Source organism: Physella acuta, unplaced genomic scaffold (assembly GCF_028476545.2).
Source record: "Physella acuta isolate Inbredline_101_S28 unplaced genomic scaffold, ASM2847654v3 ptg002333l, whole genome shotgun sequence".
Classification (NCBI taxonomy): Eukaryota; Metazoa; Mollusca; class Gastropoda; family Physidae; genus Physella; species Physella acuta.
In genome coordinates, this window is record NW_026733828.1 from 603 (window position 1) to 72,691 (window position 72,089).

The window sequence follows — 72,089 nt, forward strand, 5'->3', positions numbered from 1 at the left end:
AATTTTTTGGTCTTTCTGTAGTTCAAAGGTATGAATTACAAAGGTAAAAGAATCATCTTTAGACCTTGCAATCCATTGGGCAGATGAAGTAGAGTTCACATGTTTCTTGATCAATGCATATGAATTGAATGTGTGGTCAGCTATTTGCTCAGCCGCCTATACTTTTCCTAACATGAGCTGGGTACCTATCAGAGCTGGGTGAACTCATGGAAGTTCTACTGACTTGGAACAAGATTCGAACTCCAGATTTTTTGGGTTAGCAGCCTAGCGCCTTACCGCTTAGGCCACGCCGTCCCATAATAACAATATACTTTGGCCGTAATTTCAGACAATGGGAATGACGCTCCGACTCCTGGTTCTTGTGACTCTTCTAGCGTCAGTTACCTGCTTGTCTGATTACTCCTGCCTGACCGTCCCGCCCCCTCAACCTTGTAACCTGCAAATCATTTACCCTGAGCCCATAGGCATCACTGTGTGTGATGGAGCATATACCATGGGCTCAACCAGCGTATTCGCAAATAAACCGGCTTTAAAAGCTATTCTTTCAAATGTAAGTGGTCAGTAATTCATTCTTTAATATCATTGTTTTTGTTATATCTCTTCGAAGTTAGGCTCATAAACATATTTTCTTTTTATCCAAGCAAAACTTATTTAATACAAGGATAAAATAAAATACTTTTTAGCAGTTTACAATGTCCGTCTATCTATGGTTTGCAGGCAATTTTGACTTTGACTTTTTCAATCAGTTTTAATTAAATAAGGGCATACACATTCTTCTCCGAAGACAACACGATAATTTTAAATTAAATACAGTTTTAATTATTAATTAAAAATAGATGAAGTATTACCATATTTATTAATAAAAGGATCTAGGAGAGATCTAAGGCTATTAATTAAGATATAAAGCAAATATTTTAGTAGTATGGGGTGTCGGCTTCATTTTGACAGAACTGAATGAAATAAAAATAAAATACTTTATGTTTTTAAAATCTTTAATATGGTCAAATTATTTTAATTTTCAAAAGTCGTAATCCCCAATTTAAATTATAATAAAATGCTGCCTAAAACTAAAAAAAAAAAACAAGCTTGCTATCTTTGGTAAAACCAATGCTAGCTCATTAAATCTCTTTTTTTAGTACATTCAATGGACTAGTAGTTATAACGTATTTCTTATTTCTGCCACATAGCAGTTACAAAATAATTCATTTTTTTCTGATGATTGATTTACTGCTGTTTTTTCCCTCCAGAAACTACATAAGTTTTTCCTTCATATGTACCATGAGAGGACTCACAAAGTGTATTGGGCTGGAGTTGGTATAGTAAGTGTTTGCTAGCAGTGACGTAGCCAGGAATTGGACATGGGGGGGGGGGGGTTCAAATATGTTTCCATATGTATACAATCATATATATATATATATATATATATATATATATATATATATATATATATATATATATATATATATATATATATATATATATATATATAACCCCTCTTGCCTACGCCACTGTTTGCTAGTATTGTTATGTCTGTTTTTGTCTCACAGGTTGATGATCTAACTAAAAATTAACAAAGTAATTTCAGAGTAAAACATTACAAAAATTATGTCATAGCTCTAGTGGGTGTTTTGCATGCGTCGTCTAATTTTGATTCGCCAACGCGAGCTAGGTCTTAAAAAGAGCTGGTGAAATTCTACTGACTCCAGAAATGAACTCATCTCATCTTCTTTTTTTTCTTTTATGTGCCCAGATACATGGGACCGCCCGGATTTGAACTCGAGACCTACGGGTGAGCAGTCCAATTCTCTACCGCTAGACCACTCAGTTCCCTCGGGATAAATCATATCTGATCATTAAGTCTGTTTTGACCCACACTACCTATCTATATATAATTCTCTTCTTGGAGACGTTAGAAAACACTAAGCTGTAAGCGCGCTCCCTACCACCCCCATCCCTACATGGTCTGGTGAACTGTGGTTCACGCTAAATGTTTACAATCGTAGAGCCGGGTTTAGTGACGGCTATTAGGGGCAGATAATTTAGTTTGAAACGATTTTAAACTTAGGGGAGGTAACTAAGAGGAGTTTGCTTTCAAGAAGGTGGGGGGTGGGGTAGGGGTTGGGGGAAAGGAGGTGGGTATCGTCCTTAACGAGCTACTGATAGTGTTTTAAAGCAAATATTTTCGGTGGCAGCGTTGGTACTGTCGAATTCACAAATTATGAATTACTGAAAAGTAGAAAATAAAACAACTAAATAGCGGCGTATGATATGCTGCGGGTCGGCTCGTCTATCATAAGTAAGAAATGACGTTCAAAATGTGCTCAGCATAACTAAACAAAAACAACCAGTAAAACGTGTACGTTTCGGAGTAAATACACAGGCGACATTAAAAGCAGCACGTTCAAATCTAAATACGCAACACAAATTGTATGTAACGAAATCACAACAAATATTTTTCGCAATAAAAAACAACAAACACACAGTAAATTAGCATCACTTAATAACAAGTAATAAACATATTACTCAAAAGAAGATTTGTTTACAAGATTTATTTTATTCTATTTTATAGGTAGACGACTTATGTAACATATATGTCGAAAGGGAAGATTTTGGTAAGTTAGTAAATGATTTCATTAATCTCTATTCGCTCATAAGATTATATGTGTTACATAGCCTACCCATTCAAACTGAATTTCCCCTCGATTGAATTACTTCACACATTCAAACTCGTTTCCCTTAAGTGTATACCTTTACACATTCATAATGAAGTTCCTTTAGAGTGAATAACTACACATTCATTCAGAAGTTCTCTTTGAGTTTATAACTACACATTTATAGTGAAGTTCACTTTGAGTGAATAACTACACACTCAAACTGAAGTTCCCTTTGAGTGAATAACTACACACTCAAATGTGAAGTTCCCTATGAGTGAATAACTACACACTCAAACTGAAGTTCCCTTTGAGTGAATAACTACACACTCAATCTGAAGTTCCCTTTGAGTGAATAACTGCACATTCATACTGAAGTTCCCTTTGAGTGAATAACTACACACTCAAACTGAAGTTACCTTTGAGTGAATAACTGCACATTCATACTGAAGTTCACTTTGAGTGAATAACTACACACTCAAACATAAGTTCACTTTGAGTGAATAACTACACATTCATACTTTAGTTCCCATCAATAACTCACGCAATACCTTCCCACTGACATATTTTAGTCTAGTACATTAGTGCTTCATAATTTTCGTGGCAACCTCAACTCATTGACTAAAATTACCCTAATGACGAAAACTGACTGAATAAAACTGTAAGATTTACAGACTATCGAACAGAAAGAATGAACGGTCTTATTTAAACAGACTGATTGGTTGATAGACTGACCAGCGGTATACTTGAGTCCAACCAACTGACCCTGCTGTCTAACTAGAACTAACTGACGGACTAAAACTCATCCTCTAGAGCAGGGATCTCCAAACTACGGCCCGTGGTCGGATGCGGCCCGCGAGGTCCTCTCATCCGGCCCGCGGAGATCTTTTTGTCCACGGAAAAAACATTTGTTGGTGATGGCTGAGGAACTTTGCCCAGAAAAATCAAAGACATGTTTGGAACTAACTGGCCCGAGAACTGAGATTTGATAGTTAATGCGGCCCTCGGAATGAAAAGTTTGGAGACCCTTGCTCTACAGGACTCACCATGCAGATAGTGAATTTTTTTCCATTCATTCTTCATCTTAGGTGAGGGCTCAACTTGAAACTATAGGGGTGGGGGAAGACTTAAATTTCATTGTTGGGGGGGGGGGGGGGGGCAATAAAGGATATATTTCCTGAATAAATTATACTATTTCTTTTTCATTTCATTCGGGTGTCGGTGGAATCGCTTGGGGGAAAAACTACAGATCTTCTATGAGACGAACTTATTGCGTTCATTCATTCCCTCCAACCAGCCTACAAGCACCCAGTTTCCCGTGACAGCGAGCGTTTCGTCTATGTTTTATTCGACTTTTGGAACAGAAACGACAGTTTCCTTGAAGCCTTGACGTCGGATTTGTGCGTTCTTATTAAAACTAAACATCTGGGCCAGCCTGTCGCTGTGGGTTCCTTGCGAATTGCGAATTTAGCAACAGGCTTGGATGGACCGACTGACAAAAGGGCTCAGCCAATTCCCTGCCCGGTGCCCGAGGACGGTAATGGAGATGTTACAACTGCTCCTGGGTGTGGCTGTGTGTTACAAACTAGTTATATTTTACTTATCGTGCTGTTACTGATATTCTGTTTCATACACACGTAAACTGGACAAACTGTATATTTATTAATCTCTATTCATTGACTGGTGTGTCATTTTTATACGCATGTGAACTGGAAAACACTGTATATTTATTAATCTAAATTCCTTGACCGGTGTGTCATTTTTATACACATGTGAACTGGAAAACACTGTTGTTTTAATCCCCATGACTTTATTGTTGTGTAGTTTGTGCATCTACACCCCCCCCCCACCCAACATCTAAAGCTAGCGCTCAGACACAGACAGAAATAGAAAAAGACAAAAACAAGCATTAAGATGCCATTGTCAATGCATGTCCTTTTAGCGTCTTTGTGTGACTTACTGTCTTAATAAAACACCAATTATCTTTGAACACAATGTTTGATTAACTGCTAAGATATACTAAAGTTCTATTGTAGAAAGCGCCTTGACTCGACTGAGCTTTTATTTAAATACTGTTCTACACCTAAATTTAACGTATATTTGATCCACACTGATATTGTTCTACACCTAACCTTAACGTATCTTTTGATCTACATTGAATCTGTTCTACGCCTAACCTTAACGTATCTTTTGATCTACATTGAATCTGTTCTACGAATAACCTTAACGTATCCTTGATCTACATTTAATCTGTTCTACGCCTAACCTTAACGCATCCCTTACCTACACTAAAACCTGCTCTTAAATTGTTCATGTATTATATGTGTTAGTGTAATTATAATAGTGTCAGTGTGTATGTGTATGTGTGTGTTTGTTAATAAAGATATGTGTCACATAATACACACCATTTTTTGTGTTATTTATTTAAACGTTTTTTTTTCTTCAACTCATTTTATTTTTTCATTATTCTTAAACTATTGTTAAAAATATTAGCTAATAAAGCTATTTATTTCTACCCTACGGTTTGTTTTTAATCAAATTTTATAAGATGATGTTTTGTGAAACCCGGATCGTCCCCTCTTGCTAAAACCTAAAACTGTTACAATCTTGACCATTTTTCACCAATTTAAATCTTACAGTTTCACCATTGGTAATATCAACCTATGTTGACACACATTTAAGATTAATATCTGGAAAACATTTGTATATGCTTACAAATTCTAGGACTAACATTTTAATAATTAAAAAATAATTAAGAAGTTACTGAAAATTGAAAACATTTGTATATGCTTACAAATTCTAGGCCTACAACCATGATTTGTTTTGGTCTAGTTTCCAATTAAGACTGGGACTAAGTAAAAAAAAAGGTTACCGACTTAAATTGAATATTTTTGTAATAATATTTTTTTCTCAGTGAGTACGAATTACCTAACTGCCTCTATGTCAGTGAATCACTTTTTTTTAATCCGTTTATTTCTGACTAACACAATTGGACTAAAATGAGATTTTTAAAAAATTCAGGTTTTAGATTGTTATACATTATATAGGGACGGCATGGTCAAAAGATAGAGCGTTTGGCTGCTTGCCCGAAGGTCTCGAGTTCGGATCTCGGTTCGGATTTGTAACTGTATGACGTCCCTGTGAACACCCGGCTCTTATGGGTATCTGATTTATGCAGGGAAAAGTAAAGGCGACCTCACTATTCCATCATATGCCGAGGTCTTTAAGCTCTACTTTATCTGCCGATGGATAGTTAAGTATAAAGAGCAATCCTTACATACCTTACTAGGTACATTGTAAAACAAACTGGAAAAGATTATATGTATAATGTATAATCATCTTTTCCCGTTTTTGCCCAAGACACATGGGGTAGATGAAGTAGAGTTCCTCTGCTTCAATGACCTCGACATGCAAGGGGATAATGTGGTCAGTCCAATGCCCAGCCTTTTTTCTTTCCCTAACAGGAGTTAGGTACAAATATGAGCTGGGTGGACTCATTGACGTTTTACTGATGGATCCCGGATTCGAACTCGAGACTTTAAGGTCTGCAGTCTCGCGTGTATAATTTATTTATATGCTTAATTATTTATTTTATTTTCGTATCGCATAGGCCTAATTTGGTTTTACATGTACCACATACCATGGTTACCAGTCAGGTGGAATAATTTATTTATTTGGTTGCGGCCCCTGTGGGACCGCAACTGTTGATGTATTTTTTTATGCTCTTCTGTGAGCGATGCTCCCCGTGTTCCCATGTCATGTGACCTCTGGGACTCTGGATAGTTCGTACCTGTGTCCGTGTCATTCAGACCCAAGGCTGCTGTTGACATGGACGGTGCAGTTTCTTAGGTTAAAGTTGCAATGAAGACCTAATGAAGGGCTACATAGCCGTTTATGGCTTGGATGTTCATGATTAGCCGTGTACGGATTTAGAATACAGCGAGTATCTAACAACAGCGTCACTTCGTCGTGTGTTAGCTCTCAGGGTCAGCCCAATTAAACACTACACCTCAGTGGGTGATATCATCCATACTGAGGCAGTGTTACGTTTTGCTTAATATCTATTATTTATTATAGTAACACAGCGTTTACTTATTTATATTTGCACTATACCACACGTAACTATTTTATTTTTATATTCCTGCACCGTTTTGCACCATCTGCGCAAAATTGTGTTCATTGATGACTCACAGACAAGATGGCAGATAAAGATCTAGTTTGTATCTACGTCGATATTTAGCTGTTACAACTGTTTTTAAAATTGTATCATTGAGCTTTTTTAAAAATATGGTCAGTTTAAACCTAAGGAAATATGTGTGGGTTTTTTTTTTATGTGCCTTCTAAAAAAATGCGTAACAATTAGAGTCAGGGAGAGTTTGGTTCATTTTTTTATTCATAAGGGTGCAAGATCGAAATGGGCATGACCAAGTTGACGATAATCCTTCCGCATTATCCTTGGCTTGGATAAAAAAGTGTTTTTTTTTTCTTTTTTTTTTCTTTATCAGTTCAAGCGACCGTAACAAGTATACATTTGTAAAAAAAATATAATAAGCATGAAAATAATTAAGAAATTTAAACAAATGTAGAATCTAGATCTAGAGATCTAGATCTATTTAATGGAAGTTGCAATATTCACTTTAAATACTTTAAACTATTTTTTTGAGTCTACATTTTTAATTAATTTCATCAAGACAAACATTGATTGGCTCTACAGGAACTCCGTGATCGATATTCTGAAAACACCACTTCATAAAAACCACATAGTAATATGTACTCAAAACTATGCCGATACCATTTATATAATTTAGCCATTTTTCTTTTCAATTTCTCTGGTAAATGTATACTATTAAATATGGCTGCGGCTATTCTTAGTTCACTATAAATAGCCCTATTAAGGCTATTCTAACCCTGAACAATCATTTTTATGTGATTCTTAAATTCCACTCTGCGTGCAATATTTATGCAATGTAGAACTACATTTTTTTTAGATCTAACCCTATCACTAACCCTGAACCCTAACCCTAATGCATAAAACTAATCCTAACTGTTAGCCTACCCAAATCCCCATTTCTAATGCCTAACCCTAACGCCTAACCCTAAACTTAACCCTAACCCTAATGCGTAACCATAACCCTAATGCCTAACTCTAATCCTAATGCTTAACCCTAATGCCTAACCCTAATACCAACCCCAAATGCTTAACCTTAACCTTAACCCTAATGCCTAACGCAAAACCTAACCCTAATACCTAACCATAAACCTTCTAAACCTACCCTAATACCTAACTCTAAACTTAACCCAAATCCCTAACCCCTAAACTCCAAAAACCTAAAGTAACTAAAAAAAGAGAAATAAAACTCTGAGCCAAAATAAAAGGAACCAACGCTCAGTGTTTCTTCCAGACTTTTTTCTCCGGGGGGGGGGGGGGGGACTTGAAATTTTCGGGGGGGGGGGGCGGACACCTGGTAAAAGTATATATTTTCTATATAAATTATATAAATTTCATATCGTTCGGGGGGGGGGGGGGGGGGGTAGAATTTTTTCGGGGGGGGGGGGGGGGCGGGGCTTAGCCTCCCCGAAGAGATGCCTGGAAGAAACTCTGCCAACGCCACGAATACAAATTACATTTTACTTAGGCTAGAGCAGGTCATTTTACTACAGCTAGAGCAGGTCATTTTACTACAGCTAGAGCAGGTCATTTTACTACAGCTAGAGCAGGTCATTTTACTTAGGCTACAGCAGGTCATTTTACTACAGCTAGAGCAGGTCATTTTACTTAGGCTACAGCAGGTCATTTTACTACAGCTAGAGCAGGTCATTTTACTACAGCTAGAGCAGGTCATTTTACTACAGCTAGAGCAGGTCATTTTACTACAGCTATAGTGGGTCATTTTACTACAGCTATAGTGGGTCATTTTACTACAGCTATAGTGGGTCATTTTACTACAGTTATAGTGGGTCATTTTACTACAGCTAGAGCAGGTCATTTTACAACAGGTAGAGCAGGTCATTTTACTACAGCTAGAGCAGGTCATTTTACAACAACTATAGTGGGTCATTTTACTACAGATATAGTGGGTCATTTTACTACAGCTAGAGCAGGTCATTTTACTACAGGTATAGTGGGTCATTTTACTACAGCTACAGCAGGTCATTTTACTACAGCTAGAGTGGGTCATTTCTACAACTAGAGCAGGTCATTTTAATACAGGTATTGTTGGTCATTTTATACAGGTAGTGCAGGTCATTTGGCCACAGAAAAACAAAATTACATAAACCTTAAAATGTATTTTCAAATATTCTACTACACAGCACAGTAATAATTCAATTTAGCTATCGCAATAGCTTCAAGTACTCATGTTCTTTCTGCTACCTATTTCTGGTTTTAACACAGATCAACATTTGTACGTTGGCCGTAATTTCAGACAATGAGAATGACGCTCCGACTCCTGGTTCTTGTGACTCTTCTAGCGTCAGTTACCTGCTTGCCTGATTACTCCTGCCTGACCGCCCCGCCACCTCAACCTTGTAACCTGCAAATCATTTACCCTGAGCCCATTGGCATCACTGAGTGCGATGGAGAGTACACGATGAAAAGTATGGGGGTGACTGTGTTTCAAGATAAACCAACTTTAAAAGCTGCCATTGCAAATGTAAGTATTTATTTCTATAAAAAGATTAAGACTGTATTTTTAATTTCAGGGCCACGCTATATGTCAGAATATGCTTAGTTTAGCAAAGAATATTGCTTTTTACTTTCTCGTATACGAAGTATAGAGAAAGTATTGTAATCGTGCAAAAAAAAAATTTAAAAAAAAAAATCGAGATTTTTGCAAATCTCGACGTTTTACACCTCCCTGAAAACATAGTTTTGCAATCTTGTCCGTATTTATGTGTATGTGTGTGTATGTTAGTGTGTGTGTGTGTGTCTGTAAAACGATAAATTGAGTACAGTTACAGCTAGGTTGATGAAATTGCTTATATTAGTCTTACATCAAATTTATAGATTCGTATAAACTTTTCAGCGATTTCCGATAACCTGATGTGGAACTTTTTCTACTTTTAATTTGTCTAAGGCCTATAACTTGAGTACCATTGCAGACGGATAAATGAAATTTCAGAAATTAGTAAAAGATCTAATTCTCTGCTTTCTCTTAAATTGTGTGTAATTTCTGTTGGTCGAAAGTAGTAATTTACGCTATTTCCGATTTCTCAAAAAACGCATCTGAAGTTACAAAGTACTAATAATATTCCGCACTATTATACACACATTTCTTTCGTTCACTTTGTGTGCAATTATTTTTTTACGTGATTCAATTTTATTTTTAAAAGTGTAAGTTATTAAAAACGGATTAAAAATCATGTCTATATCGTGATGAGCCATCTCCCGTAGTGTTATATAAGAAAATTCGAGAAAGTTTAGGGGAAATCGCTCCCGGTTTATTTTTTAAAGAAACGTTCTTTAATGTAAAAGAAGCAGGTCATTTTACTACAACTAGAGCAGGTCATTTTACTACAACTGAAACAGGTCATTTTACTACAGCTAGAGCAGGTCATTTTACTACAGGTAGAGCAGGTCATTTTACTACAGCTATAGTGGGTGTTATTACTACAGATAGAGCAGGTCGTTTTTCTACAGCTATAGTGGGTCATTTTACTACAGCTAGAGCAGGTCATTTTACTACAGGTAGAGCAGGTCATTTTACTACAGCTAGAGCAGGTCATTTTACTAAAGCTAGAGCAGGTCATTTTACTACAGCTAGAGCAGGTCATTTTACTACAACTATAGTGGGTCATTTTTACTAAAGCTAGAGCAGGTCATTTTACTACAGCTAGAGCAGGTCATTTTACTACAGCTAGAGCAGGTTATTTTACTACAGTTATAGTGGGTCATTTTACTACAGCTATAGCGGGTCATTTTACTACAGCTAGAGCAGGTCATTTTACTACACATAGAGCAGGTCATTTTACTACAGCTAGAACAGGTCATTTTACTACAGCTAGAACAGGTCATTTTACTACAGCTAGAGCAGGTCATTTTACTACAGCTGGAGCAGGTAGTAGAAAAGCAAAACGTGTGTCCTGCGACAAGGATAATCAAATTTATCTTCAAAGTTGTCGAAGCACGATTTAATAACAAAGTAAGCTGAAATCTTCAATCTGTTGTTCAGATTAAAAATAGTTTTTTTTTTTTGTGTTCCTTTTTAGAAACCAAAGAAGCTTTTTCTATTCGTGTTTCATGAGGACTTTCAGGAAGGGAGATGGGGTGCGACATTCACGGTAAGCTGTCATAAAGATGTTAACTGTTCATTCCCCTGAAAAATTTAGACCGCCACCCCTCCGAAAATTTCAAGTGCTCCCTGTGACCTACTGAGGTATTTTTCTTCATTTATATTATTTAGTCTCCTGAGTTATGTGATTGACCTTGGGAGAATTGTTAGTTCACCGGTTCTCATCGGTCAACTGGACTCCGTCACGTCATGTGATTGGATTGTTTAATCCCTAGCAGACCCTCGACCAATGATCTTGCGACCGTGAGGATCCTTAACAGATCCTCAACCAATAGTTGTATGACTTGTGAGTGATCTCCCCTAATACTGAGCTGTATTTAATCTCGTTCAGTTCAAGTCTAAAGGCAGCCTCATTGACCTCTGGACTAGGAGAGAGATGTGCCGTATGTTTTGTGCGCCATTTTCAGTTGTGTAGTTTGTGGCATATTTTATCACATTGTATAAGGTATTGTGTGACCATTTTGGTATTACTGATATTTTGTTCTGGTGTATAATTGCACCCTTTGTCACATCGGTGATAGTTTGACCTTTGTTGGGTTTCTATTGTTGTAGAGGCAATATGTCTCTTATTGATATTTGTGGTATTTATAATGCCATTCAGTTGTGTCAAGTAATGTTCTTTAATGGTGTTTAATATACTAAGCCACAGCTGTGATATCTAGTGATTTTCTTTAACTGTAAGTTGGAGTTTTGAGTTTATTTATTGTACTCTTAAAGTCTGTACATTTTGTACAGACCCAGTGTCGTAGTTTCTTGTACACTTATTAAAAGGGTATTGACAGTTTTAAGTCGTGTTGAGTCTCTTCAATCTGTCGTGTTTTACCCCTAGACATCAATAACGAGCTCACGTCAAGTTGTTGGGATTTCATTAGTAGTGACTTCTGTCAGTGCCATCCCAAACGAACCCGAGGTGTCCGCTCCCTCCGCGGCTGTCGGAGAGCGGTCATTACATCCCCTCCCCCTCCCCCTATAAGAAAAAAGTCTGAAACAAACACTGGTTGATAAATGGGGGCCATGTCGCTTTCCAACCTTTCGGGTAAATCCAGGTCATACCCCGGTGGTCATAACAATATGTTAATAAGCATTTAATACTTTCTATTTTCAAATATATTTTTTTCTCCTTAGATTGATGACTCGTGTACACTACATTTGGAGAGTGAAGATTTCCGTAAGTTAATTACGGGCTGAATGACCGAAAAAAAAAAATAACGACTGACCGACCGACCGACCGACGAACACACTGATCAACCGCGGCAAACAAAGACAAAATTCACGACCAACCCGTCAACACTTTCACTAACCAAATCCACCCCCCCCCCCCCCAACAATAACATAAAAACCCCTTTTGCTGTCCTGCCCACCTACTCCTCACCCAATCATTCACTTCACTCACCCCCACACACATCCATTTACATGCACTCGCTTACTCACACACGTACACACACTTATTCCCATACTCAGTAACTCACACACTTAACCAGTTCTTTAATATATAATTCACAGCATATCAAAAACCCGGCAATGCTCGTATGGCGTACTTTCTATTCGACTTTGGAACAAGGAACGAGAAGTTTGGCAATGCACTTTGGACAATGAAAGTGTGTGAACTTGTAAATAACCGCAGCCTAGGACCTCCTATAGCCGTCGGTGCTATTCGCTTTTCACAATCAGACTCAGACGGCCCTGCAGACAAGAAGGGACAGCCACTCACCTGCCCAACACCTGGATCTGGAACCGCCCCTGGAGCCGCTCCTGGAGCCGGCGCTGGAGCCGGCGCTGGAGCCGTCCCTGGAGCCGCCCCTGGAGCTGGTCCTGGTACTTCCACACCGGCGCCTCGATCTGGCTCTGCGTTTCAAAACTCCAATGTATTCCTCATCATCAGTTCTCTTTATGTCTTAATCTCTCTTGTGTTGTAAAGCACTAAATGTGTTTTTCTAACCTGTCCTCCAGTGTTAAATCTATTTTTACTTTCACTTAAATTAGGCAGCTCCAATTTAGCTTTCTACATTTCAAGTTAGAAACAAGGATATCATCTTAGTTTTCTCATCGATTAAGTAATTGTTGATTTTAGAAATGAAAAATCTCGAAATTATCAATAAGGGATTTCTTTTAGCGTATGTCTTAAGTTTCATCAACATTTCTGTGGTATTTTAACTTGTAAGGTTACTTATTTAATATAGCTATATTTAAAGAATAAGTTTTACAGGATAATATTGGGATAATACTGGGATACAACTGGGATAATACTGGGTGCTGTAATAAACTGGGATAATACTGCAATAATACTGCAAAAAACTGGGACAACATCGGGAAAATACTAGGATATTACGGGGATAATACTGGAATAATACTAGGTTAAAAAATCTGATAATACAAGGATAATAATGGTATAAAACTGGGATAATACTAGGATATACTGGGTTGATACTGGGATAATGCGGAGATAATACTGAGTTGAATACCCTGATAAAACTGAGATAAACAATTCCTATGTGCAGAGAGCGCTTGCAGGCATTAAGTACAGTTGTTTTTTTTTAATTTTAAAAATAATTAGTTTTAAGTTCAGTTTTACCTTGATTAAAGTCAAAATTAAAAATCAAATTTTTGTTACTTTTTGTATTTATCTTTATTTTTTTGCTACTAAAGTTGACACAAAGGTCAGGGAAGTAACGTGACACAAAGGTCAGGGACGTAAGGTTTCACAAAGGTCAGGGACGTAAGGTGTCACTAAGGTCAGGGACGTAAGGTTTCACAAAGGTCAAAAGGAAGTAAGGTGTCACAAAGGTCAAGGAAGTAAGGTGTCAAACAGGTGTGAGAAAAAAGGTGTCACTTGAGCTATTCGTCAATTTTTTTACTTTGAACCAGAAACGACAGTTTACTTCAAGCACTCACTTCGGACTAATGCATTTCAATTCCATAAACGTCTGTGACCCCAGATGTAATGGTGACACCAGATGTAATGGTGACACCAGATGTAATGGTGACACCAGATGTAATGGTGACACCAGATGTAATGGTGACACCAGATGTAATGGTGACACCAGATGTAGTGGTGACACCAGATGTAGTGGTGACACTAGATGTAATGACACCAGATGTAGTGGTGACACCAGATGTAGTGGTGAAACCAGATGTAGTGGTGACACCAGATGTAGTGGTGACATCAGATGTAGTGGTGACACTAGATGTAGTGACACCAGATGTAGTGGTGACACCAGATGTAGTGGTGAAACCAGATGTAGTGGTGACACCAGATGTAGTGGTGACACCAGATGTAGTGATGACACTAGATGTAGTGACACCAGATGTAGTGGTGACACCAGATGTAGTGGTGAAACCAGATGTAGTGGTGACACCAGATGTAATGATGACACCAGACATAGTGGTGACACCAGATGTAGTGGTGACACCAGATGTAGTGGTGACACCAGATATAATGGTGACACCAGATGTAATGGTGACACCAGATGTAATGGTGACACGACACGAGATGTAACGATGACACCAGACATAGTGGTGAAACCAGATGTAGTGGTGACACTAGATGTAGTGGTGACACGAGATGTAGTGATGACACCAGATGTAATGGTGACACCAGATGTAGTGGTGACCCCAGATGTAGTGGTGACCACAGATGTAGTGGTGAAACCAGATGTAGTGGTGACACCAGATGTAGTGGTGACACCAGATGTAGTGGTGACACTAGATGTAGTGACACCAGATGTAGTGGTGACACCAGATGTAGTGGTGAAACCAGATGTAGTGGTGACACCAGATGTAGTGGTGACACAAGATGTAGTGGTGACACTAGATGTAGTGGTGACACTATATGTAGTGGTGACACTAGATGTAGTGGTGACACCAGATGTAGTGGTGACACCAGATGTAGTGGTGACACTAGATGTAGTGACACCAGATGTAGTGGTGACACTAGATGTAGTGACACCAGATGTAGTGGTGACACTAGATGTAGTGACACCAGATGTAGTGATGACACCAGATGTAGTTATAACTATACATGTCTTCACTAGACGTACGGTCCACAATACATCTCCACAATACAATACAAGGTGGTAGTGTGGTTAGCACTATGTTCAGTCGCCTTTGTCAGGCATCCATCAGAGCTGGCTGGGGCCCAGACTTGAACCCGGGATCCGAACTCTAGACTTCGGGTTAGTAATAGTAAGTTCTGCCATTCGACATTCTATTGATTTACTATATAGTATTACCACTGCAAGTCTATTTTGATATTATGTCGACAATCCACGTATAATTCGTTTTCAGTTTTATTCATGGGCCTATTCTTAATTAGGTCAAGTGAAAAATGGATAATGAGGTGTGTAATGAGGATTAAATGGCGTCAAATAAAGTAATTTATAAAAACAAAATTTAAGGAATTAATATAATGAGAGCAGCTTTAAGAGTAGTAACCTAGAACAGCAGTAAAACAACAGCAGTAACACAATAGCAGTAACAACAGCAGTAACACAAAAGCAGTAACATAACAATAGTAACACAACAGCAGAAACACAACAATAATAACAACAATAATAACACAACAACAGTAACAACATAAGTAACAACAGCAGTAACACAAAAGCAATAACGACATCAATAACAACTACAGTAACACAACACCAATAACACAACAGCAGTAACAACAATAATAACACAACATCAGTAACACATCAGCAGTAACACAACAGTTATCGACGCAGTAACTAAGGCTGCCTGATATCGTTGGCAAGTTTTTGCCAGAAAACCCTCAAGTCCCTGTTGCTGCTGTTGTTGCTGGGGTAGGTGATGTAGGTGTTGCTGCGGATATGGTAGAGCAGCTCGTGGCCCAGCTCGCCGACTGGGATAGATTCCTTCAGGAGGAACAGTAGCACCCGTCGCCCCGTGTGTACCGACTCCATGTTGGCCATCTGGGGAGAGAGATACAAAGGCAGGGCTAAGCGCGTACCAACACAAGTATTTTGTGACCGTCAAAGTCTAAAGGTAGATCTAGAAAACAAAAAATTAGTTGATGAAATGTTTTTAAAGGTTAGTAGATCCCAGAGCTATACCAGCGGGAGTGTAAACTCCTAGTAGGTTCAACCAAGCTGGGAAGGTCTGCGCGGGTAGGGGTCAGACCAAAGCCAACACCCTGGTCCTCCAGGTTGGGGGTTGAGCATAATGTCAGCAACCTTATCTCGTAAAAAAATATACCGCTACAGAAACTGCAAGTACACAAACCCAACATCAACTTGGTGATGAGATTTTAAACCATCCTCTCTCATCAAACATCCCCGATATACCACCTGCAAATCACCTAAAAAGGAGGGGGTGGGCCGGCCAAGGAAAACATGGAAGAGAATGGTTGAGGAGGAGGCGAAAACAGCTGGGCTCTCATGGGCACAGATTAGAGGAGCAGCCCAAAACCGAGTCCGCTGGATATGTGTGGTTGCAGCCCTTTGCTCCCCAGGGGCCGCAAAGGAGGGATGATGATGAGATCCCATTTGCAGCAAGGGGGTGGGGGTGTCATTTCTACATGAGGACAGGGGGGATGGTGTGGAAAATGTAGCAATTTCAAGATGGCAAAACTGGTGTGATTATCGTAACACTTTCTTCTAAATGGCGGTGTTGTTTTTTATTGGTAAAGCTACAATGTTGTTGAGAGTTCTATGACAGAGGCGGAGCGAGGGCGGGGCGGGAGGTGCGGTCCGCACCGGTTGACAAAAATTGGGGGGGGGGGGGGGTGACACCAAGGTAAAAAATTGCAAAATTTACAGAAGAAAATGCTTTTTTGCCTGTTCCATTAATGATTAATTTAAGTTAAATAGTCTTTTAAGGAAAAATCGACAATTATAACAAAGGGGTTAGGGTGACACCAAGACATAAACGTGCTAACTATAGAGAAATCAATGCTACATAAAACTATATTTATTAACATACTATAGATAAGCATCATTATTAATACTTTTACGTCTACAGCAATTATGTATGTGGTATATATTTATATTATAGGCCTATGTAGGCCGATACACACACAGACAGTTTTTTTTTGGGGATGGGGGGGGGGGGGGTGACACCACAAAGTGCCGCACTGGGTGACACCCGACCTAGCGACGCCACTGTTCCGTGACCCCGTAATGCCGTCGTCAAGTAAGTCCCCCACGACCCAGCTCACAGGTGCACCTACCTGCAGCTCGTAGTTACACCAGGTGCTCTTGAGCAGGTGTCTAGTGAGCACCACCAAAGTCTTCCTGCTCTCTCGTACGGCCGTGACGATGTTTGAAGCGATGTAGTCCCCCGTCACAAAGTCCCTCCCGTGTATGAGAAGATCCAAGTCGTGCTTCTGTAGTTCTGGTGCAGGAAAATATAGCACAGAAAATGGTGCTGTTTCATACACATTGGTATAAGTCTGCTAAGAAAATAACTCTTCGGATCTGACGATCTATGAAGCAGATCAAGTAGAGTTGATGTTTATGTGGGTTCGCAAAGGGATAGTGTTCAGTACGGCCAGGCTATTTTACTTTTTTTCTTAACCTTAAGACAGGTACTCTTAAGGTCTGCGTGGATTAAGGGACATAGGCGTAGCAATCTATTTAGGGGCGAACAATTTTAGGTTTTTTATAGTCACGCTAGCAAAAAAACGCATTCCCCCCCCCCCCCCCCCTCGCCATCAGGAAAAGTTGGGGGTGCTTTTGTCTGACTGCAATTAATTATAATTTTTGAAACTCTTTTAATTATCTTTATAAAATATTCATTAAATGGGTGCATAAGTTTATCGATGATTTTTAATGCAATGATGTTTTTTTCTCCTCACGATGTGATAATAAAACTAGTTGAATTTCATCAATCTATATATTTTTTTTTCTAACTCAGAACTATACTAATGGCTCGAATTAATATAATTCCTTTTTAAAGTACTTAAGCTATACAAGAAAAACAAAACTAGTTTGGTTAGATTGTGATAAAAACCTGGCATAAGCTCATCCAAAATAAATCTCTCGTCGGCGTATGCGTAGGAGACAAACGCGTCGTGGTTGAAAGTGGTCTCCGCCTCCTTTGGTGTTTTAAATCTGATGTAGGCAACGTAGTAGAGGTAGCGTAGCTTCCACCTAAATCTGGGGGGGGGGGGGGTATACAAGTTTTGAACTAAATGTTGGCAACAAAGTAGAGGTAGCGTAGCTTCCACCTAAATCTGGGGGGGGGGGAGGATATACAAGTTTTAAACTAAATGTAGGCAACGTAGTAGAGGTAGCGTAGCTTCCACCTAAATCTGGAGGGGGGGGGATAAACTTTTACACCAAATGTAGGCAACATAGTATGGGAAGCGTATACTCCACTTAAATCTGGGGGGTATAGTAATTTAAACTTAGTGTAGGTAATATAGTAGAGGTAGTGTAGTTTCCACCTAAAACTATGGGGAGGGGGGGGATAGAAATTTTAAACCTTAGGTAGGCAACATAGTAGAGGTAGCGTAGATTATACTTAAATCTTGGGGTTATAAAAGTTTTAAACCTAAAGTAAGCAGCAAAGTAGCTGTAGCGTAGTTTCCATAGAAATCTGGGAAAATGATATTTTAAACCTAAGGCAGGCAAATAGTAGAGGTAGCGTCATTTCAAGCTTAATCTGATGGGTATACACATTTTAAGCAACAATTTACGTAACATAATAAGGGTAGCGCAGTTGGCGCTCGAACCACCACCATTGATCTCCAAAATGTTGCTGTCTCATGTCAAGTTACAGTTATTGGTGACGGTGCTATCCTGACTATTTCAAAGCTTTTGGTTTCGAAGTTGTAAATTTCATAAAACAACAATGTCACGTTCTTAAAATTGTCATTGGATAGATATAGGTCTGTGTGTGTATATATATATATATATCTATATATATATCTATCTATATCTATATATATATATATATATATATATATATATATATATATATATATATATATATATATATATATATATATATATATATATATATATATATATATATATATATATATATATATATACTGCTCGCCACAGACGGACACGTCTCAATGAGTTTTCGAGACTGGAAAATTCGCCCATAAGACGAGTGTTTATTAATGTAAGAAGATGTAACCATGTAGTACAGGTTATTTATAACTACTGTTGTGAACAGATAAACCTAATGTATTGTGGGTAAAGTATCAAGGTATCAGGTGAGCCATGTTCATTGACCTACCTGTAGATGATGGCAGCAACGACGGCAGCAGCCAGCAGGATGGTGCTGTGTACGGCTATGAGGAAGATGATGTAGTTACTCACGCAGGCTCTGTTCAGTTCCATCAGAGTCTTGTCGTACCCATCCGTGACGTACCTGTAGGACCCATCAGAGTACTGGCACATGTAGTGTGTGAAGTTGGCATCAAACGCCGGAGATTTCTTCATCCATTGGATAAATTCCAAATTATCGCAGTCGCAGTGGATGGGGTTGTAGGACAGATCCACGGTGATGCTGTGCCCGTGGTGGTTGCTGAGGATGTTGATGTGGTTTCGTATTTTGACGGGTAAGCTTGTCAGCTGACAGTGGCTAAGGTTTAGTAACGTCAGGTTGCCCATATGAGAGATATCCGCAGTGAACTGCCACATATTGTTGCTGTGAAGGTTCAAGACCTCTATCCGATCCAGGTTTTTAAAGGTGTTGTTGGGCATGGTGGTTATAAAATTACGAGATAAGTCTAATTTTCTTACATTCCCGAGAGCTTCAAATACTTGAGTGTTCTCGTGAGAACCTTCTAGATACTCACCGATCCGATTATTCGCAAGGGACAAATTCTCTAAACTACTTAGATTTCTAAAGAACATTTTCTCTACTGTGCGAATTGACGTCGATTTTAAATCCAGAAATTTTAAATTAACCAGACCCTCTATCGGTCCTTTAATCACGGGGAAACAGTTACCATTTAGGATTAAGTTTTCTAGAATATTCTTGTTAGTCACGCTTATGTGAGTCAGTAAGTATTGCAAACCAGCATTGTCCATCTTTAACGTTTTCAGCATCGGCGGTATTGTAATCGAGAAATTGTCACTGTTTGAAGATTTCTCTTCAAGTTCCTGTTGTATATAGCGAGTCCTAGACCTCGGCAGTTTATGGACAGATGCCTCGCCATCGACAATTAAAGTCTCTAACTTCCTTAGACGAGACAATTTTCTGACATAAGCTCCGTAAATAAATCTATTTCCACCCACATCTAAATGCGTTAAATTTGCTGGCAGTTTCTGCAGAACACTTTCGGAGACATTGTCAAAGCAATTTTCCCTCGCTTCCAAATAGGTCAGAAATTTGGGCAGATTTGCCACGTATTCATCGGTGATGGTCAAGGATTGAGAAAAACGCGAGACAACGGCGTTGACGTAGAGTTTTTTCAGGTTAGGATTCCACTTCATCTTGATCAAGTTTTCAATCTTGAAATTCCAATTATACGACAGGTCTAGACTCTGGAGATTCGTTAACGTTTTGAAAGTGTCGGGGCTGACTTTAGTTCCATCCAGCCCGCAATCGCTGAGGTTTAGAGCTGTTATTTGGTTGAGATTAGTAAAGGTGGTTTTATTGAGAGCAAGAAGCTGACAGTAACCAGTCCTATACCCAGCCAAGACTAAGGTCTCCAGGGACGTCAAGTTGCTGAATCCTACTCCAAAATATGTGCTTATACCATCAAGGTACAAGGTCTGTAGGTTGGACAACACTGACAGCGCAATATGCGGGTATACTAATGAACTTTTTATTTTTGCGTTTCTCTTACTGTCGTCCAATATCAACACCTTTAATGAGACCAGTGGCTTGAAAACGCCAACCGGAAAGGTACTATTATGGTACTTTAAACAGTTACCGCGTAAGTTTAAGGTTTCGAGTAGACCAAGCCCTTGGAATGAATCTTCACAAAGGACGCTAAGTTTGTTCTCATCTAGTGATAAGTTTCTCAAGCTGGAGTAGTTGCTAAAGACGCCATTTTGGAGAACAGAGATTGAGTTGTTAAATAGAATAAGCGTTGTCATGTCGGTGGGCAGGTTGCTGGGCACAAATTCCAGGTTTTGGTTGGAGCAGTTGCAGGTGTTTGACCTACAACTACACGTGTGTGGGGGGTTCGGGGTCGGCTCATCACGACTGCAGTTGGGTACGTTATAGAGCTGACCTTCGCTCAAACCTTCCCTCATCTCGCTGGTACAGTATTTCTTGTTTGATTCTTCATTAACTATTTTGCTGTCTTTTAACCGGTTGATCCGACTCTTTTCGATCAAAGGTGAATTTGTTTCGTTTCTTACATCATTTTTAACTTTCAGATTCTCCAACTTAAAATCATTGAATGATGAATCTAACACGCATGAACATGTCGATAAGGTAAACAAGAGTAGTTGAAATATTTCGAAGCAATCTTTAGCAGTTTTCATTTTCTACTAAGTGGGAAGTATAACTGTAAAAGGGTGCTTTAATTTTATGAATCCTGGGATTTAAAAAAGTAGGCCTACTCACATAAGTTTCAGTAGTAAAGTTCACTTTCAAACTCGACGGTCTATGGGGCAAGCGAAGTAGAGTTCAGCTGTTTCTGTGACCTCGGCATAAGAAGGGATAGTGTGGTCAGCACTAAGCCCAGCCGCCTTTACTTTCCCTAATGCGAGTTAGGTACCCATCATAGCTGGGTGGGCTCAGAGACGTTCTACTCACTTGATCCCGGATTCGAACTCGAGTCTTTCGGGTAGCAGTCCAGCTCTAGTTTCTGTGTACACTGTTATTTGTGTCGATATGATTGCTGAAACTAGTGTTCATATAATCAATACTAAAAAAAAACATTGTTCTCTGTAAAAAAAAATAATTAAAATTGTATTTAAAAAATAAGAAAATGGAGTGTATTAAACATTAAAAATTTTGTCTATACATATTAGTTCAAATACTGATTTGTTTCTTTTTACAGTGATTTTAGACATTCGATTGAAACAAAAAAAAAGTAATTAGAAACTACAACCTACTTTTTTTTAGGGTTTATATCCGACTTTAGTAAACCAATATTCTCTCCTAACTTCAAGCTGAGCACACAAACCTCTAGAATACACTTTGACCGTGTAATGTGTCTCTAAATCGACTGAATTTCGACCAGATCTGGAATAAAACAACGACGGTTCCAGGAAGAAAATAACATGAAAACGAATCATTCAATCCGAGTCACGTAAAGATTAGCACCAAAATCATATTCCAATTAAGTTACAGATTCAGAAGGAAGTTAATTTACCACATTTTATTTTTGTGATTTCGTTTCAGATTAAAGAAAATTATCCATGCAGGAAGCTTAACCCTAGTCGTCAAGTTGTAACGAATGATATCTTTTTTTTTGCACTAGAATTTTGATTCATTGATTACACATACCCCGATGTACATGGAGTAGTACACGATATGTAGAAACTAAAGCGCAAAAGAGAATTCATACATATTTTATAACATACGAATGGAACTCTTTAAACCTAGCGCCTCCGCTATATTATTATTAATATTATACATCGTTTTCATAAACCACTACCCCTTATTTTAAGTGAAATTTCTAAGCCACACTTCTCCCCACACGCACACACAACTCCTCACACAATCACCAACTAGCAGAGTGAACCGAACAAAAATATTCTTTTGTATGGGAATGGCGGATCACTTAGACTTTTATAAAAAACGGGGTCGTCCTTGGAAAACAAAACTGGTTAATGGGCATTTATTTTGTTAGCCACATTTTTAATATGTAGATACTGATACTCATTGTGCATCCATATCTCCTCTTTGGTAGAAGGCAGTATTTATTTTTAGGCGTCCCTCCTACGACCCCCCCCCCCCCCTTCCTCGTAAGGAATATTCCTAAAAAAATAATTTATTATTGTCTACCTCTTTGTGGTAATTGCGGACAAAGTCAAAAGCCGACGCCATCCACGGAAGGGTCAACAGCCCCCCCCCCCCCCCCCCCCCCCCCAAAAAAAAAAGATTGTCGGGGAGAAAAAAACCTTGGTCGTGACTGGTTTGCTGGTCGAAAGAGATTTAGCAAATAGTAAAGTATCAAGGGGAACTAACCGGAGCAATCATGGTAAGTAGCCTACCATTGTTGCAGTACAGTCCCTTTAATGTTGTTATTTGTGAAGCTTTTAAAATGTTAGTTTCTAGCACCAACAATGGTTAATTAATGAAAAAACGAGAATTTAATTTTCCTAGCTCCCGTTTTAGTGGTGTATCGTTATTGTTGTCTCTCAACAACTGATCCATTCCCAACAGTTTAACCACTGCGTGAACCCTATAATTCTGTAATGTTTTTTGTACACCGTTTCATCAAAACTAGAGGTGGGCTGGCTTTGTGTATAGGAGGGCCTGCAATTTTCAAAGGGGCCCACTGATATTTTTGTTCTTTCGTGGGGTGTGCGGGAGAGAGGGGGGCACAACATTCATCTTAAATGTCTTCTTTTCTACCAGTATAAAGAAGAGATATAAAGAAATAAACAAGGCATCTCGTAAAAAAAAAAAAAATTTCTAGGCGCCATTTTCCACCCATGTAGAAAAATAAACTTTAATTTTGTGACACACAGAGTAAAGAGGATTAAGTCAAATAACTCAAGGTTAGCAAACTTTGTTCAATTACACCACGTTAACACTTGCAAAAAAAACATCGCAATAATTTGATGTTATCTGAAAACAATTTTTCCCATGGAAAATGTATACTTACTTGTTGCAAGTTTTTTTAAGATGTATAATATTATACATATCATAAGTGTAAAGCAGTGTTAGAAGCATTATTAACTGCTATATACTTAAATAAAAAAACAGAATACCAGCATAAAATTCAAAGTACAAATTTTCTTTTTTTAAGTCCAATAAAATTTATTAACATTTGGTTCTACATAGAAAAATATCTTTATTTTTAACTCAAAATAAACAATAAAACTTACTGGTATAAAATGATATGTCGGTAATGCAAAAAAAAAATATAGTCAGTACGGATGCTAAATGAGCTGTATTAGTTCAAATCTATTTGTTATAACAAGTCAGTATGTTAAAAAAATTCATTTAAAATCCAGCCATTGAGGAAAAAAAAACACAACTTAAGTGTACAATGTGCTATAAATTCTTTTACCTGACCTTAAGAAAAATTGTAACCCAATATCCCTTCATTGATGATGATACATTTTTAAAAAAAACAAAGTGATAAGACTTTTAAAATTGTTAAAGCATGAATAGTTCTAATTTTACTATAGGTGAAAATATTTAAATCTAAAAACTGCTTTATAATAGTAATATCTTATCACATTATCTGTGCCTACAGATAATGTGATGTTTACAACGCTTGTAAAAAGTCAATAAATGTATAACCTCATCTTCCATTACCCTGGGGGTAACATGGTGTTAGAAATTGGTGAAAATATTTTCGACAAAAAAATGGATTCGTAACATCATCCGTAACCCTTGGCCAGCGTGGTATAAAGACAAATACACTGTAAATTCTCAAACATTGAACATAAAGCAAGTTTAACAAAATGTTCAGATTTCTGTATTGGAGTATACAAACCACACACATATTGAATTATCAAACCACATACAAACAGCTAGAATTTTAAAATATAATATCTCAGTAAATGAAATATAAATTGAAAAAGTTGAAATTGTTCTTTTTTGTTCTTGAAGAAAACAATGCTAAAAAGTACAAAATCTAAAACTTTATAACTTGGAAACACCACTTAGGGTAGACCAGATATAAAACTATGTGGATATGATTATTAGATATGTGCCACTAAACATGCCCTGAATTCATTGTAGAATATTTTTTCCTGAGGCTTTGTGTAATTATAATTTGATCTGTGCCTAATTATATGTTTTTAACTGTTGGTAACATACGGATACATGTTTACGAGTGATCCAGTGCATAGCACAACATATAAGACTAACAACCACAAGCTGGTTACAAAACAAGACTAAATGAAATGACAGCTCGTTAAAACTAAATGAGTTTAATACTATCTACACAAGGCAAACTATTCTAAATATAAATACACAAGCTAGTACACAAGCTAAGATACAGTGGCTGTCTAACAGTACAGAACTAACCTTCACTAACCTAGTGGAAGAACTGGACTAGACTGAGGCTGAGTCAATCACACACACCTTATATCCTTACAGAAAACAGGTACAAACTGGACTGTCACAACTCAAAGGAGGATTGAACAGAGACGAACGGGACAGGGTACAAAGTACAAATAACATTCACCCAATTCATCTCCCCTTACTAATTCACTGTATTAACATTGCAGAAAGAATTACTGTCATGAACAAGAGATAAACCAGTGTTACTTTAAACATTGGAAAAAGGTTCTCCTGTAAAAATTTCATGTATTAGACTGTGGTGACCATCTATCTCAATGGCATGTGTTTGCCTGCAATCAAATGGACTTGCTTGGCATTTAAAGAAATTTTAAGCTAGCGTAAAAAAAAAAAATTAAAACAATAATTTTGAGATTATATTAATTTTTAAATCTTTATAAATGTTTATATTTGTGACGGAGATTTAAAAAAGAAATCAAACTAAAGTGTATTTCAATTGTCTTTTAACAGTAGCAAACTGATATCCGAAGTGCAAAGATGCCAAAGGTAATTAAATTTTTTTTTCAGAATTACACTCAGCATTAAGTCAACAGTGAAACTATTATTTCAATAGGACTATTAGTCCAAATCAATGTTTACCCTCCAAATCAGTGTTAAAAGTGATTTAAAACTGTATTACTAACATGAGCACAGATGCTAATAAAAAATATACATAAACATGGATGCAAACAAAGTACACTGTCATGGAGAGTCACACTTGTATACCATTACTAACAGCCCAATAGGAAACAGCAACAGACACATATTGAGCTAGACTTGAGGAATGTATGCAACTGAAAAAATGAACCTTTGTATAAAAACACAGAAAACATTAGTCATACGAATAAAATTGTTAATTTAAAACATTAGTAACACAAATAAAAAGGTTCATTTAATCATTAGTCATGCAAAAATAAAAAAGGTTCATTTAAAAAAATATTTTTCTGGCCAATGGACAGTCATTTTTAGAAAGCAAGAATAAACAATAAAAATATAATCACCAATACAACAACCAATGAATGAATGAAAAATTATTGCACATTTTTTCAAATAATTTTTTACATACTTTGAAAATCAATTATAATTTTACAATTTTTATTGCAAAGATTTTGTTTAATTTGGCCTGTTTGATAACAAGTGAATCTACAAATGCAAAATTCTATTCACACCTTCAATACTATGAGAAAAAAATAATTAAGTTCATAGCCTCAATTTAAATTAATTAACTTAAATATTTGTTCATTTTAATTGTTTACAACTTTTTTTTTATTGCACATTACAAATATGTTCACATAATAAAACAACAGCACTAGAATAACTTTTATGTTGTAACACAGAGCAGTAGTACAGTTTAATGTTTATACTGCTGGATCTGTTTCATAAAATTTGTAAAAAAAACAAACAATTTTTACCACTGCTCAAACAGTTTAAAAGAGAAACATTTTTCACTGCTAGGTCTATAACACGAAAAGGTAACAAGTGTTAGATAGCAAGCTATTATTAGCCCAAGAGTTTTCTGGAATCTAACTAAGTTTTAAATCAAAATAATTAAAGCATGGACCATGACGTACATAAAAAGACCACGTAAATATGTGGTCATTGAGCACATATAATTAATCAATGAATACCCTAATGCTGTGGAAGGATTAAAAGCTATATATCATAATATATTAATTCATCCATGTCACCCAGGCTTCTCAATAACATTAGATTCATACCACATTTTAAAAAATGTATATTTGATGAAAAATATATTAATTACTTAATAAAACAATTGAAGATTCTAAAAATGGTTCCTAAAAGACTAATGATCATTAATCTATTTAAAAGACAGTTGTAACAATAGTCTTGATATTCAACCTGCTAGACGATGACTGGCTTAAAAATGGATTGATTGAGTTGATATGCTTGATGATTATTGTAATGATATAACAATAATGATAGATTTGACCAAGGACCTGATAATTCACTTTATGAGAAGCTTCATATACATTTGACAATATAATTTATAACATTAATATGGACTTGATAGTAAAATTGATATGGATTTGATGATTCACTTGATAATAACTTGATAAAGTCGTTATGATCAACTTGATGATGTAATTGATGATAGACTTGATATTTGCTTGATGAAAAACTTGATATTGACTTGATGACACACACGCATGAGTCTGTTACTGTTTCAGATTCTGTCGAACACACTTCTCCCTCATAGAGATTATCTTAGACCTGGGCATAGACCCAGTCACAGTGAAAATACTCTGTCAAGCAAGAATTTTATAACAGGTCAAAACGCTATTAATAATTTCAAGCTAATTTTAGCTGATCTCTCAACCCATTGTCTATACTAGCAGACATCATCATATAAACAAACACTGATAACATCAATAAGTCCCTATGTAACCACATCCACCTCCACAATCAATAACCCTACTCTTATGATATCTTGCCAAAAGATGTACACTACTTTACTAGGATCTACTTTAATAGGGTCTAAAGTTTAGGCTGAAAAATTGAGTTTTAGATATTTTATGGTTGAGTTGAGTTGTATTCTTAAAGTTTAGTCACAAACCATATTTTCTAGTGTGTTGAAGCAAATTTTACAATTAGTTGACCATTATTTCTTTTTTTTTATTAACGACTTCATAATTAGCTGAACATAATACATTGTGATATTTTTATATAACAGCATGCTTTTTGCGCTAGAGCACTCGACTGTTAGTCTGAGGTCTAGAGTTAGGATCCCAGTCCAGACTTGTGTCCCTGAGTCCACCCAGATATGACTGGTACCTGACTCTCATTGGGGAAAGTAAAAACGGCTGGGCATAGTGCTGACCACACCACCTCTTTATATGTCGAGGTCAAGAAAAAGATTGCCTCTACTACTTTTTCCTATTGCGAGTTAGGTATGAAATCGGAACTTCATTTTGTTTTGCTTTTTTACTTTAATAGTTGTGAATATAGAGACAGCGTACTGACCTTCATGAAATTATGACAGTCTAGGGTGATGGGGTCCTTCACAATGTCCTTGAACACGTCCACGGCCTGAGGGAAGTTGGTGCACTGCATCAGACGGTCCTTGTTCAAGGTTATCAAGGTCAAGGCCACACGCAGCAGAATCTTTGACCCCTCCATGAACAGGCAGTCCCAAATTCTTAACACCGTCTAAAGTAAAAGACCAAATTAAATTACAGCTAAAGCGGAACATTTTTTATTTAAGACGTATAGAGAAAGTAAAGCTATAATTTATCACAAATGTCTGCAAGGACCAATTGCTTTAAAATATACAGGTGGTACATTTCAATTTATCCAAAATGGCTGAAAAATAGATAAAAATCTGGACATCACCTCAACAGGCATGACGTCTGCAAACAGGCAGATGAACCACTTCATGCCAATCAGACACCACTGCACCCCCAGCCCTTCAAGGTGTGCATGTAGGTCTGGCAACTTCCACCTGGTGAGTCAGACAGAATGAGGTCAACACAAACCAGGTTTGGTATTATAGGTAAAACATAATCTGTCAACACATAAGTAAAGTAAGTAAAGTTCTCTTTCAAACCTGACGGTCTATAGGGCAAGTGAAGTAAAGTTCACTTGTTTCTGTGACCTCAGCATATGAAGGGATAGTGTGGTCAGCACTATGCCCAGCCGCCTTTACTTACCCTAACATAAGTTAGGTGCCCATCAGAATTGGGTGGACTCAGGGACAGTCTACTGACTAAAACCTGGATTTGAACTCAAGACTTACAGGTTAGCAGTCCAGCTCTCTACTGCTAGACAACTCCGTCAACACATATTAGTTTATAAATGATAGTTAAAACATAACGTCAACACATACAAGGGGAAAAGAAGCAGAAAATGAAAAAAAAATACTTTCATTATTAGATTATATAAGTACAATAAAAAATGCTCACAGATCTGTATTAATTGTTTACAACCTTGTTACTTGATGGCAGTATATATTTTATTAAACAAGAATTTTTCGGTACAGAGAATCTCAATGATACACAACAAACATTTTATGACATGACAAAACTGACCTGACAACCTCTCCAAGCAGATCTTGCTCAGCTTTGATAGCTATCATGTTTGGTGCATAGAAGTCTAGGAGAAAGTAAATAAACATTTGATAGCTATCATGTTTGGTGCATAGAAGTCTAGGAGAAAGTAAATAAACATTTGATAGCTATCATGTTTGGTGCATAGAAGTCTAGGAGAAAGTAAATAAACATTTGATAGCTATCATGTTTGGTGCATAGAAGTCTAGGAGAAAGTAAGTAAATATTTGATAGCTATCATGTTTGGTGCATAGAAGTCTAGGAGAAAGTAAGTAAATATTTGATAGCTATCATGTTTGGTGCATAGAAGTCTAGGAGAGTAAGTAAATATTTGATAGCTATCATGTTTGGTGCATAGAAGTCTAGGAGAAAGTAAGTAAATATTTGATAGCTATCATGTTTGGTGCATAGAAGTCTAGGAGAGTAAGTAAAAATTTGATAGCTATCATGTTTGGTGCATAGAAGTCTAGGAGAAAGTAAATAAACATTTGATAGCTATCATGTTTGGTGCATAGAAGTCTAGGAGAAAGTAAATAAACATTTGATAGCTATCATGTTTGGTGCATAGAAGTCTAGGAGAAAGTAAATAAACATTTGATAGCTATCATGTTTGATGCATAGAAGTCTAGGAGAAAGTAAGTAAATATTTGATAGCTATCATGTTTGGTGCATAGAAGTCTAGGAGAAAGTAAGTAAACATTTAAGGGCTGTTTGGTGCATAGAAGTCTAGGAGAAAGTAAATAAACATTTGATAGCTATCATGTTTGGTGCATAGAAGTCTAGGAGAAAGTAAATAAACATTTGATAGCTATCATGTTTGGTGCATAGAAGTCTAGGAGAAAGTAAGTAAATATTTGATAGCTATCATGTTTGGTGCATAGAAGTCTAGGAGAAAGTAAGTAAACATTTGATAGCTATCATGTTTGGTGCATAGAAGTCTAGGAGAAAGTAAGTAAATATTTGATAGCTATCATGTTTGGTGCATAGAAGTCTAGGAGAAAGTAAGTAAACATTTAAGGGCTGTTTGGTGCATAGAAGTCTAGGAGAAAAAAAATTAGTAGCTATTATAACTGATGTGTCATTTATTCAAATCTTGGGGAAAATTATTTATAAAATTTCAATATTTCTGTTTTTGAATGAAACAAAGCTAATCATAGAACATCAGTGCTTGGCTATTGTGTTTCATATATTCATCTAAATAACTGATCATGTGTAGCAGAGCTAGTTTGGGTGTCATGCTCTGTGTTTAGAGCACACAACTGCTGCCAGGAAGGTCAAATAGCTGGTCCCTACGCACGTCTGATGAATACCGAACTAACGTTGGCGATAGGCAGCTGAGCATAGCGCTGACAACACTATCCCTTTGTGTGTCTAGATCAGGGGTCGGCAACCTTTTGAAGCGGAAGAGCCAAAAGTTACAATTTTCAAAATTTCCCTGATTTTAAAGAGCCACTAACATTTTCTTTATTTCAAATATTTTATTTTTTTATTAAGAGTATTAGTATTTGTTCAAGGAGCTGGAGAGCCGCATCTTGATATCAAAAGAGCCGCATGCGGCTCGCGAGCCGCAGGTTGCCGACCCCTGGTCTAGATCATACCAGGTAGAATGTATGGCCTAGTAGATAAAAATGTTCTAGACATACCTGGTAGAATGTTCTGTATGAGTGTGTCCATCAACCAAAAAGCTTTTTCTTCTGTTTTCACCACTAAGAGCAACAGCCCAGCAATGAAGTTCATACCCTGAAGATTCAGTCACAACAAAACAATAAACATGGTAAAACATTACCCAACAAACTTGACTAAGTCCAACAAACATGGCCACTTTCAACAAACAGGGCCACATCCAACAAAAATGGACACATCTAACAAATATGGCCACATCCAACAAACTTGGCCACATCCAACAAACACGGCCACATCTAACAAAAATGGACACATCTAACAAATATGGCCACATCTAACAAATATGGCCACATCCAACAAACACGGCCACATCTAACAAAAATGGACACATCTAACAAATATGGCCACATCTAACAAATATGGCCACATCCAACAAACACGGCCACATCCAACAAACACGGCCACATCTAACAAAAATGGACACATCTAACAAATATGGCCACATCTAACAAATATGGCCACATCCAACAAACACGGCCACATCCAACAAACAGGGCCACATCCAACAAACACGGCCACATCTAACAAAAATGGACACATCTAACAAATATGGCCACATCTAACAAATATGGCCACATTCAACAAACACGGCCACATCCAACAAACTTGGCCACATCCGACAAACTTGGCCACATCCAATAAACACGGCCACATCCAACAAACTTGGCCACATCCAACAAACACGGCCACATCCAACAAACACAGCCACATCCAACAAACTTGGCCACATCCAACAAACTTGGCTACATCCAACAAACACAGCCACATTAAACAAACACAGCCACATTCAACAAACGTGGCCACATTCAACAAACTTGGCCACATTCAACAAACTTGGCCACATCCGACAAACACCGCCACATCCAACAAACACAGCCACATCCAACAAACACGGCCACATCCAACAAACACGGCCACATCCAACAAAAATGGCCACATCCAACAAACACAGCCACATCCAACAAACACAGCCACATCAAACAAACACAGCCACATTCAACAAACTTGGCCACATTCAACAAACTTGGCCACATTCAACAAACTTGGCCACATTCAACAAACTTGGCCACCTTGGCCACATCAGACAAACACCGCCACATCCAACAAACACGGCCACATCCAACAAACATGGCCACATCCAACAAAAATGGCCACATCCAACAAACACTGCCACATCCAACAAACACAGCTACATCAAACAAACACAGCCACATTCAACAAACTTGGCCACATTCAACAAACTTGGCCACATCCGACAAACACAGCCACATCCAACAAACACAGCCACATCCAACAAACTTGGCCACATCCAACAAACACAGCCACATCCAATAAACATGGCCACATCCAACAAACTTGGCCACACCCAACAAACATGGCCACATCCAACAAACACAGCCACATTCAACAAACTTTGCCACATCCAACAAAAATGGCCACATCCAACAAACATCCAACAAACTTGGCCACATCCAACAAACTAGGCCACATCCAACAAACATGGCAATATCCAACCAACCTGGCAATATCCAATGTGTGGTATACTCAGAGAAATGGCCTCCAGAACATTCTGTAGGGGTCTGCGTAAAGATCCTGGGTCTGTCAGCTCACTGAAGTAAACATTTTCAGGGAATGTCCTGTGCAGATCTGAAAAGTCAAGTTCAAATCTTAAACTGTGTGCTCAGCCATCACAGATCTAAAAAAATATTACAGTCCCTAGAACAAATGCTTCTTGATTCTCTTGATAGCTGTTATTTTTTAAAGTCAAAAGTATTATTAAAGAATGTGAAGTGATTTTAAAAGGAGGGATATACAAGTGTAAAAAAATTATTAAAATCTACAGTAGACATTTGGAAATTTGTTTACTAACAATTAAGTTGCGTTATTTCTTTTAATTCTATTTTTAAAGCTACTTGTATAATCCTTAGAAAACATTGGTTCATCATCATCTTTTCCTGTTTATCCCAAGACACATGGGGCAGATGAAGTAGAGTTCATCTGTCTCAATGACCTTAGCTTACAAGGAGATAATGTGGTCAGCACTATGCCAAGTTACCTTTTTTTCCTTAACATGAGCTAGGTACTCATCAGAGCTAAATGGTCACAGGGTTGATCTACTGATTTAAACCTGGATTCGAACTCAAGACTTTTGGGTTAACAGTCTAGCGCTCTACTACTAGGCTATGCCGTCTCTTCAAACAATTGTTAGGATCTATATCAAATCAGTAAACCTGTTGGCTTTCAATACCGCTAGTTTTGTGACATTTATCTTAAAGTTGGTATTAATTAGGATCACCTAAGACAATGGTGTCGGACACTGACGGGTCGGTCATCTGGCTCCTCAGGGTGGCGTACCTCTGCGGGTCTTCAGACATGCGTTTTGCTGCCAGACTAATCTGCATCCACACCTGGGAGATGACGAACACGTACTCACTCAGAAGGTCACCAGTATACATGGGGTTTATAGCTAAATACATTATTGGTCAAAGACTTCTTTACAAAATAAACACTTGAATAAGGACTTTACTTGTCTTTTTAACACTAAATTTGAGGAAATCCACACTGACATAGTATATTTAGTTGAACTGTGTATACTGGGTTGTGTTGTTGCTCCACGATAGAAACAATTGAACCCTACTTGCACCACAAAAGTTAAACCCTACTAGCAGAAACACTACACCATGACAGGAAAACTGTTACGACAGAAACAACTGAACCCTACTTGCTCCACTACAGAAACAACTGAACCCTACTTGCCCCACTACAGAAACAAGTGAACCCTACTAGCACAAACCCTACACCATGACAGGACAAACTGTTACGACACAAACAATTGAACCCTACTTACACCACTAAAGATACAGTTGAACTCTACTTCCCCTCTACAGAAACAATTGAACCCTACTTACACCACTAAAGATACAATTGAACTCTACTTCCCCTCTACAGAAACAATTGAACCCTACTTACACCACTAAAGATACAGTTGAACTCTACTTGCCCCTCGGCAGAAACAATTGAACCCTACTAGCATAAACCCTACACATAACAGTACCCAACTGTTACTACAGCTTGACTTTTCTACCCCACACCTCCAGGAAATTTTCTCTTACCTCAGGTCGTATATCTCCAGGTATGCCCTTCCTACAAAATCTTTTCACTGAAGAATTAACAAAAAAAGAAAAACTTGTCTCAACAGTAAATTACAAGATTCTAACAGTAAGAGTAAAGATAAATATAAGTAGGCACAAGAGTTGAGATTTCTGTTTATAAAACATTGCATGATATATATGATATATATGAAAGTGGGAGTGAATATGGACATAGTGTGTTTGTAAATGAGTATGAATTTTGATGGTATTTGGATGTGGAAGGTTTGTAGATGGTGTGTGGATTTTGATTGGGTGTGAATATTGGGAGGCAGAGGTTTGAAAATGGATATTGTGTGAATGTGGATGGTGTGTAGACATGGATGGTGTGTGAATATGTGTGTGTGTGTGTGTGTCAATGGGATGTGAATCTGGGAGGGGGTTGTGAATGTAGATGGTGTGAGAGTGGATGTTTATTTGTCTTGTAGACATTTACATTTATACTTCTTAGCCCTAACTAGTGGATGATGATGGTGTGCATGTGGTTAAATCTAACATGGATATCCATGTGGATCTTGTACTTACATTTCCTGGACCTGGGCAGCTTTGTTTTACCATCGTAGGTGTCCTTCCACCTGAGTGCCCTCCTGGTCAGAACAGACAGGTAGGTGGACATGAACTTCTCGTAGGCATCAAAGTCAAACTCCTCCTTTCTCTCAAACCCATACGGGTCCACTTTTCTGCAAGGATCAATCATTACAATTTACCAGATGACTCGGGTAAATTTATACACATTTTAAGGATGAATTATGACCATAAACCAAATGTCCATGATTAATTTAATATACTTTAAGGATCAATTATGAACATAAACCAAATGTCCATGATAAATTCATGCACATTCTAAGGATAAAATAAGACCATAAACCAAATGTCCATGATAAATTCATGCACATTCTAAGGATAAATTAAGACCATAAACCAAATGTCCATGATAAATTTATAAACATTTTAAGGATCAATTATGACCATAAACCAAATGTCCAAGATAAATTTATATAATTTTTAAGCATTACTCATGACAATAAACCAAATGTCCATAATTAAGTTACACACATTTAAACATATTTTCATCATGTAAACTTAAATTTAACAAGTTATCTTACTTTAATGATATAGTTTTCAATTTTCAAGAAACAAAATATGTCAAATAATTTTTTAAGATTAATTATTTTGAGTTCACCATGAAGAATACATCAAATTGTAGAAGCAAGTCACAAAGTGGATGTATTGAAATGGCTAAGCTGCACTCCATGCTAATCTGGTATGTATTGTACAAGTAGAAGTACAGAAGATAAAAGCAATGTAAACAAATGTAAGTAATGTCATTCAAGATACAATGTTGTAAGTAATGTTGGTGGAGATACAATGTTGTAAGTAATGTTGGTGGAGATACAATGTTGTAAGTAATGTTGGTGGAGGTACAATGTTGTAAGTAATGTTGGTGGAGATACAATGTTGTATGTAATGTTGGTGGAGATACAATGTTGTAAGTAATGTTGGTGTAGATACAATATTGTAAGTAATGTTTGTCAACATACAAGTAATGCCTCACCCAAAATGGGTGAATATAAAAATCTTGAAGTGGGATACAAAGCCAGATTTTAAAAGTGAAGTGATCTAAGTTCCAGTCAAACAATAAAGCTGTTACACCAGTTACACAATTAATGGTGGACTTGTAAAGTTTGACACAGTTATATTTGAAACACCCCAGGGATCAAAGACCTATCATAAACGACCAAGGGTTCACTAATGTATCACAAACTATGAAGGGATAAATGACCTATCACGAACTATAAGGATTCACTGAACTAAACAGGAAATCTATGACCTGCTTCCCCCCCCCCCCACACACACACAGTTTACCATCAATTCTATTGAATATTAGCCTAATAACAATAAACCACAACAACCACAGATATTTTCAAAAGTGTTTCAACAGTAATGTAATATGAATATTGACATTTTTGTTTATACTACTGTGAACATATTTAAAAGTAACCCACAATTATTTATTGATTGAACTCAAAATGTTCAATACATACCAGATTTTTTTTTTATTATAGACAGTGACATACCTACAGCTGCCACAAGCAAACAGATTGGTTGTAAAGGGTTTTGTTTTCGAATATGTTAGTCATAAACTTAAAAATATAAAACTATTGAGGTGTTTACAGTACCGTGGTAGAATTGCAAGAATAAGACATCAGAGCCTATAGCTAATGTGTTTATATAAGTGTTAACATCCTACACATAAACTTAACGCCTAAACTCAGTGTGTCACCATCTTTCACCTAAACTTGATGTATTACTAACCTTCACCTAAACTTACAATATCACCACCCATCGCATAATTTAATGTATCACCAATCAGAACCTAACATATCACCGCTCACAACCTAAACCTAATGTGTCACCACCCAGATTCTAAACCTCATGTGTCATCACCCAGAACCTAATGTGTAACCACCCAGAACCTAATGTGTCACCACCCAGAACCTAATGTGTCACCACCCAGAACCTAATGTGTCACCACCCAGAACCTACACCTAACATGTCACCACCCACAACTGAAAACCTAACATGTCACCACCCAGAACCTAAACCTAACGTGTCACCACCCAGAACCTAACCCTAATGTGTCACCACCCAGAACCTAAACCTAACGTGTCACCACCCAGAACCTAACCCTAATGTGTCACCACCCAGAACCTAAACCTAACGTGTCACCACCCAGAACCTTACCCTAATGTGTCACCACCCAGAACCTAAACCTAACATATCACCACCCAGAACCTAAACCTAACATATCACCACCCAGAACCTAAACCTAACATGTCACCACTGAAACCTAAACCTAACATATCACCACCCACAACCTAAACCTAATGTGTCACCACCCAGAACCTAAACCTAACATCTCACCACCCACAACCTAAACCTAACATGTCGCCACTGAAACCTAAACCTAACGTCTCTCCACCCACAACCTAAACCTAATGTGTCACCACCCAGAACCTAAACCTAATGTGTCACCACAACCTAAACCTAACATGTCACCACCCAGAACCTAAACCTAACATGTCACCACCCAGAACCTAAACCTAATGTGTCACCACCCACAACCTAAACCTAACATGTCGCCACTGAAACCTAAACCTAACGTCTCTCCACCCACAACCTAAACCTAATGTGTCACCACCCAGAACCTTAACCTAATGTGTCACCACAACCTAAACCTAACATGTCACCACCCAGAACCTAAACCTAACATGTCACCACCCAGAACCTAAACCTAACATATCACCACCCACAACCTAAACCTAACATATCACCACCCAGAACCTAAACCTAACATGTCACCACCCACAACCTAAACCTAACATATCACCACAACCTAAACCTAACATGTCACCACCCAGAACCTAAACCTAACATGTCACCACCCAGAACCTAAACCTAACATGTCACCACCCACAACCTAACCTACCATGTCACCACCCAGAACCTAAACCTAATATGTCACCACTCAAACCAAAACCTAATGTGTCACCACCCAGAATCTAAACCTTAAGGTTCACCACCCAGAACCTAAACCTAACATGTCACCACCTGCAGACATCTCCTCCTGAACACGACGAGTCTCCAGACGACGATGACCTCGACCTTCCCGTCCTGTCTTCCCCCACGGAGCCTGGACTGTGTGACATCACAACAAATCTCAGAACACTTGTTTTCCTCTCAGAATCCGGACACGCACAAGCCAAACCTATTCACTTTCAAACTCCTCCACTCTACTGCTACTACGTTAGACAAATACTCAAAACTTCTGTTTTAGAGTAAGGTCAAACATGTCTTTAAGCAGTTAAAAATGAAAGGAAATACACATAATATGAAATGTCAAAGTGGATTGCTAAAAAAAAAGCCTCGAAAGCACTGGACTAGTATCCAACGTTTCTTGAGGTAACACCGATTGTATCTTTTAATAATTGCCTAGAGTCTGTGCATAAATTCTACATGCACGATAAAGAGAAATAGTTTCCAAATATAGTGCTATACAACAAGACAGCGAACGTAAAAGATGACCTTTGAAGTTCACATTGACTAATAGACACACGATTTCCTATTGCCTGACTCTGGTCCAAATATAATGGTATAGTCCAATGCAACAACACAGCGAATATACAAGTTGATCTTAAAAATCCATATAGACTAATAAACAAACGATTTCCTATAGACCGACTTTGGCTCAATACAATGGTATAGTCCTATGCAACAAGACAGCGAATATACAAGTTGATCTTAGAAATCCATATAGATATCCTTTAGACTGAGTCTGCTCAAATACAATGGTATAGTCCTATACACCACGACAGCGACAGTACAAGATGATTTCAGAAATTCACATAAACTAATAAACAAACGATTTCATATCGACTGAGTCGCGCTCAAATACAATGGTATAGTCCCTATAGAACAATACAGCGAATATACAAGTTGATCTTAGAAATCCACTAATAAACACACGATCTCCTATACAATTAATCTGGCTCAAATACAATGGTATAGTCCCTATAGAACAATACACGTTGACCGTAGAAATCCACTAATAAACAAACGATCTCCTATAGACTGAGTCTACTTAAATACAACGGTATAGTCCCTATGCAACAAGACATCGAATATACAAGTTGATCTTAGAAATCCACTAATAAACACACGATCTCCTATAGACTGAGTCTGCCCCACGTGTGAAAACAGACGGTATCGGTGTTGAGCCGGTTAAATCGCGCGTGATGTATTGATCGTTGGATCGTCTGCGTGGTGACACAATATGCTGGTGTGACGTCAGCAGAGGAATGTGGTGAGTCTACACCCCATGGCGCGGTTATTACAAACTGTATAACCACTAGTGTATGGTAAGATGTAAGATGCAATTTGTTATCGTGAGGTCGCTGATGCATCTAACCCAGAGTTTATTCCAGGCATCTCTTCGGGGGGGGGGGGGGGGGGGGGGGGGGGGGCTTAGCCCCCCCCCCCCCCCCCCCCGAAATTTTTTTACCGCCCCCCCCCCCCGAACGAAATGAAATTTATATAATTTATATAGAAAATATATACTTTTAACAGTGTCCGCCCCCCGAAGAAAGTCTACCGCCCCCCCCCCCCCCCGAAAATTTCAAGTGCCCCCCCCGGAGAAAAAAGTCTGGAAGAAACACTGATCTAACCTACATACATACTTTATAATACTGTATATATATATATATATATATATATATATATATATATATATATATATATATATATATATATATATATATATATATATACATACACACACACAGACAGACAGATAGATATAGATATTAGCATAAGGAGAGGGGGCTTTAGACAATTGAACGTTGAAAAAAAAATCTTTAAGTAAAATTTTCCCTTTACCACCCAGTCCACAGATTTTAGTGGAAATGAAAGCAATGTACACAGTCTATATAAGGGACATCAGACCAACGGCTTATCGCGACAAATGATGACACATTGTATCGCATGCTCAACCACACTTTAACACGGTCGCTTATCGTAAGCCTTGATACGGAGAGAGATTTAAAGACAATCACTTCCCTAACTTATCATCTACCCCCCCCCCCCCCCACACACACACCCAGTCAATCTGAGCCAACGCCCAAAGTGCTTGTATATACCGGCCTGTATCCAACCCTATACCGGCCTGTATCCAACCCTATACCGGCCTGTATCCAACCCTATACCGGCCTGTATCCAACCCTATACCGGCCTGTATCCAACCCTATACCGGCCTGTATCCAACCCTATACCGGCCTGTATCCAACCCTATACCGGCCTGTATCCAACCCTATACCGGCCTGTATCCAACCCTATACCGGCCTGTATCCAACCCTATACCGGCCTGTATCCAACCCTATACCGGCCTGTATCCAATTCTATACCGGCCTGTATCCAACCCAATACCGGACTGTATCCAACCCTATACCGGCCTGTATCCAACCCTATACCGGCCTGTATCCAACCCTATACCGGCCTGTATCCAACCCTATACCGGCCTGTATCCAACCCTATACCGGCCTGTATCCAACCCTATACCGGCCTGTATCCAACCCAATACCGGACTGTATCCAACCCTATACCGGCCTGTATCCAACCCTATACCGGCCTGTATCCAACCCTATACCGGCCTGTATCCAACCCTATACCGGACTGTATCCAACCCTATACCGGCCTGTATCCAACCCTATACCGGACTGTATCCAACCCTATACCGGCCTGTATCCAACCCAATACCGGACTGTATCCAACTCTATACCGGCCTGTATCCAACCCAATACCGGACTGTATCCAACTCTATACCGGCCTGTATCCAACCCTATACCGGCCTGTATCCAACCCTATACCGGCCTGTATCCAACCCTATACCGGCCTGTATCCAACCCTATACCGGCCTGTATCCAACCCTATATCGGCCTGTATCCAACCTTACCCTAATCATATTCACCCGTTTTAACCACCCCATCAAATGACGTCATAATCGATACGTTTCTCATTCCGCATATTGCCAATTGTTGTATACATTAAATATGGTGCTGTATCTTTCTTTAAATATGGACGTATCTACAGAAGAAATATCTAAACAACAAATACAGATGTCTGATCTTTAAAGTGGTTATCTTACATTTCTTAATATATTTTGTTTCAGACCATGTAATGTACATTGATAAATTGTTGCACTGTTTATCTACCTTCTGTGTTAAAGCGTACTGGGTAAAGTGCGATTCAGGGACATCTCGCACTTTAGCTGTACGCTATAACACAGTTTAATCTACCTTCTGCTATGGCGTACTGGGTAAAGTGCGACTCAGGGACATCTCGCACTTTAGCTGTACGCTATAACACAGTTTAATCTACCTTCTACTATAGCTTACTGGGTAAAGTGCGACTCAGGGACATCTCGCACTTTAACTGTACGCTATGTTGTAACTTTAAAAGTATGAACTTCCTGTCGCGTTCTCAAAGTACTTGAACTAAATTAATTGATTCAGTCTAAATCATTAAGAGGAATCGACAAATGTTCAAAGTGTAGGCCTACAATTATTGTAAATGTATTTTGTCCACTTGAGTAAGAGGCATGTTGGTCGGGTGGGTAGAGAAGACGCATGCTTAGCCCAAAGTGTCGAGTTCGGGTCCTTGGCCACTATGTTTACTCAGCTCTAACGGGTTGATCATTAAAGTTGTTGGGAGGGAGGGGGGGGGGAAATAAGGCGGTGGGGATAGTTCTTAACACAGATTCTCTACATAGACATAATTAAAGAAATAGATAAACTCTACTTCATCTGACAGTGTATCAGGGCTAGTATCGTTACTTTTCGAATTTTTATAATTTATAATTTTGAATATTGATTTGATTCGCAATACTCAATGTAAGTTGCATGGCCTTATGTGAGCTATTGACAAAAGCCATTCTCTACTAAAGGTGTAACGTCTTTTATATACCTCCCCCAGCCCAAAGGTTTTATATAACGATACGTTACGTCACAATGACAGAGGACTGTTAAAGATACTCTATTGAATACTGGTCTACCGGAATGAACTATAATTCAGATTCTGTGTTGTTTTTGGTCATAAAAATGGTCAATTGTTAGAGATCAAACAAATTAATTGCTTTGACATCCGATAGATCAATTAATACACACCAAAATGACCACTTGTTTAAAAACAGAAATTGACAATCACTTAGACATAAAACCGGTCTATAACTTAGACATGCAACTGACCAATGAGGTAGTCTAAAGGCTACCTATCTGACCAACGGCTAACTTATTCTACGTGCAACTTACCCATAAGAAATGTACCGCATTTTAATATTCTTGTTTGAACCACTACCGCGTCAACACACCAACGAATCTGTACCAACTTCACACCAACGAATCTGTAGCAACTTCACACCAACGAATCTGTACCAACTTCACACCAACAACTCGGCAACAACTTCACACCAACCAATCGACAACAACTTCACACCAACCTATCGACAACAACTTCACACCAACAGGCCAACAGACCGTGTGTCTATGACTCTAATCTAGTTGCAGTCTGACACGGTCTGACCTAATGAACTTGTGCAAAGTGAGTCCGCACCAATTCATCTAATGATGGCGAGATTACCGGTCTAGAGTTTGGTACAGATTAGCAGACGTGTGTAAGTGGCCACTTCATGTATGTGGGGGGGGGGGGGGGGGGGGGGGTTGAGAAAGATGGGAGGGGGGAAGGTCAGATTGATGGTGACAGAAAGTGGAGTTTTTTCTTACCAGACGTACAAATAAATTATTATTATCTTTCAACTTTTAAATAACTGCGAATTAACTTTTGGAAAAACAAAGATACACGGAATTTTTTTTAGTTGTTGGGGATGAAGTACGTACTACATACTACAATAGCCTCAGTCTAATACCTTAATTAATTATGATTTGTCAGGATGACCTAATCATAAACACAGTTAATTACAAGCATATTTCGGTCTAATTATGTCCAATGCGGCGTGGTCGAATGGTAGAGCTTACGGCTGCTAACTCGAAAGTCTCGAGTTCAGATCCCGGGCTAGAATCTGTAGGACGACCCTGAGTCTACCCAGCTCTGATGGGTACCTGAACCAAGTTAAGGGCAAACAGGCGGCTGGATATACTCTACACCTCTTTTATGCCTAGGGGATTGAAACAGATAAACTCTACTTCATCTGCACTATGTGTCTTCGGCACGATCGAAAAAAAAAAAGATGATGTTGTCCAATCGAACACATCTACCATTTGATACAACTGTACGCCTATGTGAGCAATAACAAGATTTTACTTCGGCTCGTATGTGGTTTGATTGGTTAGTGGTTAACCTTTTATCTCAATTGTAATCCATTTCAATCGGATCGCTTTCTTTCAAACTTAGGAGCTAAACGCATCTCCAAGTGTAAGGAAAACACACACATACCATGACGAGAAGCACGATCACGTGACTTACCCATGCCCGAATCTTGCTGTCCCAGGTGTACTCATCCCCCCGGGTTGTCCTGTCAGTCAACCCCGTGAGTCATGGGCCAACCCGGCTGGTCATTAGCAGACTGAGGTCATCCTCTAATGATGGATGGTCCTCGCGGCGAAATTAGACGCGGCTTACGGGGTTAAAGTTCAAGAAAACTGCGAACGTTGTACTCCACACGTGGTTTTTGTTGTCAAGTGTTCTGCGGGATGGAAAAATAAAACTGAATTAAAACTAAACAATGAAATAGTTTTTAATTAACATAAACATGACAATGGGGACATTCTTTCATTATGGAAGTTTTTTTTTTTAAATGGTGGATTTGGTTTCGTGAGACAGAGGGTTAAAATGTAGATTGAAACAAAACAATGAGAAACTAAACATTGAAATGGAGATATGCGCCTACATTCATTAATGGAGGGTATTTTTTCCCCTCTTTTTGGAAGAGGATTGGAGGGGGGGGGGTATATAATGGGTTGCGGGGATTAAACGTAGACTGACACTAAGCAATTAAAAACGTGACAATAGAGAGGTCCATTCGTCAAGGAATTTTTTTTGTATTCTTTCAGATGAGTGGAATTGACAGGGGGGGGGGGGGCGACGGGAGGGGACGGACTTCATAAGATAGAAGTCTACATATATAAACACAAAACAATTAACTAATTAAACGGAATTAAACGGGATGATGGAGAGATCCATACGTCATGGAAGTTTTTTTTTAAGGGAACAGTGAGGTGGGGGGGGGGGTCTTGGAGGGTGGAAGGCCAAGTATGTAGATTAAAACAGAGTAATTAGAAACATAAACACGATCGACAATTCATTTATTTATTTTTTACAATTAAGATTTGTGTAGAAAGGGATGAACGGGGGTTTAAAAATAGACCATCACGTGAATCAGAATCACTCGGGGGCTTGTAAAAGTCAACAACAAAAAGTGATCATGTGGCCATTAGTATCACGTGACTGAAATAGCTGAAAAATTTCGCTATCAGCCCTATAATAACAAGAGCCTTCATGTTCATATGGCTAATCTAACATAAACACACAGACAACATAACTATAGCCTGTATGTTGATACGGCTCATCTAACTTCTAAAGTACATAAACTTAGACACATACCCATAACTATAGCCTGCATGTTGATACGGCTAACCTAACTTCACAAGTACATGAACTTTGACACAGACATCTACAGCCTGTATGTTGATACGGCTCATCTGATTACACATGTTCAGACACTAAGACAGACACATGTGGGTATCGATTATCTACATCATATTACTCAGCCCACATAAATAAGCTTACATCGATATTTTTTCTCTGAGAAACAAACGGCAGGAATAACAAAAATCCGTATGAAAATATTTTATATTTACTGTCTGGCCTTTTGGGTGAGAGTTTTGGGATACAATATATTGGAACACTTTAGCAAGTAAAGACTTTCTTTAATTTGTTGTCGAAAGATACGTTTGTTACATTTTTTTAAAAACCTGTTATGTATCTGATTGTTGGACGTTAAGGCATCAGATTTTAAAATAACTTATTGTTATCAGCAGATAGGTAACACAAATACAACAACAACAAAAGTAGAAAGCAATAGAATTAACGATCCTCTCACTAAACTTTAGTGACTAAAGTATACTGGAATCATTTTAATGTAATGAATCTAAATTACTGGCCTAACGGATTCATATATTTTTAAAAGGCGACGTCTAGAAATATAAGCCGTTAGTTTGTAAAGCTGAAATATAAGTTACCATAAGTATCTACAAGTTTGCCACTGGTGTTAGAAACAGGGGGAGTGAGAGGTGTTCATATAAATGCGCGCACAGTGCGCATGAGGTTTTTTTTTTTATCGAGTAAAGAAGATACCTATGAAAGTAGAATGTAGCATAATAAAAAAAACCTCTATCCACGAAATGTGAGCGAATGCAAGTGTAGTACTAGTAGTAGCATTTTACGCATTTTTTGTCAGCGCATTTTTTTGGGTTTCGCATTTTCACGTTAAGATTTTTTTCGAGAAACCGAAGCGAAGAAAGACTAGCGATAACTTAAGTTACTTCCCTTCCCCCCAGTTTTACAGTTTAGATTACGCTAGGTAGCTGCCATTTCCCTCAAATCATAATTACAAATCAAATGTTCTTTCAACACCACTCAAGTCTCCCGCCACTTTTAACCGGCGTAAATTATATTTTACGACTCGACTGGGCATAAACTGTACGTGGTATCGATTCTACTAAGTATCGATTGCATCGCGCAGACATACCACGCCCCATCTGTGATTGATAATACGACGACAGAATCGATTAGTGACTCACGACATCACCATTTGGTAACACGTGTTGCCCTCGATATCAAATTTGTTTTCATTGAATCTTTAACACAATGATCGTAATGAAACCTTCGGGAGAATGGGTGATCTTTATATTGACAAGTTGAACAATAGGTCAGCTACAAGGAGAATGGTTTTTTAACAGCCGATAATGTGATGATATATGAATGACGTCATACCTTAGAATACCATATTAAAAATGTGTATACGGTCTTCCCCAAGTTACAATTTTAAACGAAAATTAACTTTTTACTTTCTCGTATATACGAAGTATAGAGAAAGTATTGTAATCGTACAAAAAAAAAATCGAGATTTTTACAAATCTCGACGTTTTACACCTCACTGATACGGAAAAACATAATTTTGCAATCTTGTCCGTATGTCTGTGTGTGTGTGTGTCTGTCTGTCTGTGTGTAAACACGATTACTTGAGTACCGTTACAGATAGGTTGATGAAATTTCATATATAAATATTTTATCAAAATCGTAGATCCGTATCGACTTTTGAGCGATTTCCGATAACCGGGAGGGGTACTTTTTCTACTTTGAATTTTTCAAAAGCCTATAACTTGAGTACTATTTCAGATAGATAAATGAAATTTCACATGTAAGTAAAAGATCTAATTCTCTACCCTTTGTCAAATTTTGAGTAATTTCCGTTGACAGGAAGTACTAATTTACGCTATTTCCGATTTCTCAAAAAAACGCATGCAAATTTATAAAGTACTAATAATATTGCGCACTATTATGCACATTTTGTTTTGGCGTTCGCTTGGTGCGCAATTCTTTTTTCTATGAGATTCTATTCTATTTTTAAAAGTTTAAGTAATTAAAAATCATGTCTACATTCCAAGTTATATAAGAATATGCGAGAAAGTTTAGGGGAAATTACTCCCGGTTTATTTAAAATTATCGTCACAAGAGCAGCTTTCCACCACCCCCACCCTTTTTCCCCCATGGAAGTGTGACGTCATTTACGAAAAATGTTGGCTACAGAAACTGAAAACTATTGGTTAAGTGAAAAGTGTCATAAAAACTCGGCCACAATGGGTAGAAAACAGGAAATATATCAATGGGACATTTCCCTCTAGATGTATTGGTGCATAACAGAATGGATAACAGATAAATCAACATGACTTATGACATATAAGTATAAGCATACTAAATCTATATGGGCCTAAAATAAAATAAAAAATAAAATTAATATCAGGTAACAGGTGGTAAAGTATAAGGTAAACAGGTAACACATCAGATAAACATATCAGACAACACATCAAATAACACACCAGACAACACATAACGCATCACCATAAGTATGGTTCCAAAGATATTCTGGTTTAGTCTGTCAACTGACATTTAACACACGTCAACAACACACCATTCATAAGACTGTCATCTAGGTGTCTGTCTCAAGTGTGACGCTGACACTAAAATGTCATACTATAAAAACTGTTGAAGACTAGTGTCTTCAATTGAAGTTACGGTTTAGAGTCGACTCAGCTCTAAACAGTACCCAACTTACTTTAGGTTTAAATATAAATAAATATAATTAAATAATGCCATAGGAAAAAGTTATTTTACTAAAGCATAAATTGTATTTGTATTTACAGCTACAACATTAAAAAGTGTTATAAACATTAACAGTAACATAATGTAAAGTTAAAATACCTGCTGAGACACCAAGTAGTGTGCTAGGTGTGATATGACTATCCAAATGGTTGGAAAATTAATTGCTTGTTAATTAATTAAGATATCCCTGATATTCCAGTCAAAATTTTTTAATGGCTAAAATAAAAACACAAGCAAGTCCTGACTGGTTAATTAATTATTTCTACAAACACAACTCTTTAATTAGTGAAAATTTAACTATCCTAATCACAACACCTAAAAGCCTAACCACAGCTCTAAAAATAGACCCAATTACAAATTGGCCAGATACACCCACCAGCACAATAAACTAGGTCAACCTGACCTGTCACCACTAGGGTTTCTCCTGACGACTTGCTATCACCAGGCCCTGATACACTATCAGGGTCTCATGTTACCACTGACAGGATAAACAGCCTATCTCACCAAACTTTGTATCACTGGTCATAGGGTGACTGGCCTACATCTCAATCAGCTTAGAGAAGTTATCACAGGCAAAACTGTTTAATCCTATCATCTTTTTCCTTTAGTGCTTCCTTTAGTGCTTAAGACACATGGGACAGAAGCAGAGGCGTAGCGGGGGGGGGGGGGGGGGGGGGGGGTGCGGACCGCATTGGGTGACACCATTTAGGGGGGTGACACCAAGGCAAAAAAAAAATAGTAAAATATATAGAGAAAAACTTGAGGGGGGTGCAAATCGAAAGTTTGAGGAGGGGGGGGTGCAGATTGAAATTGAAAGTTTGTCCCCGGGAAGGGTCGCTACGTCTCCGAGGGGGGGGGGGGGGGTGACACCATTAAGTGCCGCATAGGGTGACACACGACCTCGCTACGCCACTGGACAGATGGAGTTCATTTGGTTAGAGGACATTGGTATATAAGGGATAATATGGTCAATACCGTGCTCATACATCAAAGTTTCCCTTAAGTCAGTCAGGTACCCAGGAGAGTTGACTGGACAAAGGGACGTCCTACAGACTTGAGTCTGGGATCTGAACTCGAGACTTTAGGGTTAGCAATCGTAAGCTATACCATCTGACCTTGCTGTCCCCTAAACTGTTCAACAATAGGCTTAGTCTTCAAATGAAAGCCTATATTCGGTATCATGTTATCATAATGATTTGTATGTGATTATACAAATATTGCCTAATTATTTATGAAAACAGTCTTAGATAATAGAGAGAAAGGCATGGGATTAAAGATAAATAAGGTCTCTGAAAATTACAAGGCCTTTGTGACTAACATAAGGGTTATTTATATCTTTGTATACTACTGTATAGAGCTTTAAGTAAAATTTTAGGGACTAAATTTTGGTGGCCCCTGACTAAAAACTATACCTGTGTGACTACCTTATTACATTGACAATTACTATAAAAAACATTTAGGAGTTCCATAAATTCAAGAGCCTGTAATGACAGCCTATTTGTACTCCCAATAGAAATCTGCCACCTTTATTAACAACACTGTAGATATGAGCTGAAACTTCTGACAAAGAATCACTTTTTAAATGTTATAAGTTTGTCATTACATTTGTAAGCCCAGTATTTATTACTAAAAGTGGTAAAAGCAGTCTGGGTGTAGTAAAACATTGCTAAACCCAATGCGGATTTTAATGATTGTTATTATAAGGGTTGCTAGCGTTAAAATAAAAATGATATGGTTCATTTTGATCATTTTGTTAGGATAAATGGCTCATAAGCTGTTAGCTAATATAGCTAAAAATTACTAATATAGGCAGACTGTAAAGCCTATTGTAAAAAAAATTTAAAAAAAAGAAAAGTAAACATTTAGGGCCAAAAAATACGGAACACATACTTCTTAGCATATGATATATTATTATTATTATAAATATTCACACATGAGCAAGACCATAACAGTTTTAGTAATTAAGTTCAGGCTTTAACCGATTCAGTGGGAAATAAGTGTCCGTTTTGTAGCAGTTTACAATATAACGTTTTTTTTTGCCAAAACCAATTTTATTTATTAAATGTTAGGAACTTTATCAGTAATTTTTTACTAAATTTACTTGCACAATATGACCTAGCGGCAGAGCGAAAGACGGCTAACAAAAAGTCTTTAGTTCAAATCCATGTTCAAGTTAGTAGAACACGCCTGAGTCCACCGATCTCTGATGTAGATCTAGACCAAACTCACATGATTTGGGAAAGTAAAGGTGGCTGGGTATTGTGCTGACCACACTATCCCTTATGTTCTCAATGTCTCATACACTCATACTCATACAAGCAAGTCAATAAGACATAAGACCCCTAACTGCCCTACTATAGTAACAGTCTCAGAGGTTGATGGTACAGCAATAACATTTTGTAACAAAGAAACAGATAGGTCTAGATCTAGATCTATATAGATCTATGTAAAATACTAGATCTAGAGAGACCTATATATTATATAAAATATAAAAAAATCAAGTAGGCCTATCATCACAATTTCACACACAATCACCTGTTTTATTTGACAATTCGTCGAATATTTCAATAGAAATAGAATAGATCTCCACACCGGGCTCTCCAGACTAGCGTAGCTGCAGTGTAGTAGTAATAGTAATCCACTATTTATTTACGTTAGACTACAGCCTATTACTAGATCCAGCTTTAAAAATCTAGATCTAGATTATTCTAGATCTAGATTAGATCTATTCTAAACTAAACACTATTTCTACAAATCCAAGCCGTATCGGCTACATTAAAATAAACAATGTCTCAATGTGTGTTAATAATTAATATAAACAAAAGAAGTAAAGTATAGGCTAGTCCTAGCAGTCTATAAATCTACACAGTAACTATAACCGTTGCTAAGGTCAAAGTCGAAATGTTAAGTAGAAAAGTGAAAGTAATATTGCAATAGACCAACTTTATTCATTTAATAGACTAATATGTTAAGTTTAAAATTAGTCAGTAGTTGTTATACCTAGCACTATAATGTATTTTATAAATTGTTTGAGCTCCTGCAACTTTTTAACTGAACAGAAGGCCTAAAAAAGTTTTGTAAGCCAACGCGTAGGTTGAATCAGTTTCTTTCATAGTTTCGGACCCCTCCCCCCTACCGGAATCAGTGGCGTAGGCAGGGGGGTTAGGGGGGGGGGGTCATAACCCCCCCCCCCCCATAGACTCCTCGGTATATAGAAAAAGTATGAGGGGGGGTGCAAATCGAAAGTTTGAGGGGGAGGGTGCAAATCGAAAGTTTGTCCCCGGGTAAAAATTGCCCCCCCCCCCCCCCCTTGAGACGATCCTGGCTACGCCACTGACCGGAATCACTTCTATCTACCTCCATACGAAATAAATAGAATTTTTATACGACATATAGCCCGTAGAGCCTACTTTAACCAGTACCCCCCCCCCCCCCCCCTGCAATTTTAATTCTGCCCCCTAAAATTTTTGTTTCCCTGAGAAGAACAATCATAAAGAAACACTGACTTGAATATGTTCGTTACGTTTTGGTTAGTTTAGGTCTGTAATAAATAATACAACACCAGAGGCGTAGCGAGATGGGCGGGGGTACATATGTCCCCGGGTGCCGACCTTAGGGGGCGCCAAAATGGGTTGTAAAAACAAATTAAAATCTGCAGTTTTGTATTATAAATATAAAAAATATATATGGGGGGTGCAAATTGAAAGTTTGAGGGGGGGGGGGGTGCTAATTGAAAGTTTTGAGGTGGGGGGATCTGAATGTTTGAGGGTGGGGTGCAAATTGAAAATTGAAAGGTTATTCCCGAGGGTGGTGCAAAATTGAAAGTTTGTCCCCGGGCGCTGGGAAGGGTCGCTACGCCTCTGTACAATACTGGTTACTACATTATAAAAGCTCGACTGACACTGCCCTGTAGTAGTTTAAGTCACATTGTTATTCTTTATTTTAAAGATTCTAGTAGGCCTTGTACAATATGTAGTAGGCTTAGTTACGCTGTGGTCTACGGCACTGTAGGCCCTCATCATTTAAGCAGACTTCTAATCAACTCAAAGTTTACCCAAAGCTGAGATTCACTATTGAATACTATTGATGACTTCAACAGTGTTTCTTCCAGACTTTTTTCTCCGGGGGGGGGGGGGGGCACTTGATATTTTCGGGGGGGGGGGGGGGGCGGTCAACATTTTTTTTTGGGGGGGGGGGGGGGACGGACACTAATAAAAGTGTATGTTTACTATATAAATTCCATCTCGTTCGGGGGGGGGGGCGGTAGACTTTCTTCGGGAAACTTTGGACTTCAATGAAACTAATATAAATTTAATATCAAACATTGCACGCCTACTAGATATAGGATTTTTTTTCTTTTAAAAGAACCATTCAGTGTAAGGGTCATAACCCAAGTTAACTACATGCATCAACAAAACGAAAGATTATCTGCAGTTACTTACCTTGTAATGTAGTACGATGTAAATAAGGAATTGGTTTAAAATTGCAATTCAAAAATTGTTTAAGGAAAAATACGATGCTATTAAGATTGTAAGTTATTTTCGATAACTAGTGGCCTACCTGACACTGATCTAGACTTACAGTTTCGTTTTAGGCTTAGCGTGCTGTGAAAATCATTATCTGAAAGATCTTCTTGATAGTTACATGGGTACGGAAAGGCTATCATAAATAGGTTTGGGTTTGGAGTGGTAGTTTATCATTTTGTTATATTGTGTTATGTGGTTGAGAAGCGTGCTTAGCCTTTATAGGCCTACAATAAAACTTTTGGTTTTATTCATGTTATGAAAAAAAAGTTTTATTTGTGTTTTTTTTTCTCATACATTAGATCCTAGACCTACACACAGTGGTGGTTTAGTAAATTGTTTCTATAACTAATAAAATATGTTTGGTCATGGCATGGCTGAGTAGTAGTGCCCACGACAATTAAACTGAAAATCTCGAGTTCGTATCCCGGATTCTTAATACTGCAAGCTTAGAGCCAGGGGCGGAACTACAGTGCCGCCAGACCCCGCAATGCGGGGGGGCCCACGACGTTTAGGGGCCCAATTCCGACCAAAAAAACAATGAATTTTTTTTTTATAAAAAATGTTTTTTGTGCACCTTGATTGTAGTTTTTTAAAAATAATAACAGGTCTACTGTAGCAGTGATTGTTCTACAGTAACTAACACACACTGTTGCGTAGAAAAATATAAAATCTACAAGAGCTCTACTTTTAAAGATAGACAAACGTTTACACTACTTCCATGACTTACTGCCCTTCATCAAAACACGGGTGCCCATAGAGCTCATTTAATTAGTTTTGTACTATGTAAATTAAAGAGCCATTTATTCTCTTAATTATTATTTAAATAAGGCATATTAAAGAATCCTATAGCTATAAAAATGAATGTATTTAAAACTAATAATATAAATACAAAAAAATCATAAAAATAAACATAACGCGAGAAACCATTTCAAAATCAAGCTTACGTGTTTATATAATTTTGACCAGACAGCAATGTTGTCACAATTGTCGGTAAACATAAAGACGTAATACAAACATTTGTAAAACACGATTATTGCGGGCCCGAAATGAGTTCGGACTTCTTGTTGTCTGGTTCAGGGGTCGGCAACCTGAGGCTCGCGAGCCGCATGCGGCTCTTTTGATATCAAGATGCGGCTCTCCAGCTCCTTGAACAAATACTAATAATCTTAAGCAAAAAATAAAACATTTGAAATAAAAAAAAATTTAATGGCTCTTTAAAACCAGGGAAATTTTGAAAATTGTAACTTTTGGCTCTTCCGCTTCAAAAGGTTGCCGACCCCTGGACTCTGGTTCGTTATCTCAGAGTGGTTATACATTGCAATAAAATAGATTAAAATACCCAGGTAATAGACTATTTAAAATTTTAAGAAGCGGGCTACTTATATATATGTATGTATGTATGTATGTATGTATGTATGTATGTATGTATGTATGTATGTATATATATATATATATACATATAGGGGGGCCCAAAAAAATTTTTTGCGGGGGAGCCTTTTTTTTCTAGTTCCGCCACTGCTTAGAGCCCCTAAAACCAGACAATGCCGCTCTAATCGTAGCACTTTTCCCTTAACACAGTTAAATTCCCTCACCACTGTTAAATTCCCTTAGCACTGTTTAATTCCCTCAGCGCTGTTAAATTCCCTAGCACTGTTGAATTCCCTTAGCACTGTTAAATCTCCTTAGCTTATACTGCCACCGACTCCACCAAAACATTACCCCTATAACCTGACCCTGAGCTAGGTCCTCCACCAGTCCAGTGGTAACCCCTCATATTGTATCGTGTATATCTTCAGAATCTTCTGGGTCTTCACCATTTTCCCCTACTGATGATTCTAGTGAGGGCCGTTTTGATGTGCCAGACATAAGCTCCTGTAAGTAATTAAGCCTTCTCCACCATCTCTATTTTTCTCAGAGAATATTTACCCATGCTAGACTTGATTGAGAAAATCCTGGAGGACTTTTGAAAGTGAAGCGAGGGCTGCAGGGATTACATTGGCCTCAGTCAAACATGGTGTCAGTTGTCTAATTTGCTGCATTAGTTAGTGAGCGTGACACGCGCTTGGGTGAAACCCCCAGGGGAAGCGGAAAAGAGGGCGCTCAAAACAGACCTGGAGGCGGAGTCTTCTCGAAGAACTGAAGCCAACAGGGATGTCTTGGGAGATGGCAAAATTAATAGCCGGGGATCGGAAGAAATGGAAGGAAATGGTGGAGGCCCTATGTTCCACGGGGGAAGAGAAAGTACTAAGTAAGTAGTTAGTGAGTACGATTTTGAACCTTATGGTCCATGGAACAGGCGAAACAGTTCACCTGTCTCAGTGACCACGGCATGTGAAGTTATAGTGTAGTCAGCACCATGCCCAGCTACCTTTTGCTTTCCTCAACATGAGTCAGCTACCCATCCCAGCATAGACGTCTTACATAGTAAAGCAAGGGTCCGAACTAGAGACTTCATGTTAGTAGTTGAACGTCCTGTTACCTTAGTAGGGCCAGCAAACACAATGCATTAAGAGACATGTTATTATATTTCCTTTATATTTAATACAAAGAATGTTCATACCTCTGCTACACCAAGCGAAGATGCCTTCACTGATGTGTCTAAGATTCTTAAATTTTATCTAATCTCAGTTTTTATGAACACATTTTTTTTTTAAACACAAACTATTAGTTGAATTTATAAAGAAGAAAACAAGAATATGTTATTATATTTTATTGCCAATATTTACAGTTTGTTATAGTAAAGAAATGTAATACAAGAACATGTGTGAATTTTAAAATTAATTTGTAACATGGAAGGAAATTTGTAAACAACTTTTTAAAATTTCAACTTCACTAAAAAAAAACAATTAAAACTGATCTCTCATTTATGAATACTCATAATTTGATGATCAGATTTTACAAAATCTTGTACATTAATCAAATCACCAAGCATAAATCTCGAGCAGACTATGCCTGCTTCTGAAATGCTTTTACAAACTCTAACAGCACAAGAACAATGTCAAGTTACAAATGTCAAGTTACAAATGTCAAGTTACAAATGTCAAGTTACAAATGTCAAGTTACAACATGGAGTAATAATTTATGCAGCAGGTTTGTCCAATCTATTGTACACTTTAATTAGACTTCTTCAAAATCTCAATAGTTGTAGCCTATATAAACCTATTTTTTAAAGTTAGCAAGCATATTGCAACAAGCACATTGATAATTATAAGTAAAAAGTTATTAGTTAATGTTCATGTTAATTAATGAATTGAAATAATAGCTGTACATTTTAATTTTTGAGTTTAACTTTAGTTTTGGGCGATAAATATTTTATTTTCATTTGCCTCAATTGTTTTATTTTTGCAATTTGTTTTTTAGCTGAATAAAATATTTAGGACAATGTTAAAATAATGATAAAATAATGATAAATATTTACCAATAAGGCTGAACTGGTAACAAAAATAAAAAGAAAAGTAATCAACAGCTAATTAAATCACAATTTCAGTTTTAAAAAGTGAAAACTATTACTATACTAGGACTATTTGCTTTTAAAAAACTATTGTATTTTAACCTAATTAAAAACCTAAAATGTGTTAAAATGATAGTCAAAATGTTAAAATGTGCAACTTGTCATACAATACAAAATATCCATGGTAAATACTAGTAGTTATTAAATTTTTTACTTAATTTAATTAAATAATTTTAAAGAAATTTAAATTTAGTTAAAAACTTCCTTTTAACAACAAAGTATAAATGTAACAGAATATTTTGTTAACTAAAAAAATATTAACAAAGTAAGGCAATATGTTATGTAATAAAAGAAATTGGTAAAATAAAATACCCATAATTTCAAAATATCTCAATTATTAATAAAAAAAAAAAATCTCTCACTATTATGTCAATGCAATCAATGTTTTTTCACCCAGTGTAAATTCATCAAAATTACATTTCTATTTCTGTATTGTATCTACGGTTTATCTAAATCCTTGTATTAACAGTTATTCATATCTTCTATCTAATCCCCCATTGCACCACATGAAAATCTACAACATATCTACCCAGATAAAAAACTAAAACAACAGATACAAAACAAAATATGTTAATGTACATATACTCCCAGTTCTCAGTACTGTTAATTAATATACAGCAGAAGTATTTAGCATACAAAAATATCGTTACAAGAGCAATCTATTTACAATGTTTTATATCTAACAATTGTAATAATTGGTCCATTATTGCATAATTAAACTTTTCCCCTTTGAAATTAATTTTTAAATTCAATTTTTGAGGAGAAGTTCATCATAGCAGAAAATGACAGTAGAAATTGTGTAACAACATTGTAATGTATAGCAATAGACAATCGATAATAAACTAAATGAATAAAAAGTTATTTTCTAAAGAGTACCAGCTTCTCTTTGAATTAAACAGTGAAATGGTTGAAAGGAAATGGAATGTTAGTAGAATATGAAAATTAAAAACCTAAAATAAATTCAAAATCTTAATTAAAAAAATTGAATTAAAACAATGACTAGATATGATAAATGTTTTAAATGCAACATCCTCTGAAAAAATTTAATTTACTTTATTCAAAACTAAATGCTAGATTTAAAAATAATGAGTGCCTCAATCAAAACTAAATGCTACACATTTTTTTAAAAAGCTGTTATAAAATGTAACAGCTCTTCGTGTGATTAGTATATTTTTTTTACAATTGTGTTAGTAGTTCTATTCCTCCAGGAAAAATGCTATCAACAAAGCTTAAGCTAAAGTAGAAAAAAGTATAGTTTAGCCTTCAGATAAAACATCTGTAGTTTTAGGTGCTATTGATATATGGCAAGAATACAAAGCTGAATATGTACACAAGACAGCTGTTCATTTTTTAAAAGTTAAAGTTTAAGAATATCGTGGTATGCTTTGTTATGTATTTTATTTTGGAAAAAAAAAAATTCTCGATTCAGCTCAGACAAAAGCCAGGCTAAACTAAACTCTTTAAAATTGTGTATGTTTTTCAGTTTTAGCTAAACAGATTATGATAAATAAACCAACACAATAAACCCTAGAGAAAGAATACTGAACACAAAAATTATTTAATGGGTAAAAGACTAGAAAAAGAAATCTAAAAATAAATAACGTCCCTCAAACAAATAACATACGCATTAATTAAACATTCTTTTAAGACGTTTAAAACAACATTGTCAAAATGCCACAGGGTCAATTCAAAAGTAAAATTTAATTACAAAATAAAAAAGTTATGTATTCTCTTTCAACTTTCTATTGATTTAATATAAAGTTATTAATCTTAAAATTCATTAACCTTTTAGAATTTTACTTCAAACAAAATTCCCTAGATCTCTGTTGAACCACATATAAATTCCAAATTCTCCCTTTAGACACTATTAATATTATAACTGGCACATTATTTGCAACCAATTAATTTCTATTCTATATTTGTCAAAATATCTGTCAATAGATTCCAATAGTTTACTATAACTATAATGCTACATTTTATAGGACATAACTAATGAGCAGGGCAAATCATTACCATTAATTATTTGAATACACAGACAAATTAAATTTTAAAAATAAATGCAAATTAAATTGGGAATAGGCCATCAAATAACTAATAACATAGTAGATGGTTATACTCCAACCTTTTGTATTCCAACAAACAAAGGTTATATTTAGAAAACAAATTTAAGCATGAATGTTTTCACTAAAAAAATCTGGCACTCCATGAGCTGTAAGCACAGACTAAAATGCCCATGCCAGTTTGGCTGTTGGTATGATATCTGCTACTGTCAATATTTACACACTTTTTTGTGTAACCATTGGGGTTTAAAGAACTCCACACTTGTTCCGTGGTTGTCCCATCTTTATATGGGAGGCTGAAAAATTCTATTGGGGTTAAAATATTCCACTGGAGGCTCAAAAATTCTACTGGGAAGTTAAAATATTCCACTGAATTGGAGGCTAAAAAATTCAACTACACATTGTCAAAATATCAATGCTGATGTCAATAAATAATTCATCCCATGCATGGTATGGGGAAACAGAACAATACAAGATGTTTGTAGTTTATCAACTTATCAAATTATTTTTAAGGACTTGTTAGTAACTTTTTTCTAAAATTTCTTCCATCAAATAAATCTTACTTTGATTGTTGACTTAACCTATCACAATCTTTCCAAAGTGAAATGACTTTATCAAAAGATTTTAAATGTTTATGTAGGCTAAAAGTTCAAAGTATTTGAAGTATGATGAAGTGAGTAGAACCTCACTAAAGGTGAAAACACATTTCTTACACCAAATTTACATAGCACACTGTTGTAATCAACCAACACAAGGTATGCAAGCGATGAATTTTTAAAATGTTTTTTTTTTAAAACAACATCATATCAACAGGTTTGGTACTTCTTGGTGTCTGGTTGTGTCAAAGAATGTCAGATTTCCCGGACTGCTGAGAGATGCTTCTCTGGTAACCTTTGCCGTTTGGTTTTAAAGAATGGTTTTTGGTTGCCGTGGAGAACTCGTATATCCCAGAGGCTCTCTCACTGAACTCTGACCTCGTGTCAAATTCTTCATCTGTCGAGTGATTCCTCCAACTTAAGTAGCCACCTGAAAAGGTTAGAAATTTTGTTTTAATTTTTTTAGAAATTTCATGTTTAACTGGAATGTAACAATAGTCATCTTTTAAACTGACATTCACCCATGGGCAGATGAGGTAGCGTTCTGTTTTTTGAGTATGACATGTAAACAGGGGCCGAACTACAGTGCCGCCAGACCCCGCAATGCGGGGGGGGGGGGCCCACGCCATTTAGGGGCCCATGGCCGACCATACAAAAAATTGTTATAGTTAAAAAAAATGTTCTTGCATTTTTGACTTAATGTTTGTTTTGTAAAAAAGATTACCGTGGCTGCGGTTGGATTATCTTTATTCTATAGGCACCACCCCACGCTCATTTTTCCTTCGTTTTAATTTTAAACCACTGTGAAAGCCGAGTCCTCTTTCTCCTACAATGAAACTTATCAAAGATAAGCAAACGTTCAAACCACTTCCATGACTTATTTCCCTTTTTTAAATATGGGGGGGGGGCCTAAAAAAAATGTTGCGGGGTGGCCCCTTTTTTCTAGTTCCGCCACTGCATGTAAAGGAATAGTCTGATCAGCACTATGCCCAACTATACTAAACTTGCATTAACTTGAGCCACATAATTGTTAGAGTTGAGTGGACTCAAAGTTCCAAAACTGGGTTAGCAGTCTAGTGCTCTGCTGCCAAGCCACTTTCTCCCCCTCTCCACCATCCCACTTAAATCATATGTAATACAGACATTTATTTGAAAAATCCTAAGATTTCTCTCACAGATATAGAAAAATATACAAATTAAATGTTAATTTTGTTAATTCTCCAAAAGTTAACTCACTTTAACTATTTCTTCAGTTAGTTTTCTAGTTAGAAAATTGTCAGTTCATTATTTTTTTTTATTCCGTTTCTCTTGGCAACCTTACTTAGAGCAAAGTTAGCCTATAATGTTAAGTGACCAACAGACTGACCATTAATCAATTTATTTCTATGCAAAAGCTTAAATCAAAGCTAACCTATAATGTTAAGTAACCAATAGAATGACCATTATTCATTAATTTATTTCTATACTTAAAGCAAAATTAACCCTTCATATTAAGTGACTAAATAGACTGACCATTGTTCATTAATTATTTTCTACACTTAAAGCAAAATTAACCCATCATGTTAAATGACCCACAGATTAAAAAACAACTAAGACAGCCACTGACCTATAGAGATGAAGATAAACAGGAGCCCCCCTGAGCCAGGTAGGGCTGGAGCCCACAACAGCTCATAGATTTGCTCTTCAATCATTGTGACAAAAATTATGACACCTATACCAGCAGAGACACCTGGTGGAAGAGAAGAATGTAAACATTAAACACACACTGTGGCAACATTTTAGTTAGGTATACTGATACTACATAGCTGTTTAAATAATTTAAAAGATGGATTCTCCAATTTAAAAAGATATGATTAAAGATAATGATGTTTAAGTTAACATCTTCAAATAAGATTTAGACTAGTTTAGGTATAATGGTGTTTTAAGTAATATCTTTAAATATAATGGTGATTACGTTAATATATTCATATATAATGTGTTTGTGTTAATATATTAAGATATGTGTTTATGTTAATGTATTTAAATATAATAATGATTATGTAAATGTATTTACATATAATGTATTTTATGTTGAAACGCTCAAAGATGATCTTAATGTTAACATCTTTAAAGTCAACTTGATTGTACTCTCATATGCACTGCATTTTCTAAAGACACCAGACAGACTAGTCAGGTACCCATTAAAGCTGGGTAGGCTCAGAGATGTTATTTAAACAAGCTAGGCACCTGTGTTGACTTAACAGTACAATATGAGGTAGAATTTAAGAAATGGTTTAATTACAGAATGTAAAATGGAAATATATGCCAGGAACCGAATTTAGCTGAGTACATACCTGAGACAGCGGCAAACGTCAGATATGCTGCCTTGACGTGAATCCGCCGCCATGTTGGGCGTAGCACCAGGAGAATGATTTTAACGATGTAGATGATGATGCAGATGAAACCGGTGATGGTTGAAGGGATGATGAACGCTCTCACCACGAACAGTAACGACGGCACCTCGGTGAAATCTGCAAAGGGAAACAACACGATTAAAATAACTTGAAATAAGAAAGCACTAGTTGCCTCCCTCTAAAAGCAATTGTATGCGCAATGTGATTTGAATTCACGTGTTGCATTTGGCAAGTCTTTAAAAAATACGCCACAGTACCTTTAGTTCGTAATGATACAATAATTATTAAAATTGTTTTAAAATAGCGCTATTACTATTCAAATACGGATGGTTATAATTGTAGATAAATAGATAATAGAGTGGTATAATAGCGTGGTACTATTAACCCATCATTATAACACACATTTTTGATAGCCTTCAGATGCTAAAAACACTAACACAAATATAGAAAGAGATAGTTATAACCACTTAATCTGCGTAGCCTAGACTAGGCTAGTCGTACTCTTTTTATCACAACACACACAATAACCCACGGCATACTAATCTCAAGTCTAAACTAAACCAAACACGTTGACGCCTATTGGGCCAACGTTATAATCATATCCAGAGGAGTAGCGACCCTTCCCGGCGCCCGGGGACAAAATTTCGATTTGCAATCACCCCTCAAACTTTCGATTCGCACCCCCCCCCCTTCCTCGAACTTTTGATTTGCGCACCCCCCCCCCCCCCCCCGTCAAACTTTCAATTTGTTTTTGAAACCCATTTTGGCGACCCCCCCCCCCCAAGGTCGGCGCCCGGGGACATATGTCCCCCCACCCCCCTCGCTACGCCTCTGATCATATCTCATGTTGGGCCGTTGCACTCCCGTTTTGGGTGATTCCTCCAAGTTGGGTCCATGACATTCCGAGTGTTTCTGCTTCACAAACAACGGATTTTTGCCAAGTTAGTTTTGGACATGGGGAACTACCTTTAATGTTTGTTATATTCATATTAAGTAGAGTTCATCTGTTTCAGAGACCTCGGTGTATTGAGAGGGCTAGTTTATACCTGTGATTACAGCTGCGTTTATTTGTAATATTTCTAAGGGAGGGGAGGGGGGGGGGAAATCAACGCATGCAATCTTAGTTGAAAGTAGCAAAAATTATTGCATACTTAGTCCCCTGTAGTACGTTCATACCTATTGAATCGCATGCACTTGCAAACACACACATACACACACACAAACACACACATACACACGGACGTTGATGCTAACGCACTGATCAGAATGTAACAAAAAAAAAACTTTAGAAATAATTTCAATAGCCGTCTATCACAAACACTTGATTTAAAAAGAAACAAATTTTAAAAATTTTAAATAAATAAAAAGTCGAAACGGTCTGATGCCAATCAGCCGGTCAGGGCTGGGCTAATGTTTTTATTTCCAGGGATATCCGGTCCGGCTTCCGGTTGAAATGGCTACTATCAAGGTATCAAAGTCGGTAGCGACAGCTAGCGGGCGCTTCCGGTGATTGGAAATAACGTGCGGGTGGTTTCTGTACCGGGGGAGAAGAAATCACACACACACACATCCCCCCACACACTCACATACACACACACTCTCACACACACACATCCCACACACACACTCACACACACATACACACACTCACACACACACACATCCCCACACACCATTTCACACAAACTCGCACACAGACGGAGTGGTCTAATGGTAGAGAGCTGGACTACTAACCCGTAAGTTTCGAGTTCGAATCCGGGTTCAAGTCAGTAGACCGTCCCTGAGTCCACCCAACTCTGATGGGTACCTAACTCACGTTAGGGAAAGTAAAGGCGGCTGTGCATAGTGAACTCTACTTCACTATAGACCGTCAGGTTTGAAAAGGAACTTTCGCACACTGACACTTGGACACATACCTCTATAGAAACATGCTAAATGCTAATTTAAAAAAAAATGCACTTGAAAAACATGGGGGCTTTCAATGTAAAAAAAAACATAAACGTGTTCTATGGTCATTTCAAAGGTGATCGCTTTGAAGTTGAGGTGACATGGGTTAGGGGTTAAAATCAGATATTATGTGACTTTTTTTTTTTAAAGACCCATCAGCCATCGAAAATTGTGCGAAATCAAGAAAAATCGTAAAAAGATATTTATTAAACCGGTATTAGCCAATAACAGAAACGAAAAATTATTTTAAAAAATGGTCCAATATTCATCCCATTCAGCCCCCCCCCCCCCCCCACACACACACACAAGTGAAACGCGAAATTGTCGTCTAATCTCATGGCCCACAGTAACAAAGCTAAAGTCAGCGATTCTATCCTAGCTTCGATCCCGATCATTTTCGGCTCACCTCGAAAATTATATCGGCTCGTGACGTCATCAACTCATTGACAGGTAAGGACGGCAGTTAAGGCTGGGGGGGGGGGGGGGGGTAGTGCGGGATAAGGGGATTCTGAAAGAAGTGAGTTTAATATTGTGTTTATGATGAATTTTTTTTGGTATCGAATTGATAGGTACCATTAGCTGAATATAATTTATGTAGCGTATTAATATTTAAAAGGGGGTGGGAGAAACAAGACCTCAATAAAAACACTTTTAAAATATAGCTGAATAAACTAAACAATAACAATAATGAGCCTAGTGGTTGTTGTTGTAATGGCTCTTTCGTCAATCAATTTTTGTTTTACATAAAAGGAAGTAGTGTACATGCAGTCTCTAAGTTTTAATAGATAATGTTTAAGTCACATGCAGTAGCAAAACTCGGGCCAATAATTGGGAGTTTTCCCACACACAAAAATTATAATAATAAATAAAAAACGGTAAATTATAGCCTTTTATTTTACTTTTTAAAAAATCTAGACGTGTCTATTAATGTTCAACTAATAATGATATATATTGTTTATGTTAATGAGACTTTTTCTTCTTCTTCGTCGTTCTTAATTTTTAGTGTTGGAGGGGATCGAGCCATATCTGCCAGAGTGTTTGAACTCGAGACTTTTTCGAATTTATCAACCATTAGCTTTTTGTCTTATGAGACGAATATGCTAGGCAGACTTCACATAAACAGTCAGGCATCTTGAGTATAAAAGAGATGTATAGATGGCCAACGTCCCTATGTTGCATTTTTAATCAGGACATAAACGCGAACGTATAGGGAGAACGTAAAAACAACGTCTCAAGTGCCATACTAGCGTCGTGTTAAAATATTGACAACTTTTATTGCCACGGCGATAGAACGATAACCGGTTTAAAAAAACAAATTTGCACAACAATGACGTCAATTTGATCAGCAATCAGATGAGTGTCACAATTTCATACGTTATTGAACAACGGAATACGAAACTATGCTGCTGGCATTATTTGTTAGAAACTTTTTATTTTATTTTACGTCTTTTGTTTTAACGATTGTGTAAATAAAATCGTTCAAACCAAATCGATAAATCAATTAAGTGAAACGGTTGAAATACGAGCGTCAGTCATCTCAGTTTAAAAAAAATAAATATTTAAAACAGTTTCGGTTCTACTAGGCAGACGGAAAGTAATTTCCACCACCGTCACACAGAAGAGCTCTTTTTCAAGGGAGGCCACTTGGGCACGACATCTGACGAAGGGGGTCGAAAAATAGGAAGGAACTGTGAGATTTCATCGAGGGGGGTCAACTAACGAGTCGTAGTACCCCTGGATCACGTGTGGTAGAATAGCTACAACCTAGATATGTTTTTATTTTCTAGTCATTTTGGATAACTTGGGTCAAAGTTCAAACTCCCAACTGTGTTCTTACCGCCTAATAAAACATCTATATATATAATTCTCTTCTGGTAGACGCTAAAAAACAAGCTGTAAGCGCGCCTTGCAGTCCCCCCTCTTCTTCACTAGGCATAAATCAACCTCCCCCACCCCCTCATGGTCTGGTGAGCTGTGGTTCACGCTAAATGTTTACAATCATAGAGCCGGGTTTAGTGACTCCTATTAGGGGCAGATAATTTAGTTTGAAACTGTTTTAAACTTAGGGGAGGTAATTAAGAGGAGGCTGCTTTCACGGGGGGGGGGGGTAGGGGTTGGGGGAAATGAGGGTGGGGGGTAGGGTAGGGGTTGGGGGAAATGAGGGTGGGGGGAGGGGGGGGGGGGTTATCGTCATTAACGACCAACTGATAGTATTATAAAGCAAATATTTTCAGTGGCAGCATTGGTACTGTCGAATTCACAAATTATGAATTACTGAAAAGTAGAAAATAAAACAACTAAATAGTGGCGTATGATACGCCGCGGGTCGGCTCGTATTTTATATCTTAGATCAGATTTCATAGAGCAATATTGTAAAACATAAGTTTCAGTGAAATCAATTACAAAATTAATTTGAAAATTCAAATTCCAAGAGTTGCTAAATGAACAATTTATAATACATGCGTAGATAGCAGCAGATAGTAGTTTTATTTTTTGCCTAAAATTGCATTCATAGCAAACCAATAATCAAACTTTACTAAAATCACACTTAACTAATTAAATCATACGTTTTGGACACAGTTCTAAAACAAAGTAGTCTAGAATCAGAATATATTTCTTTGAAAACATTAAATGGTTCTCACAAAAATGGAAATGAATACAAACCGATGCGTCTTAACTGGCAAAATATCAGTCATTACGTCACAGTTGTGTCACAACACAGCACACCTGAGACATCACACACGTGTTGGGCACAACACCACAACACACCCACACACCACACACACACTACACGCACACACTATACACACCACACGCAAACACACAAATACACCAATCGTCGATCAACAACCCGACCTACCCCAAAAATCCAATCACAGCCTTTCATGTCGGCACTAGCCACCAGACAGTCCTGCCTGTCCGCACACCACTTGAGCCACACGACCGCCCCCGGCCCTACTCCCAGCATTCAACAATATGGGGGGACGACCGAACCCAGTGTGGGTGAGTACGAATAGCAATCACCACAACGCCATTCTCTAACCCTTCCTTCGCGTTTGGTCTATGAATATATTTTTTCTTCTTCAAAGAACGACAACTCATTTCCGGAGAATTGTCCGCCCCTGCTGATTGTTAAACGATTTGTTGTTGGGGGTTATTCATCTTGTCAACGTTTAAATCGCTAACCTTTCACCTTTAAAATCGGACCCTTTTTTGGCGCACTGAAGTACATTTTTTAAAGGAAACACGAAAATATATTTTAGATCTAAGTATAGCGGGAGGGGGATTGGAAAAATTAAAGTTGAATTAAAGTACAAATCTATTTCGTTTCGATGATAGTAAGGTAGTAAATATACAGAAAGGATCTATAGAAAATACATTATCTATGGCAACTATCCTAGGCTATCTATAATCTAGAGCAGGGGTCTCCAAACTTTTCAGCCCGAGGGCCGCATTAACTATCAATTATAAGTTCGGGGGCCAGTCTCTTCCAGGCATCTCTTTGGAACCTCCCCCCCCCACTAGCCACTGAAGAACATATACCCCTCTCCCCCCTCCCCACCGAAGAACATATACTCCCCCTCCTCCTCCTCCACCCCCCCCCCCCAACGAAATATAAACAGCGACTCATCCATTGCAATTGTAAAATGGCAAAACCTGCTTGCATTTTTCGCTATTTGAGTCACAATGTTTTCACCAATGTCTGCAACACGGCGGGCAATGGTATTTGCACCCAAAGCTACATTTTCAAATTGTTTTGAATTTTCTGGGCAAAGTTCCTCAGCCATCTCCAACAAACATATTTTCCGTGGACAAAAAGATCGGTCCTCGCGGGCCGCAGTTTGGAGACCCCTGATCTAGAGTAAACAATCCTAGTCTACCTATAATCTAGGGGCAACTATCCTAGTCTATAATCTAGGGCGACTACCCTTGTCTAGCTATGCTATAGCGACCAGCCATAGTTTTAAAACACGCCCTAATTTAGCGTGTGACACGCCCCTTATCTGTCATCTCGTTGTTGTAAATAACTCACAAGCTGACAGTGTTTCCCATTGTTCTATGATCAGCTGACAACGTATAACATAGCTCGCTCTCACAACACGCCGCTCTAACAATGACACTTCACTTTTGCACATGAAAAATTAAAACATGTAAAACAGAAAAAATTCGACATAAAGTGGTTACCAATTTCAGATGGGAAAAAATGTTAACAATATATAAAAACTGGAGCCTAATAATAAACGGATGTTATAACTAGCATATTAGACAAAGTTAGATATTTATAAAGCAGCAGGAAATGCTCAATTGATCTAATTTTGTAAAATATTTTACATTATTTCAGAGTTTTTCTACAGTATTAGCCACGCCATTTGTTGATGTGATAAAACACAAGTAATCAACACATCTGACTCGAGTTCAAATCTTGTTGAGTGTCTTTAAGACTGTAGCAAGTCACTGAGTTAACTCATGTGTACCTGACATAAATCGGTGCATATAAGACAAATTTGGCATTGTGTGTGTGATGTGTGTGTGGGTGTGTAGGAGGATGAGTGGGTATTTGTGTGAGGGTGTGTGTATTCTAAAAAGCCTATATTCCACTGGGAGTTGAAAATCGCGAAAAATTAAAAATTACGAAGTCTATGTCCATCTTAGTTGCAAGCTATTTCTTGAGAACTAGTCCATTTAGTACAATTTTTTTTCTTCGCACTAAAATAAAAACCCAGCTGGTGTTAGCAATTTCAAGACGCAAACAGATTTATCAAGAACCTGCAAGGAACGATAACAAGAACTGTAAATCAACTCGCCTGTTCCTTAAAGCAATATTCGTTAACCAGCCCTAATCAATAACACAAACACTAATCAATAACACCAAGGCGGACCTGTCATTACAGACTTAAACCTTAAACCAAACTTGTCATAGTTCCTGTGTTTTTCCCCTTACCTTTAAACTTGGCACAATCTCGGTTATTCTCTCCCTTGCCAAGCGATCCCTTATCTCCCCTTATCCGGAACCACACATCCGTTCGGGGGAAACAAAAGGCCGATTATCTTTCCCGCCGCTCAGGGGACACCACTCAGATTAAGAGAATTATGAAGCTGATCTGACGAACGACAGTTTCAGCAGCCCTAGAACCGATGATACTGTATCTCTTCTTAAGTATTAATGATAATAAAAGAATTCAGCAAGAAATGATAGTTGTCTCGCGAATACAGAATAGAAATAAATTTTAAAATGCGGTATGCAAAAAAAGGCACCCTGGAGAGTTAACGTTTACTAGTCTTTATATTATTTTTAATGCTTTATTAATGTATTGCCAATCACATATACTTTAAGAAAATATAAAGACAATTGACCAATGTTGTTTAAAAAGTCTTCGGACAGGGATCGATGCAGAAGTCTGTGAAGTGTTGGTGACAAAAGATGTTGATAAGATATCATGACACCTCATACAGACGACACCAATCAACTTAAAAAAATTTGACATAACTAATTAAGATGTCAAGAAAGTCGTCCAGCTGGTTGTTGCAATTGTAAGAAATTAGATACTGAATTTCTTCAAACATTCAGTGTTTCTTTTAGACAGTTTTCTCCGGGGACGGGGACACTAGAAACTTTCGGGGGAGGGGCTAATCCCAGTTATAACAACGGGCACTGGTTGAAGTATATATATATATATATATATATATATATATATATATATATATATATATATATATATATATATATATATATATATATATATATATATATATATATATATATATATATATATATATATATATAAAACTTTATAATGTCCCAAGAATGGGGTAAAGTTCTTGTTACGCGACAGATACTAATTATTTATCTGAATCTTCTTCTTCGTTCTTAATTATTAGTGTTGAAGGGGATCGAGATTTATCTGCCAGTGGGTTCGAACTCGAGACTTTGTTCGAATTTATCAACCATGAACTTTTTGCCGACTCGACCACGCCTCCAACACAATTAAGCGTTACGTGTCAACTGGTTATGCGCCATTATAAAACTTTATAATGTCCTAAGAATGGGGTAAAGTTCATGTTACGCGACAGATACTAATTATTTATCTGAATAAAAATTATGTTTTCTATCAAGCATATCAATAAACGAGTAAAAGTAAAATATCGGGGGGGGGGGGGGGGGGTGGAGAGGTTACACGGGGATGGGGGGACTAATTGAGATAACCACTCACATCGCTGTTGAAACATCAGTTAACATTCAACCATTTGATCAAATATTCAAAAAGAAATCCAGAAAAATAATCTCAGGGAAACATCTTTAGACCTCTATCCTAACATCCAAATACTGTCAAGGTGTGTGTGTATCTTTACACCAAACAACTCCAGAATACATTTTAATAGCTCCACCAAACTATCTTGCTGGACACGTTATCCCACTGATTGCCGAGATCGACTGGGTGAAATACGCCCACAAAAACAGCACGCCAAGACCGTTAACGCCCACACGACAAGCGAGGCTATGGCAGTTAGGTGTGACATGTTTTATCTTACCAGATCGTTAGACTTGAAATGTGACAAAAACTGTGTCACCATGGAAACTACGACGATCATCGTTCTTAAAGCAGGCGATATCGAGGGTTGTTCGTCTGTTACATTCGAGACGCCGGGCTTTTATCGAATGTGTTTACATGATAGCTTTAGCAAACAACGACGATGTTGTAGTACATTAATGACGTCACAAGACGATGACGTCACACGATATCAATGACGTAATTGGCATCCAATCACAGATACCCATAACGTCATTAACCACCGTGATCGCTACCCATAAATGACGTGCGTTACACTAATGACGTCCGCACTGTCAATTAAAGGGAATGGCGAGATCGCGAGATAGTGAGTGTAACCGCTAACTTGGATAGTCCAGAGTTCGGTTCCCCGAGCATAAGTGGATAGAGAGCTGGGGACAGAAATCCATCGAGAAGTGAAAACTCCAAAATCAAGCAACGGATGCCTAGTTGGGCAAAAGATGAAGAAGCATATCCAGAAAAATTCGGAGTCACAAGTCCATATGAAACACCGTCACGTAACTGTGGTGGTGGAGATCCCATGCAATATTACAATTAAGATCGAAGAAGAAGAAGAAGATTGTTAGAAAATTAAAAACATGGACTTTGGGTTGGTTCTCGTTTTGTTTCGTAAATGGGTTTGGGGGGTGGGATGGAGGAGTGTTCAATGTTTAAGGCACTTAGTACAGGGGTCGGCAACCTTTTGAGACGGAAGAGCCAAAAGTTACAATTTTCAAAATTTCCCAGTTTTTAAAGAGCCACTAACATTTTTATTTTAATATATGATTATTTGATTAGGATTAGGTAAATAAATGTGATTTGTTATTTAAAATAAATAGCCATAAATATGAAACAATATTTATTCATATAAAAACATACACATGTTTCGCAATAATAATGATTACTTACACATAGGGAAAGGCATTCTGAATATCATAACATTCCCCATTAAAAAACATTTGAAAAAGTCGGCACTTGGGCAGTGGCAAGCATGGGATTGTTGCCACGGGGCTGTGGGGGCTGGACCTGGTGCCCAAGTTGCTGTCAGCTTTCCATATACTTGCTACTGCACATATTCTCAGTGTTCTCTGATACGTGTTTTAATTATGTTTAAAGTTTTTTTTTCTTGACATTATGATATTTGATATGAGTTTTGAAAATGAAATAATACTACTATCAATATTAGTGCAAGGAGCCAGAGAGCCGCATCTTGACGGCAAAAGAGCCGCATGCGGCTCGCGAGCCGCAGGTTGCCGACCCCTGACTTAGTACAATATTTTAATAAATTCTTCATACCATGACGTTAAAGAAATGAAATCGATAAATTACCCCCTCCCCCTCCCCCCCCCCCCCCCCCACACACAAAGTATTACATTAAAGAACGGGTGTACATTTTACTCGTATAAACATTTACTTTACAGCATTAAGTACTTTAAAAAAAAACCCTCTCAACTCAAATCATTGAAACGCGAGACTCCGCACCTAGACGCTAAAATATTTTTCTCACCACATATAGACCTGCAGCGACTGGATGTGAAGACATTGTTGGAAAACACGGCGCTAATGGTTGCTGTGTTTATTTTCCTGGGGGAAATTGTCCCGTTGCCGAGGAAATAGTCCCGGTGCCCCTTACAGGTGAATTTATCCGTGTTTATTTTATAGATTTTTTCCCGTCTAGGTTTGGGGAAGGTAAAGATTTGATTGGTTGGTAATTGCAAGAACAGTTCGATTCGGTGTTGTTGTTTTTTTTTTTTTGTGATGCTAGGTTTTGGTGTTGATTGCCGTTTTAGTTTTTGGACAGATAGATCGAATTGCAGCTCTTAGATTACTCATATGCCGCAGAGAGAGAAACAGACAAACTCTACTGCATCTTCTTTATGGATTTTCCGATTTTGAAAACGCATTTAATATTTTTTTAATTACCTGTTGGATCAATAATTATAAGAATCGGCCTGATCGTCTCATAGATTTTGAATTGGAATACAGTTTGAAAGTTCGTACTTTGAGAGCGAAGGAGGAAGGGTGTGGGAGTGGAAGTGCTTTAACTAGAAAGGGTAAATGTGTGTGTGGGGGGGGGGGGGCAGAGGCGTAGCGATGGGGGGCAGGGGGGGGGGGGGACATATGTCCCCGGGCGCCGACCTTAGGGGGCGTCAAAATGGGTTGGAAAAGTAATCGAAAGTTTGAGGGGGGGGGGGGTTGCAAATCAAAAGTTTGAGAGGGGTGCAAATCGAAAGTTTGTCCCCGGGCGCCGGGAAGGGTCGTTGCGCCTCTGGTGTGGGGGGGGGGGGCATTTTTCTTGATTTGCAGTAGGTTCGTAAATTAAATGATAATGATTAGTTAAACGTTGATGGTCCTTGACCGAAAAACCAAACACATAGCCGATTATCTAAACCCTATACTTCATCCATCTCACCACTGCCCCTCCAAACAACACTGCTTCCCGTTACATAGCACTGTCTTCCCCACCCCCCCCACCCCCTACTTCAATGTTAACCAAGTATAGGCCTGTATTATTTATATCACTAACTTTCCTCCATATAAAATCACTTTGAAAGTGATAATAAGCCCACACGAGTTTTGTAAATGAATAACTTCGTCTTATACAATAAAATCCTGTCGAAATCAAAGGCAATGTGAAGATGTCATTAACATTTTTATTTTATGACGCGGAGGCGGGAAAAATCCCGCGGGTCGTGAACGAGAAGCATACAGCCCGACAACTAAACAAACAAATAACCATTAACCTATTAAAATAACCATTAACCTATCACAGAGATTCAACTTAACACAACAAAGACGCGTCAAGAATTACTATTTCCAACGGCGCATGTTTTTCCTTGCACCAGAGCTTCCATCAACCGGAATGGATATTTGACATGTGTTATGTTTACCGGAAATACGTCACCAGAAATGTGTTGAGATCACGTGCTTTTTACAATTTTTAAATTGAATCAGAATCATTTTTTTTTGTTGAAGCTAATTGGTGTTATGCTAATTAATTAGTACTTGCATTACGTGTATAAGTTTTATAATGTTTAAGTACGGTTTAGGTTTAGTGTTGTTTTTTTTTGGGGGGGGGGGGGGGGGGGGGAAAGGACACATTTTAAAAGTATGTTTTTTATATAAATTATATTTCGATCTTGGGGGTGGGAAGGGGGGGGCGTTGCCCCTCCGACAGTGTTTTTTCCAGACTTTTTTCTCCGGAGGGGGGGGGCACTTGAAATTTTCGGGGGGGGGGGGGGGCGGACACTGTTAAAAGTATATATTTTCTATATAAATGATATACATTTCATTTCGTTCGGGGGGGGGGGGGCGGTAGAATTTTTTTCTGGGGGACTTCGCCTGGAAGAAACTCTGCCCTCCGAAGAGATGCCTGAAAGAAACACTGGTTAGAATACCCACTTCTAGCGAGAAATCAGAGTATTGACACGACTTGTGACAAATATCAGGTTAACACCGTGGAATGAAAAGGGGCGGAGTACTTTTACCAATGGGGGACTACTCAATTAAAACCACGATATCCTGTTTTTTTTCCACATCTCTATTCGACCTACGCTTAACTCCTAATTCTAATACGTCATGACCCCAACACGGTACACCTGTC

The 72,089-nt window shown here is 37.7% G+C and overlaps 5 protein-coding genes across 7 annotated transcripts; 2 read left to right on the forward strand and 3 right to left on the reverse strand.

Moving 5' to 3' along the window:
• Positions 1-417: 417 nt before the first annotated feature.
• LOC131932974 (uncharacterized) lies at positions 418-4,362 on the forward strand. Its single transcript, XM_059289854.1, has 4 exons — positions 418-550; positions 1,248-1,319; positions 2,570-2,612; positions 3,949-4,362. The coding sequence occupies exons 1-4, from the start codon at positions 494-496 to the stop codon at positions 4,290-4,292; spliced, it is 516 nt and encodes a 171-aa protein (XP_059145837.1). The 5' UTR covers positions 418-493; the 3' UTR covers positions 4,293-4,362.
• Positions 4,363-6,841: 2,479 nt separating this feature from the next.
• Positions 6,842-13,531, forward strand: LOC131932978 (uncharacterized). 2 transcript variants are annotated; one of them, XM_059289860.1, is made up of 5 exons: positions 6,842-6,941; positions 9,046-9,304; positions 10,860-10,931; positions 12,068-12,110; positions 12,446-13,531. In XM_059289860.1, exons 2-5 carry the CDS (start codon positions 9,080-9,082, stop codon positions 12,856-12,858), a joined length of 753 nt encoding a protein of 250 aa, XP_059145843.1. In that variant the 5' UTR covers positions 6,842-6,941; positions 9,046-9,079; the 3' UTR covers positions 12,859-13,531. The 2 variants fall into 2 exon arrangements, with proteins under 2 accessions (XP_059145843.1, XP_059145842.1); XM_059289859.1 differs by having other exon boundaries at positions 9,077-9,304.
• A 1,988-nt stretch (positions 13,532-15,519) lies between these two features.
• LOC131932975 (toll-like receptor 4) lies at positions 15,520-20,958 on the reverse strand. The gene is made up of 5 exons (XM_059289855.1): positions 19,145-20,958; positions 18,111-18,128; positions 17,906-18,051; positions 17,124-17,287; positions 15,520-15,867 (listed from the first exon to the last, which is right to left on the reverse strand). Exons 1-5 carry the CDS (start codon positions 20,956-20,958, stop codon positions 15,664-15,666), a joined length of 2,346 nt encoding a protein of 781 aa, XP_059145838.1. The 3' UTR covers positions 15,520-15,663.
• Positions 20,959-23,530: 2,572 nt separating this feature from the next.
• LOC131932976 (growth hormone-regulated TBC protein 1) lies at positions 23,531-43,214 on the reverse strand. Of its 2 annotated transcripts, none has more exons than XM_059289857.1 (10): positions 42,987-43,214; positions 34,479-34,633; positions 33,918-33,964; positions 33,101-33,212; positions 32,324-32,451; positions 30,765-30,861; positions 29,104-29,167; positions 28,409-28,517; positions 28,040-28,225; positions 23,531-27,321 (listed from the first exon to the last, which is right to left on the reverse strand). In XM_059289857.1, exons 1-10 carry the CDS (start codon positions 43,019-43,021, stop codon positions 27,235-27,237), a joined length of 1,020 nt encoding a protein of 339 aa, XP_059145840.1. In that variant the 5' UTR covers positions 43,022-43,214; the 3' UTR covers positions 23,531-27,234. The 2 variants fall into 2 exon arrangements, with proteins under 2 accessions (XP_059145840.1, XP_059145839.1); XM_059289856.1 differs by lacking the exon at positions 42,987-43,214 and adding an exon at positions 37,566-37,678.
• A 10,911-nt stretch (positions 43,215-54,125) lies between these two features.
• Positions 54,126-60,107, reverse strand: LOC131932977 (uncharacterized; the record flags this gene model as incomplete). Its single annotated transcript, XM_059289858.1, has 3 exons — positions 54,126-58,027; positions 59,204-59,326; positions 59,931-60,107. Coding segments are annotated over 3 exons (485 nt in total), but the record flags the coding sequence as incomplete, so codon positions are not given.
• Positions 60,108-72,089: the final 11,982 nt, after the last annotated feature.

Coding starts and splice junctions, on each gene's coding strand:
- LOC131932976 (XM_059289856.1), bottom strand. CDS start 37,663: ATGTCACACAGTCCAGGCTCCGTGGGGGAAGACAGGACGGGAAGGTCG. Junction 33,213..33,917: donor CTGGAGATATACGACCTGAG/GTAAGAGAAAAT, acceptor GTCATCTCCCAG/GTGTGGATGCAGATTAGTCT. Junction 28,226..28,408: donor CAGACGTCATGCCTGTTGAG/GTGATGTCCAGA, acceptor CTTTTACTTTAG/ACGGTGTTAAGAATTTGGGA.
- LOC131932978 (XM_059289859.1), top strand. Junction 10,932..12,067: donor GATGGGGTGCGACATTCACG/GTAAGCTGTCAT, acceptor TTTTCTCCTTAG/ATTGATGACTCGTGTACACT. Junction 12,111..12,445: donor TTTGGAGAGTGAAGATTTCC/GTAAGTTAATTA, acceptor TATAATTCACAG/CATATCAAAAACCCGGCAAT.
- LOC131932975 (XM_059289855.1), bottom strand. CDS start 20,958: ATGACAACGCTTATTCTATTTAACAACTCAATCTCTGTTCTCCAAAAT. Junction 17,288..17,905: donor TTTGGATGAGCTTATGCCAG/GTTTTTATCACA, acceptor TTCCTGCACCAG/AACTACAGAAGCACGACTTG. Junction 15,868..17,123: donor GGTGTAACTACGAGCTGCAG/GTAGGTGCACCT, acceptor CTCTCTCCCCAG/ATGGCCAACATGGAGTCGGT.
- LOC131932974 (XM_059289854.1), top strand. CDS start 494: ATGGGCTCAACCAGCGTATTCGCAAATAAACCGGCTTTAAAAGCTATT. Junction 1,320..2,569: donor ATTGGGCTGGAGTTGGTATA/GTAAGTGTTTGC, acceptor TCTATTTTATAG/GTAGACGACTTATGTAACAT. Junction 2,613..3,948: donor TGTCGAAAGGGAAGATTTTG/GTAAGTTAGTAA, acceptor CCCTCCAACCAG/CCTACAAGCACCCAGTTTCC.